The 72,089-nt window shown below is 37.9% G+C and overlaps 2 protein-coding genes and 2 pseudogenes across 14 annotated transcripts; 1 reads left to right on the top strand and 3 right to left on the bottom strand.

Annotated features, from left to right (window-relative positions):
* Window positions 1-6,201: 6,201 nt before the first annotated feature.
* Window positions 6,202-8,449, bottom strand: LOC148695110 (protein involved in starch initiation 1 pseudogene; annotated as a pseudogene).
* Window positions 8,450-17,904: 9,455 nt separating this feature from the next.
* LOC148695109 (uncharacterized) lies at window positions 17,905-18,579 on the bottom strand (annotated as a pseudogene).
* Window positions 18,580-61,415: 42,836 nt separating this feature from the next.
* LOC137717808 (adenine phosphoribosyltransferase 5) lies at window positions 61,416-65,191 on the top strand. Of its 5 annotated transcripts, none has more exons than XR_015965226.1 (7): window positions 61,416-61,710; window positions 61,869-61,979; window positions 63,344-63,436; window positions 63,888-64,037; window positions 64,151-64,209; window positions 64,583-64,687; window positions 64,924-65,006. XR_015965226.1 is itself a non-coding variant. In XM_068457293.2 (7 exons), the coding sequence occupies exons 1-7, from the start codon at window positions 61,620-61,622 to the stop codon at window positions 64,996-64,998; spliced, it is 645 nt and encodes a 214-aa protein (XP_068313394.2). In that variant the 5' UTR covers window positions 61,416-61,619; the 3' UTR covers window positions 64,999-65,191. The 5 variants fall into 5 exon arrangements, 4 of the variants coding, with proteins under 4 accessions (XP_068313394.2, XP_088554574.1, XP_088554573.1 ...); XM_068457293.2 differs by having other exon boundaries at window positions 64,622-64,687; window positions 64,924-65,191; XM_088698448.1 differs by lacking the exon at window positions 64,924-65,006 and adding an exon at window positions 64,347-64,385 and having other exon boundaries at window positions 64,622-64,687.
* A 485-nt stretch (window positions 65,192-65,676) lies between these two features.
* Window positions 65,677-71,859, bottom strand: LOC137717807 (PX domain-containing protein EREL1-like). Of its 9 annotated transcripts, none has more exons than XM_088698437.1 (10): window positions 71,273-71,859; window positions 70,589-70,699; window positions 69,850-69,948; window positions 69,575-69,661; window positions 69,258-69,366; window positions 68,362-69,146; window positions 67,411-67,575; window positions 67,050-67,292; window positions 66,517-66,714; window positions 65,677-66,149 (listed from the first exon to the last, which is right to left on the bottom strand). In XM_088698437.1, exons 1-10 carry the CDS (start codon window positions 71,360-71,362, stop codon window positions 65,934-65,936), a joined length of 2,103 nt encoding a protein of 700 aa, XP_088554563.1. In that variant the 5' UTR covers window positions 71,363-71,859; the 3' UTR covers window positions 65,677-65,933. The 9 variants fall into 9 exon arrangements, with proteins under 9 accessions (XP_088554563.1, XP_088554566.1, XP_088554565.1 ...); XM_088698440.1 differs by having other exon boundaries at window positions 70,589-70,950; window positions 71,273-71,843; XM_088698439.1 differs by having other exon boundaries at window positions 70,546-70,950; window positions 71,273-71,715.
* Window positions 71,860-72,089: the final 230 nt, after the last annotated feature.

Raw genomic sequence — 72,089 nt, 5'->3', positions numbered from 1 at the left:
CATAGCCTTTTGCAACTAGCCTAGCCTTATTCATTTGAACCGAGCCATCTAATTTCAACTTAGTTTTATAAACCCATTTTACCCCAATCACAGGCTTATCAAATGGTCTCCTTACCAATTCCCATGTCTGGTTCTTCTCAATCATGCTCATTTCATCTTCCATTGCCTTTTCCCATGCCTCATCCTATGTAGCATCATTAAAATCTTTCGGGTTCAACAATGCACAAATGACATCTCTCATAAATCTCACTCAAGTTTTTGTACCTCAGTGGAGTATGATCATACTGAGATGAAGAACTTGAACTGCGTGGTTCACCAGAGACTGTAGCTAGAGAGTCTTCAATTTGGACTTGAGAACATCCAGATACAACATCATCATTAACTTCATTCATCTCCAAAGATTCATTTGCAGATAGTGGAATGCATACTTCTTTAACTTTGTGCTTCTCCCAACCCCATTTACCATTCTCATTGAAGATTACATCCCTAGAGAGCAAAACCTTTTGAGTTGCAGAATTCAGCACCCTATACCCCTTCTCACAGGCACCATATCCAATGAAAACACCTACGACACTTGTTTATTCTAATTTGCAAATTTCCTGGAATGAGAGAGTAACACACTGAACTAAACACTTTTAAGTGTTTAATCCCCGGTTTTCTTCCACTGAATTTCTCAGAAGGTGTAATGTTCTCCAAAGCCTTTGTAGGACTTTTGTTTAACATATACATAGATGTGTTCACTGCTTCATACCTGAGATTGTAAGGAAGTTATTTCTCATGAATCATACATTTTGTCATCTCCACAACAATCCTGTTTTTCCTTTCTGCAACTCCATTATGTTGTGGAGAATATGCAACAGTGAGTTGTCTTTCTATCCCCAGGTCTTCACAGAACTTCCCAAAATCATTTGAAGTGAACTCTCCTCCCTTATCTTTTCTCAACCTCTTCACAGAGTATCCACATTGAAGCTCTACTATAGCTTTAAACTTCTTAAACACATGGAATGCAACTGATTTGTTTCTTAAAAAATAGACCCAGCACATCCTTGAATAATCATCTATGAAAGTAAAGAAGTACCTGTTTCCACTCAAACTTGGTGTTTGCATAAGACCACACACATCTGAGTGTATTAATTCTAGTGGCTCTTTTGCTCTCCACTTTGACTCCTTGGGTAATGACTCCTTGTGATTCTTCCCCAGTGCACACACTTGACACACTGCATCACTATCTTGAATTTCAGGTAGCCCCAATACCATTCTTTGACTCTGTAATAACTTGAGACTCCTGAAATTTAGGTGACCAAACCTCTTGTGCCATATCTTTGCACATTCTTACACATTTGTTCACAATGCAAGCTTTGTTTGTGCTGAGGATTAAGGGAAAACACCTATTCCCTTTCTGTTTCACATTGACCACCAAGTTTCTTAGAGATTTGTCATCAAACACATACACCTTATAATCTCCAAATAGAAGAAAGTAACCATGCTCAGTCATCTGTCCTACACTTAGCAAATTCTCTACAAGACTAGATACAAGCATAACTTCCTTTATATATTTCCTACCCTTCATTGTTTCAATGATCAGTGTCCTTTTTCCTGCCACTTCAACCAAGGCTCTAATGCCTACTTGGACTTTGGCTTTCACCCTTCTGTTAATGTCAACAAGCAAATCTTCCCTGGATGTCATATGATTACTACATCCACTATCTATGTACAATTCATCGCTTATTTTCCTTACTTATTTAGAATGATTAGCATATAATAGGTTTCCAGTTTCTTCAACCTGATTAGCAAAATTCACTTGTTGCATAACCTTGTTTGCATTACAGACGCCCAATTTTGCTGCACTTATGACACTTGACCTTGTTCTTAACCCAACACTCCTCATAGTGAAGTCTATCACAGAATTTACCGTTATCCCCGGTGTTATGTGCATCATTCTTCACAAGAAAACTAGCCTTATTACCCCAATCAGCCTTGTTACTCCACTGTTTCCCTTTTGGCCTAAAGTTTTTCTAGTATTTGCCATTGTTTGTTTGACCATTAAACCTATTTGATTTTGATGCAATGTTCAAACTAGCAAATGCTTTCTCCATACTACTTTCACCATATTTATCAAGCCCTTGTTCATAACCCTTCAAAATTGCAACAACATCCTGAGCATCTATGGTATCCAAATCCTTAGTATTTTCTATCACAGCTGCAATACTATCATAGGATTTAGGCAAGCTAATTAGCAATTTCTGAAAAATTCTTTGATTACTCAGATCTTCACCATAGCTTCTCATTTGATTAATCAGATTGAACAATTTAGCAATATACACAAAGAGCGATTCACTATCATTCATATGAGTATATTCAAAATCTCGTCTAAGACCTTGAAGTTTCATAGATCGTACTTGCTTATCACCAACGAATTCTTGTTTTAGAATGTCCCACGCAGCCTTTGCACTTTCCTGGGTTGCGATTCTTGGAAAAATTTGATCTGAAACAGCACCTTGGATGATTCCAAGTGCTCTAGTATCCTTGACCACATTCTCACGCATTAGCTTCTTCTCTGCCTCCGTGAGCTCCTCCTCCTTCTTCATCGGAGTTTCATACCCATTTTCAACCAGATCCCATAGTTCGTGTGAACAGAAAATGATCTTCATTTTGATTTGCCAGAAATCAAAATTTTTGCCATTAAAGACTGGCGCTCTGAATTCTCCTCCTCCAGATCCAGCTATGTTAAACTCGATCGCTGATATGAACTCGAATCACTGAAATGAGCTTTTGCTGTGAATCCAAGCTCACCCTTTCACAAACATGACGCCTAGAAATTCAGACCCAACCTAGCTCTGAGGCCATGTTAGAGGATTCAAATTAAACATAAATTCTAGCAGTGGTTATGGAAGAGAATCTAAGAGAATTTGAGGAAGAAGAAGAGAAGAATTTGAGTCAGAAAATCTCAAGGAATATCCTTCTGCAATCTTCCATATATTGCGGACACTCACTTTGAGCATGTGAGCTCATACATTAGCACATTTAACCGTTGGAGGTGAGAGAGAGATGGACACATTTCTAAATTCAACCTCAGATATCCATTACATCTTACTTTGAGATTAAGACACTTGTCCAATGTTAAACCCTATGAGACTTAACCAACACATAACATTTTTAACACACAAACTCAGCCTATGAGCTGAAGGCATAACACAAATGTAAACTTATAATCTTCACTAATCAGTTCATCAATTTACACACTAATAGACTGAACGGGTCGTGGGATTAGAACAATGAAGGAAAAATCAAGCAGCGTTAGTTACACTGAGTGGTTCCTTTCAAAGGATCAACTGCAAGTGGGTGACACGGTGCGTTCCAGAAAGCTGCCAAACTCCTGCAAACCTGAAAACATGCATATTCCCGAAGGCAAAATAGTGGGTGCCGAACGTGACACAGACCAACATGGGTTTGTTTTGGTGAGAGTCCATGGCATCCATGACCCACTGAGGGTTCATGTTTCAACACTGGAACGGATAACTTTTGGCTTGGCAACTGGTGATTGGGTGCGCTTGAAGAAAGAATATAAGAAACACTCACCAGTAGGTATTCTTCATTCCATCACTCGTGATGGTAATGTAGCTGTTGGATTTATAGGGTTAGAAACTCTCTGGAAAGGGAATTCTTCAGAGTTTCAGATGGCAGAATCCTACTGTGTGGGTCAGTTTGTCAGGCTGAAAGCTAATGTATTGAGCCCTTGATTTGATTGGCCTCGTAAGAGGAGAGGGACGTGGGCTACTGGGAAAATATCATGGATCCTACCAAATGGGTGCCTTGTTGTCTAGTTCCCGGGAATGCTGACCTTTAGGGAAGACAACTCGACCTTTGTAGCTAATCCTGCTGAAGTGGAATTGGTTACGTTTGATACTTGTCCAGGAATCGTGAAGAAGTATACCAGCATCTTTGAGGATTTTCATCTGGCAGTGAGACCACTTCTGGGTGCATTGGGCATATTTACAGCCATGAAGCTAGGCATTTTCGTTGGAACAAAGATGGGGAGGTCCAGGGTGAAGAAACGACAGAGCATCCTTTTCAGCATACCGATGGTCAGAATAGTGGAAACCCGGCATGGATTCCCCCTAATATGAAAAGTATCCTTTTCAAATAAGGTGTTACCACCGGTCCTGCTCGGTAGTTTGATGCACAGTTCACCTGCCCATAACTAGTTAAGTTTAACCATACATATGTGCTGTAACTAGTTTGTTGGGTAGCATTAGGGCATTTTACTGGTTTGACGCTGGAGAACAGCAGTACAAACCAGATCACTGTCGAAGTTAGGGCAAAAATATTCGCTTTTTATGTATGCAAAAATGTATAAATGTTAATTGGATCATCTGCGTTGATCAACTGTATTGTATTCTACTTTTATGCCTAATCGGATAAATGGTCCCAGTGGTCACAAGGTAATTGGAAGATAGCCCTCGTGGTACAAAAGTTAGGATTTAAACCCTCATGTGCTAGACCATTAGCAAATTTAGTCCAAAAGTAATTTTTCTGTTAAATGTCAATTAAATTCAAGGATAAAAATGTACATTGAAATCAAACGATGGAAGCTCAATAAAATCAAATCCAATTCAATTCAAATCCGACGCATTGATGCAATGCAATCAAAGATGAATGCCTTCTTCAAACCCTCTTCTTCTTCACCCAAACCAGCTACCCCACCTCCGCTTGTTAACGACGGAAACGACACTTCAAACTCTTTGTTTTTGTTTTACGCAGTAAAACTAAACTTGTATTCATCGCCAACACAAAGACAAAGAGGCTCGCCTTAAAATAATAATGGCTAGGTTGTTTATTGGCTCCATATATTTATAAATCAAATGATGAACATAATTTAGTCACCAATTGGACACCTGGGAAAAGACGCAGCACCAACACTGTCACTCATACAAGCCAGCTCCAAACCCGCAAAGGGTTTTTTTTTTTGGGGTGCTGAGAAACTAAGTATCAATTTAATTTTTTTTTTAATTGTTTTGTTTCTGGGTTCTTGAATCCACAAGGACAAAAATAAGAAAGAAAATACAATCAATTAATGCAACTAGGAATTGTAGCAAAGAGAGAAGCAGTGTTTCGAACGCTGTATGTTTGATCCTGCGGAGTGTTGTAACAGAGAGACTAGGGACTAGCATCACAAGGGTGTAAATCTTATTTTTTTTTACCACGAGGGCTATCTTCTGATTATCTTGTGATCACATAGGTCATTTATCTGATTAGACCTTCCTTTTAAATCAAAAAGCTTTGTACCCATAATTTTTTGGGGATTATTTTCTGCAAACTAGTGAAGGACAAGCTGACAATCGAGTCAAGAGATTCCCTCATTTGCAGTGATTAAATATCGGTATTGGTGAAAATATTGATGTGCAAATTTGTGAAAATATCGATGGATATATTGAATATCAATATCAATATCAATTGCTTTCGATGGAAATGATGAAAATTTAAAATGAACTTCAGGGATTGGCAAACATTGCCTTAGATGAAATATGAGTTTTTCCGATATTTAATGAATGTATTAGAAACATCGATGATATCGGTTGATTTTAACTTAAACTTAATAGTTTTTCTGATGTAAGGTGAAGTTTAAACTTTATCCCCACTTTCATATCTTTCGTTGATTTTTGGATATTTCTATAAAAATATCGACAGTATAAAAAAAAAAAAAATTAATTATTACTCTCTTGCAAGACATGGGCTCCAATGGCATCAACCGTCTAATAGGTGGGTGTTGTGTTTGAAAAGTGCATCACCTATCCAATAGGTGCTTGCCATGTGAATTTTTGTTACAGTGAGTCTCTCTTGCTTTAACACGGTAACATTTTGTTCTCTTTACTCATTAATTGAGAAACAAAACATAAATCACATGTAAACATGAGACTTTCAAGAATTTTAGGTCTCAATCCCTTAATGTTCTCCACGAAATTTCCATGTGAAGTAACTTCAAGTACAGGAAACTCAAGTCGAAGCACAATAGAATCAAATATAAACAAAGAAAATAGGAATACCTATTGCTTTTTATCTTTATCTTTATCCAAAAGTCGTTTCATTAGCACGAGACACCATGTGACGGTGTACTCATATCATGTAAATGATTACTACTACCAAATATAATAAAATCGGCATGTCTGTACACGAAATCAGTCACTACCTTATAAATTACCGCTACTGACCTGCAATAGGTCCTGCACTTATAACAACACCAGCCTCTTTCACAAGCTTATCAGTCAACGCCGAAATCTGGGCAACTTCCACTGTCACCGCAGTTAAACATTCATTGTTCTACACCGTACTTATGCTAGGGTCGTAACCGTTTGGGACGAAGATACTTCCGTCGGCCTCAATGCGCATGCTGCCCTTATGCAAAAGTTCCCCATTTGTTTCTGCAAGTTTGTGGAGTACATTAGTTGCGGCTTCAGCTTCTATTTGGGCTGCCTCAAGTTGAAGCTTCTCGATTGCCAAGTCTCCGATGCTTTTCTCCCCTAATATCTCTTGCACCAATGCATATAGCTTTCTCAGATCGTTAGCATCTTCAGCTTCTTCTTTCCATTGCTTTACTTCTTGTTCTTTTGTTTCTAGTCTCCTGAGAACCATCTTAAGCTCCTCGTCTTTGAGCGTAAGAGCCCTCTGAAAAGCTAAAACTTCCATTTCTTTTACCCTTAAGCTGTCCCTTGCTGAATCAAGCTCAGTTTGAAGCTGTTTGATCTGCAACCTGAAATCATCAGTTGGTTTCTCCCATAGTTTGAAGCTGTCCCTTGTCATCAAGCGACCCGGATTCATTGTAATCTTCATCCTTGATGGGTATAACCAATTTATTAGTGAGTTCTACGATCCGTTCCACCACAGTTTCAACTTCTGAATATTTCAGCTTGTATTATTCAACTCATTTTGCATCATTTTTACACATTCATCTTTCTCCTTGAGTAGAGCAGTTGCTTGAATAAGCTGGTCCTCTTTACTGTCCAATAACATCTTTAGCTCTGCAATTTCTTTGTTTACTTCCTCTAGCTTATTCCTTGCATTCAAAAGTCCCGAATCTTTTTCATCCAAAATAACATTTATAGAATCCCACTCAGATTTCAAATGCTGAATCTCAAGCTTAGCCTCCACATTTCCGATTCTTTATCCTGAAGAAGATCACGCATTCTCCAAATTCAGCGTTTTCCTTGTTAGCTTGTTTTGGAGAGAAGAAATCCCATTGATAGCCTGATCCAGAGAGTATCTCTCTTTCTTCAACACCTCCTGTAACTCTTCCATAAGCTCCTTTTCCATGGATAATTCCTGTTCAAGCTCCTCCTTTCAAGCCTTCACAACCTTAAGCTTTGCTCTTTCACTTTGTACTTGTATTTGGGCATCTCTCAAAGTTTTTAAGCAAGACATAACACTTCCCTTGTGCTCTTCAAGTTCTTCTCATTGGTTTTTCAAAAGCTTCTCCTGCTCTTCCATTTTCTTTCTAGAAGAAGCCAGAGATTTCTGAGGGGAAACCAACTCTAACCTCACGTCAGCAAGAAGCTTCTTCGTTCTTCTGAAATCTTCTAAAGTTTCATTAGTTTCTCGTAGGTGTCTAGATGCTTCCTCTTAAGTTCTTCCCGTGCCAATAACCATTCCATTGTCCACTTTTCCAATTTGTGCTCTGCAACTTTTAGTTTATCCGCTTCATATTTCCTTTGCATTTGAGAAACTTCCAATTCTGCTTCTTTCTTCTGCATAGATTTCCGGAGTCATTGAATCTCAGCATCTTGTTTCTTGATAACTTCGTTGGCTTCATTTAGAAGGTGAGCCTTGGATTCAAGTTCAGCCTTGGACTTAGCAGCTTCTTCACTCTTATTCAGCAATTCATTTCGCATTTGCTCTAATTCCTCTTCTTTCAAAGAAAGTGATGACCGTGCTGCCACATTTTCCTGGTCTCTAACTCCAACCTGAAGCTTTTAGTCCTCTATATGCTTGGCCTGAGAAGCTAAACATAAATTAGCCTGCTTCAATTCCTCCCCTGCTTTTCCATACCTACAAGAAGCTGCAGCAATTTCTTTCTCCTGTTGCTCTAGCTCCAGTGTAATGCACAGTGCTCAAAGAAAATCTTTCTTTCAGCATCCTGCAAATCTTCTTCGTTCTTCTTCAGTGCTGCCAATGCAGCGTGAAGATCAGACTCAAGGATTTCAAGGTTTAATCCTAGCTGGACATCCTGAGGATGACGAGAATTTCTGCTCATCGGTTCTTCCAGTTTCTGTGTCTGTGCAAACAACCTTTCGAGAAGAATCCTCGCAGGTTCAGAAGCTCCATTGTCACTAATGCTCAGCTTCCTATTATTTAAGACCAAGCTGACGACCCTCAAGGAAGAGCCTTTCCGTTTTGCGGTTGCTCTAAAAGCTATTTTGTTATGGTTTGTGTTGGATATAAGGGAGCACAACTGCATAAATGTCGCACTGGTACTGTTTGAGTGGATATTTAAACGCCGGGCCTAGTGAGAGTGGAGGCCCAATAACACAAGAAGAAGAAGGAGGGTTGGGCTCGGACAAGTCGACAGCCCAGTAGGAATTAAAAATCATTTTTTGCCAAGGAATAGGTAACAAGCCTATATGACAATTGACTCTCAGAGGGCAGCTCATTCCTAGCAAAAAGTACTTTTCAAGGGCATGGATAGGTAAATAAATGGTGACGCACCATGTTCCAGAGACCATCACCAAAAGGCAAGGCTTCAAGAGTCAGGCTAAAATGTCTATAAATCAACAAGGGACACAAGGGATAAGGACATTCAACCAATCAATCAAAAGACATCCAACTTTGCTCTCAAACAAGCAAGAAACCATAAAGCTTCATTTTGTCCAGACTCTACCCTTTTAGTAATAGATTCAACATAGAAAGCCATCTTTTTGTCAAGTTTTAGAAGCTCTGCTACCTTTCCCAGTATTGTAGTATCGAATCATCTTAGTAAACTCGATTTACATTTCATTCTCTAAAAGATTACAACCCTTGTAAAAACACAAATAAAAGTAGTTGCAAGAAGATGAACCTTGCCTGACAAAGTTATAATCTTGCCCGAGTCTCTTTTGTTTGTACTTACATAAAGTAGATCTATTGTTTAATATATCTTCCATTGTGTTTTAAATCATTTTCAACTGCTTTTCGTTCAAAGTTTTCATCTATGATTAATCTGGCTAAACAAATTAACCTTGCTTCTTTAGTGTTAACTATAATTAAAGAAATAGTTGGAATGACCCTGAACTCTTTTTATATGGACATAATATTATGAGTAAAAGTCCTTGTTTACAAGGCAAGAAAAAGAACTTTATACAAACTTAACTCATCTGTAACAATCCAATAGAATCAAGAAGTCTAGGTAACTTGTGGTGTAAGTAATCAACCCAATTAAAAAAGAACGGTTTGTTATACAAAGATAACAGTGGCACGCTCAGATCCATATTGGTTTTGATTGTGAACCTTAAGGCCTAACAAAGGCACCATTCAAACTAATAGCAAACTCATATTGCAGCAAACCTTGCCTAACAGGCAAAACCTCGGGGAGTTGTGCCAGGGACAGATCTAGCCTAAACATAATTTTGGCACGCTTGATGGGACCTATTTTGGAATATTGAATGCCAAGACGAAGGAAGGATTGAACATTGAAGTGGAAGGTGGAATTTGGGAAACCTTTTTGTCCAACAGAAGCAAGCATGACATATCACCCAGAGGACTTTCCTTCACTACACTACCCCAAGATCTTAGAGAGCCCAACCTCTTTTAAGAAGTCGAATGGAAAGGTTATTAATGAAGATTTACAAACCACCATGGTGCAAGTATTAAGGAGTATGGAAAAGATATCTCTGGAAACCAGAGGAGAAGTTAGCAGGCTATGTTCCTTAACAGGAACACTACAAAGAAAGTTGGAGTTAGAGTACTCCACACCAAAATATGGTTATGCTAGTGGAAGAATGATAGAGGCAAGCCTAGAAAAAGAACTAGCAATTCATTTATTTCCTTTACTTGAAGAGAAGAAGAACAAAGGTGTAAGATCCCACATCGCCCAAGGGAGAAGAGGTGATGTGCCTTATATGTACATGCCCACCTCCCTATAGTAAGACGCGTTTTGGGTGGAAACCCATGAACAAATCTGTGAGGGCGTCACCCAAAGCAGACAATATCTTACTATGTGGATTGGGATGTGACAATTTGGTATCAGAGCCACTCCTCAACCAGAAGTGTGTCGACGAGGGCGTTGGGCCCCTAAGGGGGGTGGATTGTAAGATCCCACATCGTCCGGGGGAGATGAGGTGATGTGCCTTATATATACATGCCCAACTCCCTATAGTAAGACGCGTTTTGGATGGAAACCCAAGAACAACTTCTTGAGGGCGTGGCCCAAAGCAAACAATATCTTAAGTGGACTGGGATGTGACAATTTGGTATCAGAGCCACTCCCCGGGTGAAAGTGTGCCGACGAAGGCGTCGGGCCCCTAAGGGGGGTGGATTGTAAGATCCCACATCGCTCGAGGGAGAGGAGGTGATGTGCCTTATATGTACATGCCCACCTCCCTATAATAAGACGCATTTTGGTTGGAAACCCAAGAACAAATATGTGAGGGCATGGCCCAAAGAGGACAATATCTTACTATGCGGACTGTGATGTGACAAAAGGGAAAATGAAGGAAAAGGCTTAAACCAGTCAGCAAGAAGAGGAAGAGATTCAAGAGACAGGCTTGCTCGATCCTCTTCCACCACCACTAGATGTTAGTAGGCAAGTCGGGCAGGAAGGGATAAAGATTGGTACGTCTAACTTGGTGGGAGAAACAAATGAAAAATGCTTATCCACAGCTGGGGGCAAGCCTCTTCCTTATAGGTTACCACCATTAGTTAATAAGGGGGAATAAGAAGCTAGATAGAGGCAACCAAACACATAGAGGGAAGCTTTCTTGGGCATCGATCATAGCTTGAAGTGGGGGACTTCTTATCCCCCACACATATAATATGGCTAACCAATAACTCAGGAATGAATTGGAAAAATTAAGGAGGATGGTGGTGCATAATGCTCATCCGCAAGCCTGCCTGATGTTTAGGATAACATATCAGAAGCCTTATCCTGAGTACATTGATGAGCATAATCCTTTCCTTTTCAATTTCAAGATATCCGCGTTCCCAACTTTCAATGGGGATGATTGTAATGTATCTTCTAGAGATCAAATTTTCAAGTTTTCAAATCACTGTTTGGCGTTCGAGGACAACCCCAACTACAAACTGAGACTGTTTGGAAACTCACTGGTAGGCTTGACTTCCCAATGATACTCTCTGTTGCCCCTTAATTCCATTGCTAACTGGGGGTAGATGGATATGGCATTTCATGAGCAGTTCTATAGGGTGGAACCAATGACCATTAATGATCTCGTGGAAGTGAAGCAATACGAACATGAGTCCATGGAGGATTTTATGGTGAGGTTCAAGAAGACTAAGATGAGATGCCAGTTCCCAATCAACCATGCCCAACTTATAGCCATTGCCTAGGAGGCTCTGAGACTACCCTTGAGGAAGAAGTTCTATAATGTATAGTTTAACAAGCTTCAGGAGCTGGTCATTGTAGCCACTAAGTATGAGAAGTTGTTGGCAGAAGAATAACAAATGAAACATTCATCTAAAGTACCCATTTTTTTATAAAAGCAAATCATCAATACATTAGCTGGAGTTTGAAGGCCTAGAGGTTGCAGAAAATGATAACAACCTGGGAGAAGGGATAAAGTTATGTGTTGCGGAGATGACCACTCATTTCAAACCTTTGAAGGTGAAAGGATTGGTTTAACCCATCAAAGACCAGAAGATCGTGATGAACGATTGAGGCTTTGTACCCATGAAGCCTCCAAAATATTAGCCATATTCCTTTGACTTAACTAAGGTTGCAGACTTCCATGAGGAATTGATAAGGGCTCAGGTAATCTTTCCCGACAGCACCAAGAAGATGCCCAAACCTGAAGAACTTAGAGGGAAGAAATATTGCGAGGTCCACTATACTTTCAATCACTCCATTGCTAACTGTGTGTAATTCAGAGATTGGAACCAAGACCTTATAGTGAAAGGGAAATTATTGCTGGAAAAACCCCAGGCTAACATAAGGATTGACACGAATCCATTCCCTAAAGCCCTAATCAATATGATAAATCTTAATTGGGTTGAGAGAGGGAAATGAAAAGTTACTTTAGATGAAAAAGGAGAAAGAAGGCAAGCATGTAGGCCAATAGAAGGCGTAAGAATGTTGCCCGACATGCCCCAAGCAGCTGTGGTCAAATATGTAGTGTTGTGTATTAGATGTCAATGTGGGTGCGAGCTCGAGGTACTAGCATCAGGTGCCATCATTGATGGAGAATTGGTCAGAAGGACAGAGATAGAAGAACATAATGCCCGCATGAGTATTTTCCGGGCTACTGAAACAAACAAGGAGATTACCAATAATGTGTTCCAGAGGTTGGGAGGAGATTTAGAGCCTCAGGGTCTATCTGAAGTGTTCAGAAACTTTGAAGCTTCTGAAGAAGTAGAGGATAAAGATGAGAGGTTACCATGTTGAGTGTATGTTAAGACTCCCCAACCAATCAACCACAGCAGCATAAGACAAGAAAGGCGAGAAATAACCATGAGCCCGATACCACTAATTACAAAGGTGAATTCAGCAGGACTGGGTCGAAAATGGTACATAATGTGCAAAGATGGAAGGCCTGTCAGAGAAATGGGACCATCCATTATAAGAAGGGTTCAGAAGCAACACAAGGCTTATATGAACTCGCTGAAAATTCCTGTTATTTCATAAGCTTCTGTGAATGTTAAGGTTGAGGGATTTGCCCAAGGAAGAGAGATACTACCTAGTTAGATAAGTAATAGAGAAGTAGAGATGGCTAATAGTAAGGCTAAAGGCGGAGGGGATCATGTTCCTCAGAACCCTCATCTGGGGAAGTACAGAGTATTAAGAAGAGCCCAAGAAAGCATGGTGATGGTACTTACACCAGGTTGGAATCCAGAGCCTATTTGTTTTGGAACTATTTCTCCTAAAAAAGGAATGCCTCCACTACCACAGGAGGATATTCCCTTTGGAACTCTAAGGCAGCTGCATGATTTCAGCGCAATAGGAGAAGAGGAAGTGCCCGAGTTGATGTTAACCAAAAATGCCTAAACATGGATGGACCAGTTTCTGTGCCAGATTGGGGGGAAGAAGGGAACACCTGGACCTAGCAATTTTCATGTGAATATGACCTATATACTGTCCTCCATGTTCTGTGCAGAACCAAATCAACCAGTAGTAATAGAGGATGATTATTTGGCATAAGAGCCAATGATGGCTCTTGTAAACATTGAAGAGGTTAGTACGGAGGAGTCAAGCTTGGAAGAGTTGCCCGATCCCACACAAAAGAGCCCGAGAGGGTTTATTTTGATAAGACGGTTTTCTAAAAACCAAGTCTGGCCTTAGCAAACCATCTGAAGCCTATATATGTGATAGCTCATTTGGAAGGAGTTCCCTTTAAAAGGGTGTTGATAGATGGGGGCAGTTGGTAATGTACTACTACTTAAATAGATAAACAGGCTTTACAGATGTGAAGAAGACCTTATTCCTATTGATCTCACAGTGTCTAGTTTTTATAGGGCCATCACCAAAACCCATGGAATACTACCCTTAGAGGTAGACTTGGGATTTAAGAAGATTATTTTGGCATTTTTTGTGGTAGACAACAGCTTAACTTAGGGGGCATTGTCGGGAAAAGATTGGATACACCAGAGTTTGTTTGTACCATTTACCTTGCACCAACAAGTTGCTATCATGAACCCACTACTGCAGAACAAGGATTTTGGGAGATGGTAGAGGCCGAATCACAGCCACTTCTCCCCACAGCTAATGTTGCTAAAGCTAATTTCTACAATCCTAATGTGGGGATCCTATAATGTTTAGGTGTTGATCAAAATGGCCGCTCTACCAAGGTAACGGCCCAAAAACTCTTAGAACAAGGACTTTCTCTCACTTAGGAGGAATATGACAGACCTCATATTGTCCTTGCCCGCCAACACCAATAATGACAGACCAAAAGAGAAATAACCAAGTAATAGCAATCAGATCCTTAATCAAGTGATTGCTAGACTATGGGAAAGAACGAAGAGAGATCAAGGAAAACTCAGCCAAAGAAATGCAGAGTGAGGAAAAAAAACTTCAAGCACCAAAGATAACCAATGAAAGGAAATTTTGGAAGAAGAAATGAAGGTAATCATCCATATGGCAGAATGTATATATGACTTGGATTGACCGAAGGATGAGCCTGAGACTCCAAAGTCAATACAATTTTTGTCTACAGAGCCCAATAAACCAGCACCCGAAGTTTAAGACCCTTTAGAAACCATTAATTTAGGAATTGAGGAGGACCCAAAGCCAATATAACTCAGTGGCCTACTAGAAGATGTAGATCGAGTAAAGGTAGTTGATCTTTTGCACGAATTCAAATACTGTTTTGCATGGCATTACATAGAAATGGCTGGATTAGACTCCGGTTTAGTGGAGCCTAGAATGCCTATTAAAGAGGGATACAAATCTGTAAAGCAAGCATCGAGAATGATGTTAAAATAAATAGAAGGAAAAGTCAAAGAGGAAATTGAAAGGCTAATAAAGGCGGGCTTTACGAGGCCTGCAAAATATGTAGAATAGTTGGCCAACATTGTACCTGTACTGAAAATTGTAACTAATGCCATTCAAAGTTGTGTCGATTATAAAAATATTAACAAAGCAACTTCCAATGATGAATACCCAAGACCTATGGATGACCTATTCATTAATGAAGTTAAAAAACACAAAGTATTATCTTTTATGGATGGAAATGCTGGATATAATCAGATAAAAATGGCTAAAGAAGACATACATAAGACAACATTCAGATGCCTAGGATATATAGAAGCTTATGAATACGTTATCATGCCCTTCGGGCTGAAAAATGGTTGTGCTACTTATCAAAGGGCAATGAATGCTATTTTTCATGATTTAATCGAGCATAGCATGGAGGTATACATTGATGACAGCGTGGTGAAGTCTAGAATCGAAGATCAGCACTTGGAAGACCTCAGATAAGCTTTGTTGAGAATGAGAATGAGAACCCACAAGTTGAAGATGAATCCTAGAAAGTGTGCGTTTGGGGTTAAATCAAGCAACTTTTTAGGGTTCTTGATCCATCAAAGAGGTGTGGAAGTGGACAAGAATAAGGCTAAGGTTATAATGGAACCACCTATCCCCACTAACAAAGTGCAATTACAGAGGCTGCTAGGGAAAATTAACTTTTTTCAGGAGATTCATTGCTAATCTTGCGGGCAAGATCCAACCATTAACTCTTTTATTGAGATTGTAGAATCAAGACAAATTTGAGTGGGGCCTTCAACACCAAGAGGCCTTTGACAAAGTGAAGACTTGTCTAGCCTCTCCTCTAGTGCTCATGCCTTCCCAGAGGGGGAAATCTTTAAAGCTCTACATCTCAGCATCCGAGAAATCAATAGGGAGTTTATTGGCTCAAAATAATGAAGAGGGAAAGGAGCAGGCAATATACTACCTCAGTAGGATCCTTACCAAGGTAGAAACAAGATATACCCCAATTGAAAAGTTGTGCTTAGCCTTATACTTCACTGTCAGCAAATTAAGGCACTACATGTTGCCTTGCCATATCCATATAATTGCCAAAACTGATGTAATCAAGTACATGTTGTCCAAGCTAATGCTAACTGGAAGAATTAGGAAATGGATTCTAGCACTATCAAAGTTCAGTTTCCAGTATGTACCTCAGAGGGTAGTAAAAGGACGAGCAATTGCAGACTTCCTAGCTGAACACCAAGAATTCAAGGAGAAACTCATCAACATCCCTAGAACTTTGGAAGTGGCAAGCCTTTGGATCCCACCTAGTAAGGCTCATTCAGGCAAGGAGGAATGGATCCAGCAAGAAGTAAAAAGAATAACTAGCCTATGGATCACCCCCTAGAGATTATATTTCGATGGATCATGCATACAACATGCTGCAAGAGTTGGAATTGTCATCATTGATCGAAAGGGAATCCAGCATTGCTACTCATTTCTTCTGGATTACAAGGATACCACCAACAACAGGGCAGAGTATGAGGCACTAATTATTGGGTTAGAAATTCTAACAGAGTTTGGGTAGCAGAAATAGAAGTATATGGTGATTCTGAGTTGGTGATTAATCAATTAAATGGAGAGTACAAGTGCAGACATATCATGATGGCATGCCACTCAATTATTGGATTATTAGGGCAATGAAGCAACAATTAGCCATATTCCCATAGAACTAAATTTGATTGCCAATGAAATGGCACATAAGGATTCTAGAGCACAGGTTCAAGAGAGAGGGCCTGAGATGAAAGTAAAAATACAAAGGAGAAGTCTTCCTTTTATCTTTGAAAAAAGATTTAGCCTGGATATAATGACTAAAGAACTTGAGATGGAGGATTGGAGAACATCTATTATCCAATACTTGAAAGACCTTTCTTCTCCCACCAGAAAGAAGATCAGACGACAGGCAACTAAGTTTGTTATGTGGGATAAGACTTTGCTGAGAAAGACTCCAAATGGGCTTTTGTTGAAATGCTTGGGTCTGGAAGAGTCGTTCAGGGTGATGTCTGAGGTACATGAAGACATTTGTGGAGCACACCAAGCAGGAACAAAGATGAAATGGTTGCTGAGAAGATATGGTTACTTTTGGGCCGACATGAAGAAAGATTGTAAAGCTTATGCTAGAAGATGCGAAGAATGTCAAAGGCATGGACCTTTCCAGCGCACACCATCAATGCCCTTGAATCTGGTAATAAAGCTATGGTCTTTCAGAGAGTGGGCCATGGACTTTATCGGGCAAATATACCCAGTATCCAGCAAAAGACACACCTTCATAATTGTGGCGACTGATTACTTTACTAAATGGGTTGAGGCTTCAGCTGTGAGGACCATTAATTCAACTACTGTGAAGAAGTTCATTGAGACCAAAATCCTACACAGATATGGGGTGCCTGAAACAATTGTTACAGACAGAGGGCCATCATTTTTCTCAAAAGAAGTAGAAGAGTTTGCAGCTAAGTTTAAGATAAAGATGATCCAATCAAGACCTTATTATCCCCAATCTAATGGTTAAGCAGAAGCTAGCAACAAGATATTGGTAAACATCATTAAAAGAATGGTGGCAGATAGCCTAGAAAGGTGGCATGAGAAGTTGGGAGATACTCTTTGGGCTTATAGAACCTCAAAAAGAGCAGGAATTGGGACTACTCGTTATACATTGACATTCAGGCAAGATGCAGTGCTCCTTATGAAGATTAATGTGAGTTCTGTGAGGTTTAGAACTAATTTGACCTACATAGTGATGAATTCATTCAGGGTATATGTCAAGGAATTGAAGATTTAGATGTTGCCTAAATTGAAGCTCTGAACAAGATCCAAGAAGGGAAAAAGGCTATTACCCGAGTCTACAACAAGAGAGTAAGACTGAAGACTTTTAAAGAAGGAGAATTGGTATGGATAGCAGTTATGCCCCTGGGAGCTCAAGTTAGAGGTTTTGGGAAATGGAATCCCACTTGGGAAGACCTTTCTACAATTACCAAAGTATTAGACAGAGAGGGGTATTACTTAGCAGATTTAGATAGAGACTTACAGAAACATCCAATTAATGCTAAATTTCTAAAAAAATACCACCCAACTCTTTGGGATGTTAGAGACTATTATATTAGTGAAATACAATACTTAGAGAATAGGTGTGGGCCCTTTTTGGATGTTGAAGCAGTTGTTTTTATTAGAGAATTATAAATAAGCAAGTGAAATAGTGAAGCAGTGAGAGATCTTTTCATTTAATAATTGGAAGAAGTACAGAGGCCCTAGGCTAACAAGTTTACATCTTTAGCTAAGGCAGCTATCTTAGAATGATAAGTCTGCATGATGGTGAAAATGTGACCTGGCTCTTCTAAAGCTATATTGTTGTTGGCTAGTTCAGCTTCATACTCTTCCACTTCATGGTTAACTTTCTTCATTTCCTTGATCTTCTTGTATAGCTTGCTTGAGAGAGTCATTTGTTAAGCACTCAGAGCCGAGAGTTGTTCTTCCAGCTTCTGGATATCAGCAGATACAACCATAATTCAATCATCCATGGCCAAGCCTTCTTCCACCAGCTACTGCAAAGTAGTGAAGGTCTTGTTGTGCTTCTCCTTGTATCACCTCACTCTATTAGCTTGCCTCTTGACCTTAAGATGTTGATCCTTCAAAGCCCTTAAGTTTTCAAAGAAAGAGATGAATGACTCATACTGCACCTTAGTCATCTGTTGGGCTTAATATAAGTCAGTGAGAGATCTCTTAGCCTCTTGAAAAGCCTTCAGGCTGAAGGAGGCGGAAAAGTCCATCTATATCCATTCTTTGAAGACTCTATGCTGATCTTGAAGATTTTGAGGCTCAAAATGGTGCCTTGGGGATCTCAACTTTGTCCTAATTTGCCCGAACTCTCTAACTAGTTGGGGCAAAAAAACCATGGCTGGAAGAGAAGCCAGAGGAAGAGGCATCACACCAGCACCACTAAAGGCAGTAGCAGCAGTGGCAATATCAACTAGATGGAACTAGAGAACTCAGCAGCAACACCTTTTCTAGGTCAAGGGATTGGGATCCTTGAGACTCCAGTAGCTCAAAGAGGCTGAGGAAGAGCTACCTTACTCGCAGCAGGTTGAGAAAACCTTCTCGAGCCCTTACTAGAAGCCTGCTAAAACACAAAGAAGACAAGTTAATGGAGCAATCTAGACCCGAATCAAGAAAAGACAAGATTGCAAGTATGCTTGTATTTGAGAGGGGCCTTGTGCTTTGGGAGGCAGATGTGTTGTTGTAGCTGCCTTGGGAGGAGTTGGTTGGCTTGTTTGAATGGGGGCATGAGAAGCCTTAGGACTAGTCGTTTTTGAGACAACAAGTATCTCAGGGACTATGGGTTCCTCAGTAGCTGATGTTGGTTGATTAGCAGTCTCCAACAAGGGGGAAGACTGGCGAAGACAAAGTACAGAGCATAAATTCAAAATGAAAAGACAGTAAGACAACCTTAGAAGAACTTAAGAAATAAAACTTATAGAGGCACTATCATCCTCTACGAAGTGAAGCATCTCTTCAGTTGTTAGATTGAATTGGGAGGTGGGAATCATTACCATTGCTGGAATAAGGGAAGAAGAAGAATAAGCTGGTGCTTGCCTGACCTGATGTGCTGGGGTGCCTCCCTTTACTTTGAAAATAGGAGAAGTAAAGTCAAGACCTAAGACTTAGAAATACAGGTTAATAAGTTTTGAGAAAATGAATTTTACCTTTGAAGGCTCAGCCCAAGGAGGATAAAGATGCACAGGTCGGGCTGAAGGTGAAGAAGGCTCACTTTGAGAAGTCATTTCTGCTTTGGAAGCCTGTTTTGGAAAGCAACAAAAACTAGCTGAGTACAAAGGGTGAATTTCAGAAGTAACTAAGTACTCAAAGTTCAAAAGAGTTACCTTTAACTCCTCCAAAATCTTGGCAATGACCTCCTTGTCATTTTTCATAATCACAAGAAAAGATAGGATTAACTCAAAACTTAAGGAGATAAAATTAAATAAACAAAAATCAAATTTGAATTACTTACTGGCAGACTTCTGTATTTTCCTACTCGCTTCAATTGGAAGGGTAAAAAGAAATCTAGAGGCTTGAGAGGCCTGAAACTTAGTTCTTTTCTTGGTTAAAGTGGCTCTTGGAGTAGGGGAACAAATCTAGCTTGGGGCCTCCCCTTGAGCTTAAAATCAGAAGATTCTACAACTGCAGATTTTGCCTGACGAGGAACCCTAGTCTCTGCTTCGGGGCTAGCTTTTATTTTTGATTCACTAAACATCCCCAGAGATGTTCCAAGTATCCTCAGGGACATGGCTAGAGCCCGCTTATTGCCTAGCTACCTCTACAGCAGCCTTTTGAAGAGCCAAGGCATCAGCAGCCTCTTCTTCTAGTCCGACATCCACTTCATCAGGGTTGCCTTGGGTTGCAAGATCAAGAAAAGAGTTAGCAATCATAAACTATGAAAATATGAAGTAAATGGAAAGGCTGCAATGTAGGTTACCTATCAGCAGAAGTTGGTTTTTCTGATTGACGGCTTCCTTCCTTCTTTCTTAGAAAATGACTTGAAGAAAACTTGCCCAAAGATCCTTTCATGGGCTTCTCTGAGATATTTATCATATTTCCTATACCACTTGGCCTTCCACTAAATGGTGAACAAAGATGTGCACTCAAAATTGAGGGTTGCAGGATTGTGAGCTATCTTGTTCATTAACTCTAAGTTTTGCCTGCTTGCCCGAAATGTAGCCTTTAAAGGAGAATAGAGGTAATAGAAAGTTCCACACTAGACAGAGTCAAACAAGTGGACTAGGATTGCCCGTCTAAACCCTAGTTGCCTACCATAGAAGTTGAGATGGTAAACCTTTAGCCCGCATTCATAGCCCGCTCGGTCACTCTTGACTCCCCATGCTAAGTCCCTCTGCTAGATACAGCTAATGAATTTCTCTTTGCAGAAGCTGCTAGCATCATCCCCAAATGATTCTCGGAAGAGATTGTCCGAGAACCAAAGATACCTCTTGAGCACTGAGGCATCCCATTCTAAATCAGTCTGAGTCCTACAGATTATAAAGAAATAGAGGTAGGCTAAAGTATAGTAATTGGTGGTAGGAGCTTCTTCCAGAATTCGGGCAAGAGCTACTCCCTCTGGAAACTCCAAGTTGGCAGCCCGAAACTCTAAAAAGTACCATTGAAGCCAGAACTGCACCATCCAGGTAGCTCCATTGACGTTGGTCTCGAAGGGCTAGTCCCCTATCTTCTTATACAAAAGATGATAAAGATATGCTAGAATGAAGGGGCCAGTTGCAACATCATCGAAAGAATGCAACGCCTCCACCAAAGGGATCCATTCCAAGTTCACTCATTTAGATTTGTTGGGCAACACATGCTTATTCAACCAATAGAAGAGAAAATACATGTTATCCTAGCTGTATCAGTAATAGGAGAAGTTAGGTTGAACATCTTTTTGGCAAACAGAATAAAGCCCGTGAAAGAGGTTCCATAGCTCTTAAAGGTAGTGGAGTTGTACTCCAAACTAGTGATAGACTGAGAAGTCTCTGAGCCTTCAGTAGTATGGCGTGAGGGTGATGACTAATCGTGTGTAATGTCTACACACCTGCCCGATGACCTCAAACCAAATATGTGAGCCATATCCTAGATGGTGGGAGTCATAAGGCCTACTCTAAAATCGAAAGTATTAGTCTATATGTTCCAGAAGAGAAGAGTTGTTGAGAGAAACTCGTGCTTAATGGGGGACAATGGTCTTAAACATCATGATAAGTTCATATATGTCATTTTCCATCCATTTTTGCTTCCAGATAGGCTCTAATTTATCCACCCACTAGAACCAGGCTTCATCCTTTATTAAAAGGAAGCCCCTCTTGAAGTTGGACCACTTTGAAGCAGAAATTCCATCCTCGGCAGTGTAAGGATTAGGAGTGAACTAGTTGGCAGCAGGCATGTTATTTTTCACTGTACCAGGAAATCAGGCAGTCCAAGCAGGCCCTAGTAAGTGTACTCCTTTTTCCTTGAAGAAAATGGACAGATTGAGGCCTGATAGGAGCATATTTATGCAACTTTGTTACTTATTTCTTTGCATTTACTTAGTTAATTTCCATTTACTTTGGTAGTTTATGTTGTTTTCGTATTATTGTAGGTCCAATTGGTAAATATGGCAATAAATGGCAAAATGGAGCAATTTGGAGCAGTTTTGGACTTGGATTGGATAGCATGCGTGGATAACATATGGGTTGAACGTTTTTGGTGTTTCAATGGTGCTAGACATGTGCTAAAATCTGGAGAAATTAAAGTTGAGGCTTGGAAGGTAAGGAATTACACAAGAAACAGGAATCCTAATTGGAGAGGAACATTATCTTATCTTATCCTATCTTATCCAACATTATCTTATCTTATGTCTAGCAACAAGGAGGAATCCTAATCACATTCCAACACTTTCTACCTGATTTTTAGAGTCCTAAAATAACTCAAAAACGCCAAAACCTTTTCCTCTTTGTGACACACCCCCGATCAAAATCAAGGCATGCTGGCTGTCACATGAGAGTGACGTAACCATGTGCACAATGCAGAAGCAAAATGATAAAAAGAAATACGAATAAATAAAATAAAAAAATACTAACGGTACTAGTTAAGATAATATGCTAGTGCGAGAGTAAGTGTGAAATACACAAACAGAGCATAAATAGCCTAAGTGCAGTCCGACTAAACAAGTACTAATTAAACAACACCCAAAAGTGATCCTACATTTGTGAAATCTGTCAAAACCACCACTGGAATCCTTGTATGCCACCAACGATAACTCCTACTTAGAACCTGGAATGGCGCAAAATAGAAAGTGTGAATGGGCAAAAATAAAGCTTTTCAAAATCATTTCATTTCTTAAAAGTTCTATCCCCTCGCCGTAAAACCTGTATAATTCCCCAGAAAATATAATATATATCTATATATTCCACAACCATGCTCAGAATAGCAAAATTCACCAATATGCCATGTCAAATATCTCAGCATAAAATATGTAAGCCAGGTGATATAAATCAATGCAAATAATATGCCAGCTGGAGTCACCTAACGTGACCATTACGGCTGAATCTAGAGCTCATCCATCTAGCCGGAGTCACCTAACGTGACCTATATGGCTCAAATCCTTATCTCAACAAATATACCAGCACACGAGTTGGAACCACCTAAAGTGGTCTGTAAGACAGGATTGGGTGTAAATAAATACGCTCAAGCGCTACGATCACGTGAAGACTGTGTGAATAATCGCAGGTCACCTACAAGTCGGAACCATCTATAGTGGTCTATACGACAGGACTGTGCACCTAACTTGGATCCAAGATCAGCGTATGGTGCGGGAGGTGAACATCATGTGAAGGACTATGCCCTAACTCTGGGCAGAGAGCACTAACACCGGGGTGCAGGTTTACAAGCTCTCAATGCCTCTCAACATAATCATCATAATGCAACTCATCATTATCAACACATAAACTCACCTGGAACTTACCTAATCAATAATGCACATTTAAAGCATAAGCATATTTGGCATGGCATTTCATTTCGTAAAATCATTTAAATCAGTTTTTTGGGAAAAAAAAACTCAAGTATATAGGTATATATGGAAAACCAAATGCTCACTCACTGGTATGTGGAAGGGTCGTAGCCCCTAAGCCTCGATTGACTGCGCTCGTCTTGAGGATAGGTCTCACCTATATGCGAAACAACTATATAAACGTCAATTTAATGCACATAAACAAAACTAGGTAATAACTTCTCATACATTGCTCAAATGGGGTGTTTGAATATACCAAAGTGATCTACTCAACACAATGAACATCCCCATATTTTTAAAATTATTTTTGGACGCCCCACGTGCCGCCACGCGCTGGCCACGTGCGGCCAAACCCTAATTGAGCCTAACGGCCATTAGGAATATTCCGTTAAAACCTTAACAGAAGTTAACGGCCATTACCTGACGCTGTTAGAATATTCCATCAACTCTAACGAAATATTCGTCTCCTTTTCTGGTGAGCCTCACCGGTTGCCGCCGTCTGCAACTCGAATTTTCGCCGGTTTCGGGAAAAACTTTAAAACTTCATATTTTCTTCATTTCTCAACCAAATTTCATGAAATTTGTACCCAAAATGAAGCTCATAATGAGTAGAACATAACCTTACCAATTTCAAGCCCTGAAATCCATGGAATCTCACCGGAGAACCCTCGATAATCTAGCCAAAACTCGAAACTCGCTAAACTCAACTTCCCGACGTCCAAAACACCTCGTTTTTCTTCTCCGAGCTTCATGAGAGTGTTCTAAAGCTTCCTAGAAGCTTAAAAAACTTCTAAAAACTTCACAACCACGATTGGATGAACAATACCAAAATCGGAGCTCGCAAGAAACTAGGGTTTTCGAAGGTTTTACGTTCAACCAAAGGTATGGATCGACTTCTGAGCTTGCAAGGAGTCCGAAAACACCAACCACGATCACAATCTACTACTAGAAGGGTTGGTTGAAGGTTTGCCAGTAGGGTTTGTAAGGAAATGGAAGAAATTCGAGAGAAATAAGAAAGAAAAAGTCAACGGAAGAGCAAGAGAGGGTGTGAGTGTGCGGTCCAAATGGTAGCCAACCAAAACAAAAGAAAATAAAACCTAAGTCTAAGTTCCTAATTGGTTCCAAATTTTTAGGGACTTAACAAAAATGGTCCATATCCAAAGTAAAACCACATGACACTACACAACGTCCAAGGGTAATTTAGTCTTTTCACGCCATCGATAAAGAAATTCGAGACGGGCTGTCACAACCTACCCCCTTAAGAAAATTTCGTCCTGAAATTCACATAACAAATACAAACCACTAGTAATCATAAAACAAACTTGGATACATATCCCTCATCCGGTCATCTGTCTCCCAAGTGGCCTCCTCAACTGAGTGATTCCTCCACAAAACTTTCACTAATCTCACAATCTTGTTCCTTAGAACCTTTTCTTTCCAATCTAGAATAATCACTGGCTCCTCGTCATAAGTCAAGTCCGGATTAATTTCCAATGGTTAAGGAGGTATCACATGCGACGGATCAGAAACATAGTGACAAAGCATGGACACGTGAAAAACATTATGCATTTTAGATAGGTCGGAAGGCATCTCAAGCCTGTACACAACTTCACCGACTCGCTCGGTGATCATATACAGTCTGATGTACCTAGGACTTAGCTTGCCTTTCTTCCCAAACCGTACCACACCTCTCCATGGTGACAACTTCAGAAACACCCAATCACCTACATTATGCACCCGGTCAGTGGCATTCTTATCTGCTAAGCTCTTTTGTCGATCCTGGGCCACTTTCAGGTTAAACTTAATCAACTGAATATTCTGAGTAGTCTCCTCCACTATCTTAGGGCCCTCCAAAACTCATTCACCAACCTCTGACCAACATAAAGGTGTACGATAAGATTTGCCATAAAGTGCTTCAAATAGTGCCATACCAATACTCGAATGGAAGCTGTTATAGGAAAATTCCATTAAATCCAACCGCTTGTGCCAAGCATCACTAAATTGCAATACCGAGGATCTCAACATATCCTTCAACGTCTGAATGGTCCTCTCTGACTGTTTGAGGATGATATGATGTACTATAAAGTAATCTCGAACCAAAAGCTTCCTGAAAAGCTACCCAAAACTTAGAAGTAAATCTAGGGTCACGATCCGAGACAATACTAACAGGAACTCCATGATACTTCATGATTTTCGATATAAATAATTTAGCTAGTCAGCTTAGTGAATACTTCTCCCTCACTGGAATAAAATGTGCTGACTTAGTAAGCCGATCAACTATTACCCAAATGCCATCATAACCATTATGTGTACGAGGAAGCTTGTACACAAAATCCATAGTAATGTTTTCCCATTTCCACTGTGGAACGGGAAGCGGCTGCATCAACCCAAAAAGCTTCTTCCTTTTTGCTTTGACTTGCTGGCAAATGGCACACCTACTCACATACTCATCATTTCTCTTTTCATACCCAGCCAATAATAAAATGGTCGAATGGTATGATATATTTTAGTACCTCCTGGATGCATTTCAGAAGCCGAACAATGCACTTCATCCAAAATTTCTTTCTTTAATTCCAAATTATTCGGCACATACATTCTACTTTCCTGCATAAGCATGCCATCAGTCTCCCGAACTCTAAGATCTTTCTTTTTCCCCTGACTTCTTGCTTCAATTAACTCCTAGACTTCTACATCATCCATCTAAGCCTCAAGCACTCGATCGATTAAAATTGGTCTAACTTAGAAATTAGCAAGTAAGGCTTCTTCTCGTTCTTCTACCCCTAACTTCACTTCAGTTGTTCTCAAGTCTGCCAGAAAAGGAACATGACAAGCATACAAAGCGTTAATATGGCCTTGAGATTTTCTGCTAAGTGCATCAGCTACCACATTTGCACGACTAGGGTGATAATCAATCGTGCAATCATAATCACTAAGCAGTTCCAACCATCTTCGCTGTCGAAGATTAAAATCCCTCTGAGTGAAAAGATATTAAAGACTCTTATGATTCGTAAAAATCTTACATTTTTCTCCATAAAGGTAATGTCTCCAAATCTTCAGGGCAAAGATAATGGCTGCTAACTCCAAATCATGTGTAGGGTAATTCCTCTCATGAGGCTTTAATTGTCGTGAAGCACAAACAATCACCCTACCATGTTGCATCAACACACATCCCAAACCATTCAAGGAAGCAACACTGTAGACCTCAAAATTACCACTGTCATCTGGGAGTGCTTAAACAGATGCATGAGTGAGATAATACTTCAACTGCTGAAAACCCTGCTCATAATTATTATCTCACTCAAATTTAACCTCTTTTCTAGTCAATCTCATCAGTGGCAAAGCAACGACCGAAAAATCTTTAACAAACCATCTGTAATATCGTGCTAAGCCAAGGAAACTTCGTACCTCATTGACGGTTTGAGGTTGCTCTCAATTCTCCACTGCAGCTACCCTTTGAGGATCCACCTAAATACCTTGAGCAGATATGACGTGTCCCAAAAATGCCACTTGATCTAACCAAAATTGGCATTTGCTAAACTTAGCATACAATTGGTGCTCCTTCAATCTCTTCAACACCAAAGTGACATGTCGAACATGCTCTGATTTAGACTTAGAGTATACCAAAATATCGTCAATAAAGACAATGACAAACCTGTCAAAATATGGCTGGAATACTCGATTCATCAAATCTATAAAAGCTGTTGGTGCATTCATTAATCCAAATGGCATCACCAAAAACTCACAATGACCATAATGAGTCCTGAAAGCTGTCTTAGGGACATCCTTAATGCTGATCTTCAACTGGTAATAATTAGACCTCAAATCAATCTTAGAAAATACACAGGCACCTCGAAGCTGGTCAAACAAATCATCTATATGCAGCAATGGATAACGGTTTTTAATTGTTACCCGATTTAATTGCCTATAATCAATGCATAGCCTCAAAGTCCCGTCTTTCTTCCTCACAAATAACACTGGAGCTCCCCAGGGTAAAGTATTAGGCCGAATAAAACCTTTATCAACTAATTCCTACAACTGGATTTTCAATTCCCTCACAGCAGGAGCCATTCGATAAGAAGTCAAAGATATAAGATCCGTACCTGAAAGCAAATCAATAGTGAACTCCACATCTTGGTCTGGCGGCAATCCAGGTAAATCATCAGGGAATACGTCAGGAAAATGGCTGACTACTCGTACGTCCTCCATACTACTAGGAGCAACATCATTCAACACCACATGAGCTAAATATCCCTGGCAACCTTTTGATAATAATCTTTCTACTCTCATAGCAGAAATAATGCCATGCCTCACCCCACTCTGCTCACCCACAAAAGTAACCTCAGGTAATCCAGGACGATGGAAAGTAACTGTTTTCCCGTAGCAATATATATAGGCACGATTATAATGCAACCAATATGTGCCCAAAATCACATCAAAATCAACAATATCTAATGGGATAAGGTTAGTTGGCATAACTATATCCTCCACCATCACTGGACATCTTGGATATACACAATCAACATAACATTTATCCCATCTAGGCATAGCAAACTCAAAATCATACCCTAGAGGTGTAGGATAAGGTTGCGTCACTTGAGCAAATGTATGAGAAATGATAGAATGTGTAGCACCATAATCAATTAACACTGTAGCAAAGTGACCAAGAATATTTAACGTACCCATGATCAAGTCTAGATTATTTTGAGCATCCTGCAGCGTGATGTTGTGGATACGCCCCTGGGTTTGCTGTCGTCCACCACGACCTCTATTAGTCTGACCACCTCGACCCTACACACCTCACCCCTGACTAGGCTGACCAGACTGCCTTGAAGATCCTACACTGCTGGAAACAATCTCTCCTTGTTGGGGCTGTCCTCCCTGATACCACTGAGATCCACCAACTGGAATGGGAGGATACGACGTATAACCTCCAGAGTACTGAGGATACCCACTCTGGTAATAAGGATCCTAGGAATACTAATATGGTGCTGGAACATAAGAAGCGGCATCACCCTGATAATGGTAAGCACCACCATGACCTATCTGACCATAACTACCAGACCTTGGAACTTGCTGGATCGGCGCTGGTGGTGGCAAGGAAGGCTGTTGGGGCCTCTGCTGATTCTGAGTACAACTTACAGCTCTATGTCCCAACTGTCCACATGTAAAACATCCACCCCTGCCCCGTCTACACTCTCTAAAATGCATGTTGTTACATCTGCGACACAACGAATCCCTTCCTCTACTAGCATCCCCCTGTCTCTGGAATCTAGGACCCCCCAAAAATCTACCACTTCTTCCCTGACTAGTGGCATTAAAACCCCCGCTGGAAGAATTGGAACTAGCTCCACTTCGCTTAAAGCTTTGAGTCTTGCGAGGTCCTTGAGATGCTTGACCTTTACCTTTGTCATCTTTTTTCTGATTGCCATCTTTTTCTTCTTCCTCACTCTCACTAGGCATATTCTCTGAATCCTCAATCCTCAACAAAATCTCATAGAACTCCTGGTAAGAAGAACAAGGAGTAATGGTCGCCATAAAACGCCACTTCTTCTTAGTACCCATCTGAAACGACGAAGCATCTCAACCAGATTAGCAGCAACTTCCAGATCATAGCGAGACAAATCAGTGAATCTCCTATAATACTCATTCGCCGTCATCTACCCCTGTCTCAATTGAGTAAATTATTGCTTCTTGTGATCAATATACTCAGGGGAAATAAACCTTTTCTGAAACAACTGCTTAAACATTTCCCAATCAGCTGCTACCTCTGGTGCCATCGGATAAGCCTTCTGCTTCCACCAGGATGCTGGTTCTTTACCTAAGAACCATGTAGTCGTCTCGACCCACCTTTCATAGGGAACATTCTCTTGACTGTCCAACACTTGGAAAGTCTTTTCAAGATGGTCAAGCCATCGCTCAGCCCATTCATGACCTTCATTACCATCAAACTTATCCAACTTTAAATTATACATAGTATCCAAAGATGTCCTTTGAGGAGGACGGAGCGTCGACTGAATAGCAGTAGCAATAGCTTCCCCTAACTAAGCTATATCGGGGAAACTAGGCTCAGCTGAATGACATGGCTCTCTATGAGGTGGCATAGTTCTGACAGAAAACACCAAAATAATTAGAATACTCACAAAATATGCAGGACTACCAAACCTAGGCTCTGATACCAACTGATACACCCTGACCAAAATCAAGGTGTACTGGCCGTTACTTGAGAGTGACGTAACCATGTGCACAGTGTGGAAGCAAAATGATAAAAAGAAATACAAATAAATAAAACAAAGCAAACTACTAACGGTACTAGTTAAGATAACTGAACAAGTACTAATTAAACAACACCCAAAAGTGATCCTACATTTGTGAAATCTGTCAGAACCACCATTGGAATCCTCGTATACCACCAACGATAACTTCTACTTAGAACTTGGAGGGGCGCAAAACAGAAAGTGTGAATGGGCAAAAACAAAGCTTTTCAAAATCATTTCATTTATCAAAAGTTCTAACCCCTCGTCGTAAAACCTGTATAATTTCCCAGAAAATATAATATATATCTATATATTCCACAACCATGCTCAGAATAGCAAAATACATCAATATGCGATGTCAAATATCTCAGCATAAAATATGTAAGCCAGGTGATATAAATCAATGCAAATAATATGTCAACAGGAGTCACCTAACATGACCTGTACGACTCAATTCCCCATCTCAACAAATATACTTGCACACGAGTCGGAACCACCTAAAGTGGTCTGTACGACAGGACTGGGTGTAAACAAATACGCTCAAGTGCTACGATCATGTGAAGACTGTGCGAATAATCACGAGTTACCTACGACTCGGAACCACCTATAGTGGTCTGTACAACAGGACTGTGCACCTAACTTGGATCCAAGATAAGCGTATGGTGCGAGAGGTGAACACCATGTCAAGGACTGTGCCCTAACTCTGGACATGAGCACTAACATCGAGGTGCAGGTTTATAAGCTCTCAATGCCTCTCAACATAATCATCATAATGCAACTCATCATTATCAACATATAAAGTTACCTGGAACTTTCCTGAGCACCTGCAGCATCAACAACCATATACATAATCAATAATTCACATTTAAAGCATAAGCATATTTGGCATGGCATTTCATTTCATAAAATCATTTAAATCAGTTTTCTGGGAAAAAAAACTCAAGTATATAGGTATATACGGAAAACCAAAAGCCAACTCACTGGTATGTGGAAGGGTCGTAGCCCCCAAGTCTCAATTGACTGCGCTTGTCTTAAGGATAGGTCTCACCTATATGCGAAACAACTATATAAACGTCAATTTAATGCACATAAACAAAACTAGGTAGTAACTTCTCATACATTACTCAAATGGGGTGTTTGAATATACCAACGTGATCTACTAAACACCACGAACATCCCTATATTTTTAAAATAATTTTTGGACGTCCCACGCGCCGGCCAAGGCACGGCTAGACGCACCATCCACGCGCTGCCAAACCCTAACTGAGCCTAACGGCCGTTAGCAATATTCTGTGGAATATTCCATTAAAACCTTAACAGAAGTTAACGGCTGTTACCTGACGCCATTAGAATATTCTGTCAACTCTGATGGAATATTCGTCTCCTTCTCTGGTGAGACTTGCCGGTCGCCGCCGTCCGTTGCCGTCTACAACTCAAATTTTCGTCTGTTTCTGGAAAAACTTTAAAACTTCATATCTTCTTCATTTCTTAACCAAATTCCATGAAATTTGTACCAAAATGAAGCTTATAATGAGTAAACAAAACCTTACCAATTTCAAGCCCTAAAATCCACAGAATCTTGCCGGAGAACCCTCGATAATCCGGCCAAAACTTGAAACTCGCTAAACTCAACTTCCCGACGTCCAAAACACCTTGTTTTTCTTCTCCGAGCTTTATGATAGCGTTCTAAAGCTTCCTAGAAGCTTAAAAAACTTCAAAAAACTTCATGATCACGATTGCATGAACAGTACCAAAATCGGAGCTCACGAGAAACTAGTGTTTTCGAAGGTTTTACGTCCAACCAAAGGTATGGATTGACTCCTGAGCTTGCAAGGAGTCCAAAAACACCAACCATGATCACGATCTGCTATTGGAAGGGTTGGTTGAAGGTTTGCCCATATGGTTTGTAAGGAAATGGAAGAAATCTGAGAGAAATGAAAGAAAGAGAGTGAACGGGAGAGAAATAGAGGGTGGGTGTGAGTGTGTGGTCCATATGGCAGCCAACCAAAACAAAAGAAAATAAAACCTATGTCTAAGTTCCTAATTGGTTCCAAATTTTTAGGGACTTAACAAAAATGGTCCACATCCAAAGTAAAACCACAAGACACTACGCAACGTCCAAGGGCAATTTAGTCTTTTCATGCCATCGATAAAGAAATTTGGGATGGGCTATCACACCTTGGATTCAGCCATTTTCCCCTATATATATGAAATTCCTGCAGAGATTTAGGATGTGCCATGCCTACCATTCATCCATTGAAGTTGTTGGAATTTTCAAAGTTTTTTCTATCTTTGTTTTAAGTTTCAATGTTTATTTTAGATTGTTTTTCAGTTATGTTGAACATGTGTAACTAAGTTTCTTTTTAGCTAGAGGTGAATTCAAAGCCATGATCATATGTTTTATATAAATTGATTACATCCAGTTATTGTTCCATAAAACATGAATGCGATTTACTTATCTACTTTATTGAGAACTTATTCTTATATGTTTATTAACGTGCACACTTAGTTTGCATGCAGGGATTTGATGCTAGAATATAAGGGAATTTCACCTAATCGTTATGAACTTATATTTGTAAGTAGTAAAAGTCACTAGTCATGATTGAGTTAGTTACGAATGCTTTGTCAATGCTTATGATTTTCACATAACTTAATGATCTTTGAGACGTATCTCTATCATGCTTTTCATAGTTAGGGAACTTGAGAAGAATAATTTGGTTGCGTCGTTGAGTCCAATTCAATGAACGTAGGAAAATCTGTGAGTTAATTAGTGTTGTTCACAATTAATTTGGGGCATTGTCATTCATGGTTTATAGCAAGAATAATTGGAAATCGATTTGTATGCATATGTATCATGTGTGGAGAAGAATCCTCTAGCTATCCTCTCACCCATATTTCATTCACAACTTAATTTACTTGTTGCCCTTTACTTTTGTTCTAATTAAATTCGTCCAAAATCTCCCCCCTCATTGTTTTAATGTTAGTTTAACTTAATTTTCAGTTTTATAAGTTTAGTTTGTGTTGATTAGCATCCCTTCTAATCCCTAAAATAGAACGATCCCTACTTACTCGTACTACAATTGCATATTATATAGGGTTTAATTTGTGTGTTAATTTCTAGCACATCAAATTTTGGCGACGTTGCCGGGGATTAGTAAAATTGCTAATCACTATGTTTTTTGTTTATTTTTCTTTTGATATTCTAGAGAAGCAAGACATGGCAATTGTTAATCTTCAAGCTCAAATGGCGAATCTGATAAGAGCATATTTAGGCGACTTAGTTAGCTTGTTTTCTTACATTTATGTTGTTAGTTCTTAGTTATTTTAGTATGTTAAAGCTATTTTCGTGTGTTTGTAGGTCCATAGGCCTTATGAAGCAATAAGGTACATTTTAGAGCCTTTTGGAGCAAAATTGGGCTTGGAATGTATAGCATATGCTTGAAGCAAAAGGAATGGACGAAATTGAAGACTTAAAGATGTTAGGATTCCTAATCAAAGAAGGTTTCCTACTTGAAGTAGGAAAGTTAAGCCAAGGTTTCCTATTTTGGTTTGACCTTTCCTAATCCTAAATGTCCCTAAGTTCCAGCAACATTGAAGGTTTCCAATGCATTCTAGGACACAAATCAAAGGTTCCTTGCACCATTCTAGCCCTTGCCGTACCCTACCCTTTCCTTTCCCTTCCTTGCCGTGCAAGGATCCACATTTCCCTTTCCTATTTCCTATTTCCTGTCCATGCCGCAACTTCCCTTCCTTTTCTCTCTTAGGATTCTGATTTGTTACCCTTTTCTTGGAGGATTTAGAGTCTTAAAACCTTCCCAAATTAATTAATTAATGCCTTAACCTTTCTCCCCCTATATATACACAATCTGCCGCACAAAATAAAGCTATTCATCACTCTCCATTCATTCAGCCATCATCCACCCCCTACCACTATCCAACTTATCCATCCATCACCATAACTCATACCCAAACACCCTTGTGCCGCAGCAAAGAAGGATGAGAGGAGAAGCCTTGGACATTTTGGCCATTCAAGCTTGGATTGTTGGAGCGTTTCTAGGTGTAATCTATCTTAGTTTTTAACGTTTAATTTAAGTTTTCTTTGTTTTGCTGTAAACATGAGGAACTAATTTTGTTTTGGCTAGAGGAGACTTTCAAACCATGATTATATTTGCAATATGAATTGATTACTTTCAGTTGTGATTTCATAAATCGTGAATGCAATTTGCTTAACTGTTGGGATTATGAACTTATTCTTGTATGTTGATTAAGGGTGCACACTTAGTTTGCATGCATGAATTTGATGCTAGATTATAAGGGAGTTTCACATAATCATTATGAATTTATATTCACAAGTAGTGGAGGTTGCTTATAAACGATCGCTTTAAGTAAATTCCTGGCAGGAGTATCATGTTGTTCATAGTTACGAATGCCTTGTCAATGCTTATGATTTTCACAAAGCTTAATGATCTTTGATTGTATCTGTATTATGTTGTTCATGTAGGGAACTTTTGAAGAATACTTTGGGTTGCCGATGCGTATCCCATCCAATTCAATGACTTTAGGAAAATCTGAGGGTTAATTAGTAATGTCACGGTTAATTTGGGGTGTTGTGGTTCATGGTTTATTGGAAAAGCAACTGGAAATCAATTTGTATGCAAGTGTCTCATGTGTGTAAAAAGACCCTCTAGCTAGCTTATCACCCATAGTTTTCCCTAAATTCGTCCAAACTTTGTTTAAGTCTTTAAATTACTCGTTTTTACTTTAATTTCGTCAAAAAACCCAATCCCCTTTACTTTGTTGTGTCAAATTAGCTAGAATATGTCCTATTGTGTGTTTTGAAGTGTTTTGAGTCAAAACTAATTCAATTTTCGTCTAAAGTAAGTTCTAGAGTCTAGTTTGAGTCTATTTGATTGTTTTGTGTTGTTTTGAGTCTTTTTAGTTTGTTTTGAGTCATATAAGTTTAGTTAGGAGTCTTTGAGTTTATTTAAGTGTTTTTAAGCCTAGTTTTGTATTCTTGAGTCAGTTTTTATTGGATTAGCAATCCCTCCTAATCCTCGGCCTAGAACGATCCCTACTTACATCTTTACTACAATTGTCAATAAGAGGGTTTAATTTGAGTGCTATTATATATCACATTAAATTTTTGGCGCCGTTGCTGGGGATTAGCAACTTTGCTAATCCCCCGTTGTTTCCCTTTGTTTCTATTCATGTATTTTAGTTTTAGTTTCTAATTTGTGTTTTGTGTTTTGTTTTGTTTTGTTGATTTTAGGTACTAGAGAAGCAAGACATGGCACTTGCTAATATTCAAGCTCAAATAGCAAATCTTACTTCTTTTTTGTCACAGCTCAGTGAAAGGTCCCAAATGCAAAGAGTTGGTACATTTGGTGTGTTCTCTCGGCAAGAATATCAAACTAATCAACATCCTCAATTAATTGAGAATGGAGGTTAGGATAATGTCAATACCTAGGGTTATCAAGATCATAATCAATCAAGGAACGACGTGTTTTCCAACACTTACAATTCATATTGGAGTGATCATTCAAACTCTATGTGATGGGAATCTCAACAAGAAGGATATTAGCAGCCATATGAGGAGTTCTATTCAAGCCCTATGCAGCCACCACAACCTACCCAAACAAATTTAGGTACGTCTTTGGATAATGATACGCTTATTAAGCTACTCACCAATTTGTCTCAGGGGCAAGAAAATCAAAACAAAGCAATGCAAAATCAAGACAAAAGGGTGGACCACTTGGAAAAGCAAATTGGGCAGATAGCGGAGTTCGTATGACAGTTTCGAGACCAAGGCCAACTCCCTAGTTCAACCATTGCAAATCCGAAGGGAGGATTTGAAACTGCCAAGGCAATCATCTTGAAAAGTGGCAAGGAAGTTGGAACGGACCCTCAACCATCAAAATCAAATCACAAGGAAGATGAAAGATTGCAATTTGAGGAAGAGGAGTTGGACAAAGCCATAGCAAGGGAAGAACACCTCTTGTCGCAGCCACCTCAAGACCCCAATTCGTCCACCACAGGTAAGGTTGTTCCAAATTTAATTCTTTCTAACCCATTCCACCAAATGTCCCTATTTCTTGCAGGTTCATGATTTCCAAGGAAGAAGAAAGTGAAAAAGACATCTTGGAAGGCCTTCCAAAGGTGCAAAGTAGGGAATATCAAGAATTCATCAAAGAGGATGTTCTTGAGACAAACAACCCCAAAGAAGTTGGATTTTATGACACAGGACAAGGAACAATCCTCACACCAAATTTGGCCGAGTGCAAAGTTCTTGAAACATTTAAAGAAGTGGTGTTTATCCTTGAGTTCTTGTTGCAGCACATAGGTAAGCCACATCCTCCAATTTCAATTTCGTTTTATACTAACAGGTTGTCGATGATTTAGGCACCCAATCTTGAATTTAAACCATTACCGGATCATTTCAAGTATCACCTTCCATTCAAAGATCCACCCCATGCCGTGGGATCCAATGAAGTTTAAAGAGAGGTATCGTCCGCCTGGAAGACGTTAAAGCAAGCGCTTCTTGGGAGGCAACCCTTGCATTTGAATAAAGAAGATCTAGGCATCTCCAACAATCCACAACCAGATTTGCGTTCCTAAACCCTACTCTTTATTGCTTTTACTTTGCCATGATAGTTATGTTTGTTAGTTTATGTTGTTTGTTTGAGTGTGAGACTTTGCTTGAAACATTGAGGACAATGTTTAGTTTAAGTGTGTGTGGGGGGGGGGGGGGGGGGGGGGGGGTAAACAAGTTGTTTTTGCATAATTTTCGTGGGATTTTATCACCTATCACTTCTAATGCTGTTTCTCGCTCTTTTTAAGTGTTTTGTGTTTTGAACAGAAAATACGAAAATTTGAACAAAAATTTGAAAAACAGTTTTGAAAACCCAAAAATAGTTGTTTTAGAGTTGTTTTTGTGTGTTTGTTTGTGTCTTAGAATACCTTCCAACAGAATGATGAGAATTTGGTTTTTAATTGCATGACTATTAAAGAAAGTTACAAACATAGATAGAAGTTTGATTTATTCTTTGGTTTATGCTTGGTTATAGTTATAGTTTACAAATTCACATGTAATCACAAAGAAAAATCAGTTTTTGTAACATGTTTGAAGGAAGGAACTCAAACTAACGCTACATCCCTGAGAAACTTGAGCCTAAAACGTTCTTTGGAGAGTTATAAATCTGTGGATTATTGTTTTCTAAAGTCGTTGCATGATCTCATTATTCTTTGCTTGGTTGCTACTTAGAATGCATTTCATCATTATAGTTCCAAATACTAGAACTCATGCCCATTTCATTCAAAGCATGATATTGATTGCATAACATACAATAAGATGAAGTTGTTTAGTTAAACCAAAGCCAAAAAGCCTTATTCCTTTGCATATGTATCGTAGGTTTAACCCTTTTGAGCCTATTTAGCCTATTTTCTTTGTTAGCCACATTATCCTTACCTAGCCTAGAATAGGACTATCCATACCCTTGTTCTTATAGAATAGTGAAGCATAACTTAGAGGGAATTCCTTTTGATTATGCAGAAAAACAAGTGTGGGGGAATGATTTTCAAAGTTTGTGTGTTTGTTAAAAAAATAATAAAGAAAAAAAATTTTTGGAAAAAGAAAAAGAAAAGAGAAAAGTTTTGAAAAGAAAGAAAAAGAGTTGAGAAATAAGTGAGAATGAACTCACAAGTATTGGTTGTTGAAGAAAGGGTCCAAAAGTTTGAATTTGACCCTAAGTGTTTCATGAACTTTCCCTTTGTGTTTAAAAGTTGATTTCTGCCATCAAAAGTGAATTCTAAGTTTTGATTCCATTATTTTGCTTGCTATTGCTTTAAGAACCTTTGTTTATCCTTTACGTTTCTTTGTTAGCCAATACCTTAGCCTCATTGCAACCCTTAGACTTCTATCTTGATGTTATGTGCTCAATATGTGGAGTTTGAAGTTAGTATGAGCATATGGAATCACTGGTTCTCATTCTAAGTAGTAGCATTCCATTCATGAGATCATATACATGTCATATTAATAATTCCAGAAAATGCTTTCTTTGTTATAACATATGTGAGTGTTAGTCTACATGTTTGCATCAATCTTCTCACATATACCTAGTGTAGAGAGTGTAGTCAGAAAATCTGTGTGAAGATAGAGAGTATATCTAGTGAGGAATTGAGGGAATTCTCGAAGGCATGTTACTACATTCAAAATGTTGTTTTAATCGATTAAATGTGAGCTAGTAAGTGGTAACTATGGTTAAGTGTTTGCTTAAGTGTAAAGAGAGCTAAAATCTATGGGAGTAGTGATTTTTAATATGTCATGTGCATTGGAAATCCCTGAGACAAATGTTGGAAGGTCTAGATTGTGTTTTATTTGTTTTGTTTATTTTGTTTTGCTCGAGGACTAGCACAAGCTAAGTGTAGGGGAATTTGATAAGAGCATATTTAGGCGACTTAGTTAGCTTGTTTCTTACATTTATGTTGTTAGTTCTTAGTTATTTTAGTATTTTAAAGCTATTTTCGTGTGTTTGTAGGTCCATAGGCCTTATGAAGCAATAAGGTGCATTTTGGAGCCTTTGGAAGCAAAATTGGGCTTGGAATGTATAGCATATGCTTGGAGCAAAAGGAATGGATGAAATTGAAGACTTAAAGATGTTAGGACTCCTAATCAAAGAAGGTTTCCTACTTGAAGTAGGAAAGTTAAGCCAAGGTTTCCTATTTTGGTTTGACCTTTCCTAATCCTAAATGTCCCTAAGTTCCAACAACATTGAAGGTTTCCTATGCATTCTAGGACACAAATCAAAGGTTCCTTGCACCATTCTAGCCCTCGTCGTACCCTACCCTTTCCTTTCCCTTCCTTGCCATGCAAGGAACCACATTTCCCTTTCCTATTTCCTATTTTCTGTCCATGCCACAACTTCCCTTCCTTTTCTCTCTTAGGATTCTGATTTGTTACCCTTTTCTTGGAAAATTTGGAGTCTTAAAACCTTCCCAAATTAATTAATTAATGCCTTAACCTTTCTCCCCCTATATATGCACAATCTGCCACACAAAATAAAGCTATTCATCACTCTCCATTCATTCAGGCATCATCCACCCCCTACCACTATCCAACTTATCCATCCATCACCATAACTCATGCCTAAACACCCTTGTGTCGCAGCAAAGAAGGAGAAAGAAGAGAGGAGAAGCCTTGGACGTTTTGGCCATTCAAGCTTGGATTGTTGGAGCGTTTCTAGGTGTAATCTATCTTAGTTTTTAACGTTTAATTTAAGTTTTCTTTGTTTTGCTATAAACATGAGGAACTAATTTTGTTTTGGCTAGAGGAGACTTTGAAACCATGATTATATTTGCAATATGAATTGATTACTTTCAGTTGTGATTTCATAAATCGTGAATGAAATTTGCTTAACTGTTGGGATTAAGAACTTATTCTTGTATGTTGATTAAGGGTGCACACTTAGTTTGCATGCATGAATTTGATGCTAGATTATAAGGGAGTTACACATAATCGTTATGAACTTATATTTACAAGTAGTGGAGGTCGCTTATAAATGATCACATTAAGTAAATTCCTGACAGGAGTATCATGCTGTTCATAGTTACGAATGCCTTGTCAATGCTTATGATTTTCACAAAGCTTAATGATCTTTGATTGTATCTCTATTATGATGTTCATGTAGGGAACTTTTGAAGAATACTTTGGGTTGCCGATGCGTATCCCATCCAATTCAATGACTTAAGCAAAATCTGAGGGTTAATTAGTGATGTCACAGTTAATTTGGGGTGTTGAGGTTCATGGTTTATTGGAAAAGCAACTGGAAATCAATTTGTATGCAAGTGTGTCATGTGTGGAGAATGACCCTCTAGCTAGCTTTTCACCCATAGTTTTCCCCAAATTCGTCCAAACTTTGTTTAAGTCTTTAAATTACTTGTTTTTACTTTAATTTCGTCAAAAAACCCAATCCCCTTTACTTTGTTGTGTCAAATTAGCTAGAATATGTCCTATTGTGTGTTTTTAAGTGTTTTGAGTCGAAACTAATTCAATTTTCGTCAAAAGTCCTAGTGTCTAGTTTGAGTATATTTGATTGTTTTGTGTTGTTTTGAGTCTTTTTAGTTTGTTTTGAGTCATATAAGTTTAGTTAAGAGTCTTTGAGTTTATTGAAGTGTTTTTAAGCCTAGTTTTGTATTCTTGAGTCAGTTTTTATTAGATTAGCAATCCCTCCTAATCCCCGGCCTAGAAAAATCCCTACTTACATCTTTACTACAATTGTCAATAAGAGGGTTTAATTTGAGTGCTATTATATATCACATCAGAATCTTACTTCTCTTATGTCACAGTATATCAAAAGGTCCACAATGCAAAGTGTCCCTACATTTGGTGTGTCCTATAGGCAAGGGTATCAAATTAATCAACGTCCTTAATTAATTAAGAATGGAGGTTGGGATAGTGTCAATGCTTTGGGTTATGAAGGCCATAATCAATCAGGAAACGACTTCTTTTCCAACACTTACAATCCAGGTGGGAGAGATCATGCAAATTTTATGTGGATGGAACCTCAACAAGTTCAACAAGATGAATATTGGCAGCCATCTAAGGAGTTCTATTCAAGACCTATGCAACCACCATAATCTCCCCCATAACAATTCCAACCAAATTCAAGTATGTCAATGGATCATATTAAAATTCTTCAAACACTAACTTCTTTGACTCAGGGTTTACAAAACCAAGATAAAGAGATGGGCAACGTGAAGAATCAACTTGGACAGATCACAAAATTCATACGACAAATTCGAGAACAAAGTGAACTCTCTAGCTCAACTATTGTCAATTCGATGGGAGATTTTGAAATCGCTGAAGCTCACTTTGGGAAGTGGTACGAAGGTTGGAGCCGAACCAAAGATGTCCAAACATAGCCTAAAAGTGGACAAAAAACTGTTCTCCGATAAGGAGGAGGAAGACTCAGCCACGGCAAGCTTAGAAGAAGCCTTGCCGTAGCACCCAATCATCTTTAATCCTATTGCTGCAGCTACCCTAGTTCGACCACCATCCAATTCTAGTAAGGTTGTTCCGAATTCAATTCTTTCTAACCTTATTCCACCAAATGTACCTTGTCCTTGCAGGTTTATGCAATCCAAGAAAGAAGAAGGAAAGAAAGACATCTTCGAAACCTTTCCAAAGATTCAAGAGAAAGAAGTGGCTAGGGAATATCTAGAATTCATCAAAGAGGATGTTTTTGCGACAACCAACCCCAAAGAAGTTGGATTTTATGACATGGGACAAGTCACTGCCCTAACACCAAATCTGGCCGAGAGCAACATTTCTTAAAGTTTTGAAGAAGTGTTTGTCCTTGAATTCTTGTCACAGCATAGGTAAGCCACCTCCTCAAATTTCAATTTCGTTTTCTACTAACATGTTGTTGATTTCAATGATTCAAGCACCCACTTAAGAATTTAAACCATTACCGGATCATTTCAAGTATTACCTTCCATTCAAAGATCAACTCCATGCTGCTGGTCCTAGTGAGGATTAAATGGAGGTATTGTCCGGCTGAAAGACGTTAAAGCAAGCACTTCCTGGGAGGCAACCCATGTATTCAAATAAAGAGACAATGGAAATTCCAACCTCTACAATCATATTTGCTCTCTTTTACTCTTCTCTTTATTGTTTTTACTTTGCCAAGATTGTCTTGTTTGCTAGTTATCTTTTGTTGCTTTCTTGATTAAGTTTAGTTTTGAAACATTGAGGACAATGTTAAGTGTTGGGGGGGGGGGGGGCGTAGACAAATTGCTTTTCATGACTTATTTTCGAATTTCACCACCTATCACTACTAATATTGTTATTCACTATTTTAAAGTGTTTTATTGTGTGTCATATAACAAAAATTTGAAAAGAAATCGAAAAAGTTTGAGAAATACCAAAAAATAGTCGTTTTTATTGCTTGTTTGTGTCTTAGGGTACCCTTCAACACAATGATGAGGATTTGGTTTTTAATTGCATGACTGTTAAAGAAAGTTACAAACATGGGTGGAAGTTTGATATGCTCTTTGGTTAATACTTAGTTGTAGTTGTCATTTACGAATTCACATGTAATCACAAAGAAAACAAATCAGTTTTTGCAACATGCTTGAAGGAAGAAACTCAAACCAATGCAACAACACTGTGAGACTTGAGCCTATTCTTTGTTTAGAGAGTTATTAATCTATGATATTGTTGTTTTCTAAAGTCATTGCCTGTTTCATTCAAAGCATAAAATTGATTTCATAACAAATAACAAGATAAAGTTGTTTTAGTTACCACCAGAGCCAAAAAGCCTTATCCCTTGCATATGTATTGTAGGTTTAACCCCTTTGAGCCTTATTTGGCCTATTTTCTTTGTTAGCTTGCATTATCCCTACCTAGCCTAGTATAGGAATATCCATACCCTTGTTCTTAAAGAATAGTGAAACATACCTTATTGGGAATTCCTTTTGATCTACGATTTGCAGAAAAATAAGTGTGGGGGAAGGATTTGTTCTTTTGAATCCTGTGAAGTATTTCTTATGTTTTATGTTTCAAAGAAAACAGAAAAGAAAAAAAAAAAAAGGAAGAAGAAAAACATTGAAAAAAAAAGGAGAAGAAAGAGAGGTTGAAAAGAAATGAGAATAAGTTCATAAGTGTTGGTTGCTGAAGAGGTCCAAAGATGCGAATCTAACCCTAAAGTTGTATGAATCTCCCCTTTGTGTTTATAGTTGGGTGCTACAATCAAAAGTTGAAATCTAAAGTGTTGATTTCATTACTTTGCTTACTATCACTTTAAGAACCTTTGCTTATCCTTAACCTCTCTTTGTTAGCCAATACCGTAGCCCCATTACAACCCTTAGACTTTTATCTTGATTGTTATGTGATTCAATATGTGGAGTTTGAAATTGGTACGAGCATATGGAATCCTTGGTTCTTGCTTTTATGTAGTGGCATTCCGTTCATGAGATCATATACATGTGTGTATTAATAATTCCATAAAGTGCCTTGTTTGTTATAACATATGTGAGTGCTAGCCCACATGTTTACATCAATCTTCTCACATATACTTATTTTAGGGAGTGTAGTCAAAAAATCTGTGTGAAAATAGAGAGTATATCCGGTGAGGAATTAAGTGAATTCTCCAAGGCATGTTACTACTTTCAAATGTTGTTAATTGATTAAATGCGAGCTAGTGAGTGGTTATTGCGGTTAAGTATAAGCTCAAGAGTAAGGATTGGTAAAATCTATGTAAGTAATGATTTTTAACATGTCATGTTTCATTGGAAATCCCTGAGGCAATTGTTGGAAGGTTTAGGTTTTGTTTTGTTTTCTTTGTTTTGCTCAGGGACTAGCAAAAGCTAAGTGTGGGGGAATTTGATAGGAGCATATTTATGCAACTTTGTTATCTTATTTCTTTGCATTTACTTTGTTAATTTCCATTTATTTTGGTAGTTTATGTTATTTTCGTACTATTGTAGGTCCAATTGGTAAAGATGACAATAAATGGCAAAATTGAGCAATTTGGAGCATTTTTGGACTTGGATTGGATAGCATCCGTGGATAACATTTGGGCTGAACATTTTTGGTGTTTAAATGGTGCTAGACATGTGCTAAAATCTGGAGAAATTAAAGTTGACGCTTGGAAGAAAAGGAATTACACAAGAAAGAGGAATCCTAATTGGAGAGGAACATTATCTTATCCTATCCTAACTTATTTTATCCTATCTTATCTAACATTATCTTATCTTATGCCCAGCAACAAGGAGGAATCCTAATCATATTCCAACACTTTCTACTTGATTTTTAGAGTCCTAAAATAACTCAAAAATGCCAAAACCTTTTCCTCCTTGGATTCAGCCATTTTCCCCTATATATATGAAATTCCTGCAGAGATTTAGGTTGTGCCATGCTTACCATTCATCCATTGAAGTTGTTGGAATTTTCAGAGTTCTTTCTATCTTCGTTTTAAGCTTCAATGTTTATTTTAGATTGTTTTTCAGTTATGTTGAACATGTGTAACTAAGTTTCTTTTTAGGTAGAGGTGAATTCGAAGCCATGATCATATGTTTTATATAAATTGATTACATCTAGTTATTGTTTCATAAAACATGAATGCGATTTACTTATCTGCTTTATAGAGAACTTATTCTTGTATGTTTGTTAAGGGTGCACAGTTAGTTTGCATGCAAGGATTTAATGCTAGAATATAAGGGAATTTCACCTAGTCGTTATGAACTTATATTTGTAAGTAGTAAAAGTCACAAGTCATGATCGAGTTAAGTAAATTCTTGGTAGGAGTATCATGTTTTTCATAGTTACGAATGCTTTGTCAATGCTTATGATTTTCACAGAACTTAATGATCTTTGAGAAGTATCTCTATCATGCTTTTCATAGTCAAGGAACTTGAGAAGAATTATTTGGTTGCGTCACTAAGTCCAATTCAATGACCGTAGGAAAATCTGAGTTATTTATTGTTGTTCACAATTAATTTGGGGCATTGTCATTCATGGTTTATAGGAAGAATAACTGGAAATCGATTTGTATGCATATGTTTCATGTGTGGAGAAGAATCCTCTAGCTATCCTCTCACCCATATTTCATTCATAACTTAATTTACTTGATGCCCTTTGCTTTTGTTTTAATTAAATTCATCCAAAATTTTCCCTCTCATTGTTTTAATGTTAGTTTAACTTAGTTTTCAGTGTTATAAGTTTAGTTTGTGTTGATTAGTATCCCTTCTAATCCTCGGAATAGAATGATATCTACTTACTCGTACTACGATTGCATAATATATAGGGTTTAATTTGTGTGTTAGTTTCTAGCACATCAAGGCCAACCCAAGGACGATAAGGGCCATTGAGCCGAAGACGAAGAGTGACAATCCTTTCTCTAGACTCGCATGCAAGGCGCGATATGGGAGTCATTGTTGAATTTGAAAGAAAAGAGTGAAATAGTGGCTAGAAATTAAGGTAAGAAAGGGCTAAAAATTCAAGAAATTTGAGAGCTCAAAAAGTCAAGTTTGTTGAAGGAGATGGCCAAAAAGGCTAAAATGGAAGTTATTTAACGGGCAAGTAGTTAACTATGGAATTCGTGGGTTAGTGCAAAGGTTTGTTTCAAAAGGCTAATTAAGTGGCGCTGATACCCAGTTTCGAAATGCAATTAATTTTAATCAATATTAATGTCTTGATTAGCAGACTTAACAATGATTAAAGAGGGCACTAATTGAGTGGATATTTAAGTGTTGGGCTTAGTGAGAGTGGAGGCCCAAGAACACAAGAAGAAGAATAAGGGTTGGGCTCGGACAAGTTGACAACCCAGGAGGAATTGAAAATCTTTTTTTTTTTTTTTCCCCCAAGGAATAGGCAACAGACCTTTGTGAGAAGTGACCCTCAGAGGGCAGCTCACCCCTAGCAAAAAGTACTTTTCAAGGGCATGGATAGGTAAATAAATGGTGACTCACCATGTTCCGGAGACCATCACCAAAAGGCAAGGCTTAGACAGTCAGGTTAAAATGTCCATAAAAGCAGCAAGGGACACAAGGGACAAGGACAATCAACCAATCAATCAAAATACATCCAACTTTGCTCTCAGACAAGCAAGAAACCAGAAAGCTTCATTTTGTCCAAACTCTACCCTCTTAGTCATAGATCCACCATAGAAAGACATCATTTGTCAAGTTTTAGAAGTTCTGCCACCTTTCCCAGTATTGTAATATCGAATCCCTTTAGGAAACCCAATTTACATTTCATTCTCTAACAAATTACAACCCCTGTAAAACACAAAGAGAAATGGTTGCAAGAAGACAAACCTTGCCTGACAAGGTTATAATCTTGCCCGGGTCTCTTTTGTTTGTACTTATATAAAATAGATATGTTGTTTAATGTATCTTCCATTGTGTTTTAAATCATTTTCAACTACTTTTCGTTCAAAGTTTTCATCTATGATTAATCTGGCTAAACTAATTAACCTTGCTTCTTTAGTATTAACTGTAATCAAAGAAATAGTTGGAAGGGCCCTAAACTCTTTTTATCTGGACATATAATATTATGAGTAAAAGTCCTTGTTTACAAGGCAAGAAAAAGAACTTTATACATATTTAACCCATCTGTAACAATCCAATAAAATCAAGAAGTCTAAGTAACTTGTGGTGCAAGTAATCAACCCAGTTAAAAAAGAACGATCTATTATACAAAGATAATAGTGGCATGCTCAGATCCATGTTAGTTTTGATTGTGAGCCTCAAGGCCTAACAAAAGTCCCACAAATGCACCATTCAAACTAATAGCAAACTCATATTGCAACACACCAAGCAGCAAACCTTACCCGACAGGCAAGATCCCGGGGAATTGTGCGAGAGACAAATCTAGCCCGAACTGGTACAAGTAAATGCTTGTTCAATTAGAAACTAATCCGGCCACAAGTAGGCACTATTCACAGTCAAAATTCCCAAATGATTGTGTTATTATTGGTTAGACGAAAAATTATACACAACAATGGAATGGACAAAACCAAAATCACACAGCACGGCAAATTGGCAATAAGCAACAACTCCCTAAACGACATTAGTCTCAAGCTGCAACAACACTTCAATTTCTAAACAGTTCAAACTTTATCCACATGAACTTCAATCCCTGCAATTTTATAATTTCCCCCAAGTGTCCTAACCACAATCTCTGAAACAAAATAAGTGCTAGATTATCAAATTAATTGAAATTATTCCCAAGTTACATGGTAGATTTCCAAATTTCATTCTTTCTTCCACTTTCTCGGAAACCAAACACAAGATGCAGCAATTATTCAAACCTAGAGAGAGAGAGAGAGAGAGAGAGAGAGAGAGAGAGGTGTTCGAGCATCCCCAATAGATACTTTATCCTCTATGAGGCTACTACATTTCAAGCCTCAATAAGAAATTTCATATTTAATGAGCCGGAAAATAGGGCTAGATCCATCGCTGGGCTAACAACTTCGTTTCTTGGGTAGCATCAAATTGGGCTACATCTAATCCCAAAAAATAGTGGGTCCCACAAAAAAGTGACAGCCCATGTGAGCAAAATTTTATCACTCTCCCTTCACTTGCGAATACACTTCTACTCTTCTTTTATTCTTTTTCAATTTTATTTTCTTACATATTTTTCTTGCAATATTGGCTTATTAATGATTGTTTTAAATTCCATAAGAATTAAATTTTCAAATTGATTTAAAGTTCATGGGCATTGGTGGGTGCAATTTTCAAATAAATTTTTTCAAGGTTGTATGATGCTAATTTACCAATTGGTGCTAGGTAAATTGTTGTGTTGTATGTAAAAATCACATTATTTCAGAGGGGGTTTGTATCTTTCAACGGATGAGATTGAGATAAGAGAATTTAATCCAAGGAATGGTTCATAAATGATGAAATCTAACTTTGTCACAATTTGAACTTTTTTAAATTAGAAGGTTTAAGAAAGCACGTCCAAAAATCAACTTAAGAAAAGTTAACACACAAAAAAAAAAAAAAAAACAAGAAGAGTTATCGCATAATCAAATTACTACATAATTAAATGGTTCATTAAAAAAATAAAAAAAATAAAAAGTTTAAGATAGCACGTCCAAAAATTAACTTAAGAAAAGTTAACAAAAAAAATTAAAAAATAAAAAATCATTGCATAATCAAATTACCGCATAATTAAATATATATAGCCTCAAATATAGCGCGAAAGAAATAACCATAGAGATTCTTTTATAAAGCCTCAAAGATTCCTCAAAATTCTAAATAGGCTGTATCCACCACTTTTCCAAACCCATATAGAGCCCCTCACTAGGGATGGGGATGCTCTTAGGGACCTTGCAGCAGGGTTGAGAAGAAGAGGTCGAAAGATTGGAGCAAGCGGCGGCTGAGAAGGCCATGAGGTTCAACTGCGGGGCACAACACGACTCTGCCATCGCTGTTGGATATATTTCTGATCTCAATCAGAACTCGATAATTCAAACTTTCAGACAAAAAAAATCAATCGGAGAATCTACAAGAGGAAGAAGATGGAGCCGAAGCTTCCATAGAGAGCGAAATAGGGCCGCGGGCGCACGTTAGCTTATGCTAGTAAGACTCTGATCCTTTCTACTTTAGCATCGCTGACTCTTCAGAAGCTTTCGTGGTTCAAGCTATGTTACGCCGCTCATAAGTAAAAATAGAAATAAAATTAAAAATAAATAAAATAAAAACTCAATCCGGAAAATGACGTATTGGATTTTGGATAGTGTAAATCCTACATGTAAACGACGTTGTGTTGGACCCTGTGGTTACCCGCCATTTGGCAGTATGTGCAGGGTGCTCTTGTTTTCAGTGTGTGGTCCCCACAAAGGACAGGTCATTGGAGAACACATAAGTCAAAAGACTTCAAATTAGACGCACTTAGTACTAAGGTCTAGTAATTTTCCTCTTTACCTGTAAGTGAAAGGTCTTAGATTCGATTCTCACCAAAGGCAAATTTGAACCACATTATTGCTAGCCCATTGTGAGGTTTAGAATTACCTTGGATGATTTTGGTAGAGAAATCACTTTCAAGTGGACAACATTTGCAAGTATCAAACCTAAGATCTCTTACTTACAAGTGAACAAGAATACCACTAGACCATAATATATTTTTAACTAAACATGAAAACCATCATCCAATAACAAGTCTAGAATTACATAGGATGATTTTGGTAGAGAAATCACTCTCTTAGTGTCTCATTGTCCTTATCAACATGGCTAATAATTAATAAAGTTAAATGAAATGCACTCCTTTTCCTTAATTGTACTCAATGATGCAATGAAAATGAAAGGAAAAAAATCTGTTAACAAATGGGATTTGTTTGATGTGAGATCTGAACAAGAAATGATCATTTTTTTAGTTAGATAGGAGTCTAGACTAGGTGTGTGATGTGACTTACTCAACTTGTTGATTATAAATTTTAGAATATGCTTGGTGGATGATCACATATTATATGGGCCTTGTTCGCATCGAGGACTAAATTGGATTAAATAACCTACTATATTAATTGATGTAATGAAGTTAGAAGTGAATGTTTTTTGCATATTGAGGGAATTGAGAGGAGCATATTTATGCGACTTCGTTAGTTTAATTCCTTGTATTTGTGTTGTTAGTTCCTAGTTATTTTAGTATTTTAAGCTATTTTCGTGTGTTTGTAGGTCCAAAGAGCTAAAGTGGCAAGAAAAGGCAATTTGGAGCATTTTACAGCAGTTTTGGGCTTAAAATGGATAGCACATGCATGGGGCAAGGTGGAAGGACGAAATTGAAGTTCAAGAAGGACTAGGAATATGCTAAAGAGATGGAAGAAATTAATTCAAGACTTAGAAGAAAAGGAATCAGCTACAAAGAAGGAAACAAGAGCCAAACTACCTTATTTTGACTTAGTCAATCCTAATCTTTTACTACTTATGTTCCAGCTGCAAAGAGGGTTCCTAATTAATTTAGGACACTTAAATATAAGTTCTAGAAGCCTTAATCCCATTCAAAGAGGGATGCCACATCAAATCTGCAAGGAATCCTTCCTTGTCGTGCAAGGAAGTCACATTCCCCTTTCTTTCTAGGCTTACTGCATATCACTTACCCTTTTTCTCTTGGGATTCTGATTTGTTACCCTTTTCTTGGAGGATTTGGAGTCTTAAACTTTTTCCCAATTTAATTCCCAGCCATGCCTTTTCCTTCCCATATAAAAAAAGAGGTTTGCCGCACCAAAAAGACCCTAAGCCCTGACCATTCAATCATCCACCCTTCAAACAAAATCCACACCACTCTTCCATAACACACCACAACCCAAATCCACACACAATCACCCTTGTGCCGTAGCCTAGCAAGGAGAAAGAAAGGAGGAGTAGCCTTGGACGTTTTGGCCATTCAAGTTGGATTGTTGGACGTTTTTAGGTGTAATTCATCTTTTGTTTTCAATGTTTAATTTAAGTTTTCTTTGTTTTGCTGTGAACATGAGGAACTAATTTTGTTTTGGCTAGAGGAGACTTTGAAACCATGATTATATTTGCAATATGAATTGATTACCTCCAGTTGTGATTTCATAAATCGTGAATGCAATTTACTTAACTATTTGATTAATAACTTATTCTTGTATGTTGATTAAGGATGCATACTTAGTTTGCATGCACAAATTTCATGCTAGAATATAAGGGAGTTTCACCTAATCGTTATGAACTTATATTCATAAGTAGTGGAGGTTGCTAGTCACAATCGTGTTAAGTAAATTCCTAGCAGGAGTATCATGTTGTTCATAGTTACGAATGCCTTGTCAATGCTTATGATTTTCACAAAGCTTAATGATCCTTGATTGTATCTCTATTATGCTATTCATGTAGGGAACTATTGAAGAATAATTTGGTTGCCGATGCGTATTCCATCCAATTCAATGACTTAAGGAAAATCTGAGGGTTAATTAGTGTTGTTCACGGTTAATCTGGGGTGTTGAGGTTCATGGTTTATTGGAAAAGTAATTGGAAATCGATTTGTATGCAAGTGTGTAATGTGTGGAGAAGGACCCTCTAACTAGCTTATCACCATTAATTCACCCAATTTCGTATTAAACTCAGTTTGTTTCTGCAATTACTTGTTTTTACTTTATATTCGTCAAAACCAATCCCCCCTTTAATATTTCGTGTTTTACTTAGTTAGAACCTGTTTTTTGTTTCCTTTAGTGTTTTGAGTCAAGTTAAAGTTAGAATTCGTCTAAATCATTCTTTAGTTTCTGTTTTGAGTCAATTTGCTTGTTTTGTGTTGTTTTGAGTCTTTTTAGTTTCTTTTGAGTTCTTTGAGTCTAGTTAAGTGTTTTCAAGCCTAGTTTTATGTTTTTAAGTTTAGTTTTGTGTTTTTAAGTCAGTTTAGAGTAGATTAGCAATCCCTCATAATCCCCGGCCTAGAATGATCCCTACTTACATCTTTACTACAACTGTCAATAAGAGGGTTTAATTTGAGTGCTAGTTTATATCACATCAAATTTTTGGCGCAGTTGCCGAGGGATTAGCAACTTTGCTAATCCTTTGTTGTTTCTTTTTGTTTCTTTTTCGTGTGTTTTTATTTTAGTTTCTGACTTTGTTTTGTTTTCTTGTTTTTAGGTACTAGTTTATGACTCGAAGTTCTCAACCTGTTTGTAAGCACATCTTTGACTTTAATGACGATTTTGAACGAACTTTGAGAAGGAAGGGGAAGAAGCCAGAACTTAATCCACGTAGTTCTAGCTCAAAATCTGAGTTTGAGGAGGAAGAAAAGGCCACAGCTCAGGTGGAAGAAGAAGCACAAGTCATGGCAGCGGAAAATCGAACAATTAAGGAACTTTCAGCCTCAGGATTGGACAATGCCGCACCCCTATGCATTCAATATCCTAGCGCAGCTCAAGACAAGACCAATGACTTCGAATTGAAGTCTAGCTTGCTGCATCATATTCCCAAATGCCATGGGCTGTCCATGGAAGATCCAAACAAGCACTTGAAAGAATTTAAAGTGGTATGTTCAAGCATGACCCCAATCAACGTGGATGCCAAACATTTTGAAGATGAAAGCTTTTCCAATCACCTGGAACAGTCACTTCTTGGGAAAGCATGAAAAGAGCATTCTTAAAGAAATTTTTCCCAACTTCAAGAGTCATTCTTTTGAGGAAGAAAATTAGTGGCATTCACCAAAACCAAGGAGAGTCATTTCCAGCATATTATGAGCGTTTCAAGACTCTAATTGCATCATGCCCTCAACATTAAATGAAAGAAGAACTTCTAATTCAATATTTCTACGAAAGACTTTTTCCAATTGCAAGACAAATGCTAGATGCCTCAGCGGGATGAGCTTTGGTTGACAAAACACCAGTTGATGCCAAGGCCCTAATTGTCAACCGAGCTTTGAATGCACAACAATACGAAGGAGTTGGACAAAAAAACCCCCATGGCATCAACATGTGAATGAGGTAAGTGCAATATCTGAAATTCAATCTCAATTGGCTAATCTCACTCTTCTTGTGTCACAGGTTGTTGAAAAACCCAAAGTGCAAGAAACCACAATATGTGGCATGTGCTCTATACAAGGACACCAATCTAAAAAATGCCCTCAATTGATTGAGAATTGAGGATGGGAATCTGCCAATGCCATTGGGTTTCAATGCCAAAATATGATCCATACGCCAACACTTACAATCTGGGTTAGAGAGATCATCTAAATATAAAGTGGATGGAGCCTCAACAAACTCAACAACAAGGAGGATTTCGTCCACCACCCCCTGGGATATTTCAAAGGCCATTCACACCAATGCAACCTCAACCACCTCCAGTTCAATCAAATTCAGGTACATCATTGGATAATGATAAAGTTATTCAATTATTAACCATTTTGGCGCAGGGAGTCCAAAATCAAACCCAAGCAATGCAAAATCAAGCCAAAAAGGTGGATGAATTGGAGAAGCAAATGGGTCAAATGGTAGAATTCATGGGCCAATTTAGAGAGCAGGGCAGATTGCCTAGTTCAACCGTTGTCAACCCGAATGGAGGATTTGAATCTGCAAAGGCCATCACATTAAGAAGTGGCAAGGAAGTTGGAACCAACCCACAACTATCCAAATCAAGCCAACAAGAGGATGAAAAGCTACTGCAAAAAGAGAATAACCAAGGCCAAGCCTCGACAAGGGTGGAGCAACCCTTGCTGCAGCCTTCTAGGGACTCTAAAACATCGAATTCAGGTAAGTTAAGTCCAAGTTTGGTTAATTCTAACCCTATTCCACCAAATGTGCCTTTCCCTCGCAGATTTATGCAATCTAAGAAAGAAGAGAGTGACAAGGATGTTCTTGAGACATTTAGAAAGGTGCAAGTCAATATCCCTCTCCTTAATGCAATCAAACAAGTTCCAAAGTATGCCAAATTCTTGAAAGAACTTTTCACCACAAGGAAGAGGATTTCGAACAAGGAAGTGGTAAGGGTAAGTGAGAATGTTTCAGTGGTTTTACAAAGGAAATTGCCTCCTAAATGCAAAGATCCAGGTAGTTTCATAATCCCTTATGTTATTGGCAATACTAAGTTTGAGCATGCCATGTTAGACTTAGGTGCATCCATTAATGTCATGCCATATTCTATTTATGCATCTATGAACTTAGGAGAGCTGAAAATGATAGAGTTATTATTCAATTAGCTGATCGTTCTAATGCATATCCAAAATGAGTTTTGGAAGATGTTTTGGTACAGGTTAATCATTTAATCTTTTCGACGAATTTTTATGTGCTTGACATGGAAGATTCAGTCCATTCTCCATCTTTGCTGATCCTCTTTGGGAGACCATTCATGAAAACAGCTCGCACCAAGATAGATGTGTTCAAAGGGACGTTAACAATGGACTTTGATGGCGAGATTATTGATTTTAACATTTCTAAAGTATCCTATTGATGATCATTCTTGTTTTTCTATTGATATAATTGATTCATTGGCGCATCAATGTTTTGAAGATTTGAATGAGGATGCCCTTGAAACAACCATTACGAAAGGAATAGGTCTCAAAAACAAAGAAGCAGGACATATGCTCACCCAGGACATCCATGAAGACATCCTTGATGTGCACCCTAGTGATGAAGACGTTGAGATAGTGGCTACCCTTGAATCATTGCCACAACATGTTGGTAAGTCTCTAAGCCCAGTTCCAATTCCTGTTTCTACTAATAAGTTGTTACCCTCAGTGATTCAAGCACCCTCCCTCGGGCTTAAACCATTACTAAATCATTTGAAGTACGTTTACTTGGGAGACCAAGAGACTTTGCCAGTCATAATCTCTTCCTCATTCACGGCATTGGAGGAGGAGAAACTAGTTCAGGTGTTGAAGGAGTACAAAACAGCCATTGGATGGACCTTAGCCGACATTAAGGGGATAAGTCCTACAACATGCATGCATCGCATACTTCTAGAGAAGGGGGCTAAACCAACTAAAGAGGCTCAACGTCGACTCAACCCTCCAATGATGGAAGTTGTGAAGAAGGAAATTATCAAGCTTCTTGATTGTGGAGTGATTTATCCAATTTCGGATAGTCGTTGGTTTTCACCAATCCAAGTTGTTCCAAAGAAATCCGGAGTCACTGTGGTAAAGAATGAAGAGAACGAGCTTATGCCCACCTGTATCCAAACAGGTTTGAGAGTTTGCATTGATTATAGAAAGCTCAACGCCACCACAAGAAAGGATCACTTCCCTTTGCCGTTCATTGATCAAATGCTTGAAAGGTTAGCCGATCATTCTTTTTATTGTTTTCTTGATGGTTATTCGGGATATAATCAGATTGCTATAGCTCCAGATGACCAAGAAAAGACCACATTCACGTGCCTTTGGCACCTTTGCCTATCGTTGAATGCCATTTGGTTTGTGCAATGCACCAGCCACATTTCAAAGGTGCATGGTAAGTATATTCTTATATTTTGTGGAAAAGATCATTGAGGTATTTATGGATGATTTTAGTGTTTTTGGTGATTCATTTGATGATTGCTTATCTAATCTCACTTTAATCTTAAAATGGTGCATTGAAACTAACCTTGTTTTAAATTGGGAAAAGTGTCACTTTATGGTAAAACAAGGCATAGTTTTGGGTCACATAATCTCAGAAAGGGGAATAGAGGTTGATAAATCCAAAATAGATCTTGTACGTTACTTACCCTCTCCCACTTCGGTGAGAGAGGTTCGTTCTTTTCTTGGACATGCAGGATTCTATAGGCGATTCACCAAGGACTTTTCAAAGATATCCCAACCTCTTTGCCATCTCCTTCAAAAGGATGTGCCATTTGTGTTCGATGAAGCATGTGAGAAGGCTTTCAAACACCTTAAGGAGATGCTAACTTCGGCCCTCATCATAGTTCCACCATATTGGAGTCTTCCTTTTGAGCTCATGTGTGATGCCTCAGATTATGCAATTGGAGCTGTTGTAGGCCAAAGGAAGAACAAGCAGCCACATGTCATCTATTATGCATCCTGGACCTTGAATGATGCTCAATTGAACTACTCCACCACTGAAAAAGAACTTCTTGCAGTTGTGTTTGCTTTAGATAAGTTTCATTCTTATTTACTTGGCACTAAAGTTATTGTTTATTCTGACCATGCAGCGTTGAAGTATTTCGTTTTGGCTAAAGGAGACTTTGAAACCATGATTATATTTGCAATATGAATTGATTACCTTCAGTTGTGATTTCATAAATCGTGAATGCAATTTACTTAACTGTTTGATTGATAACTTATTCTTGTATGTTGATTAAGGATGCATACTTAGTTTGCATGCATGAATTTGATGCTAGAATATAAGGGAGTTTCACCTAATCGTTATGAACTTATATTCATAAGTAATGGAGGTTGCTAATCACAATCGTGTTAAGTAAATTCCTTGCAGGAGTATCATGCTATTCATAATTACGAATGCCTTGTCAATGCTTATGATTTTCACAAAGCTTAATGATCTTTGATTGTATCTCTATTATGCTGTTCATGTAGGGAACTATTGAAGGATAATTTGGTTGCCGATGCGTATTCCATCCTATTCAATGACTTGAGGAAAATCTGAGGGTTAATTAGTGCTGTTCACAGTTAATCTGGGATGGTGAGGTTCATGGTTTATTGGAAAAGCAATTGGAAATCAATTTGTATGCAAGTGTGTCATGTGTGGATAAGGACCCTCTAGCTAGCCTATCACCCATTAATTCACCCAATTTCGTATTAAACTCAGTTTGTTTCTGCAATTACTTGTTTTTACTTTAAATTCGTCAAAACCAATCCCCCCCCCCTTTAATATTTCGTGTTTTACCTAGTTAGAACCTATTTTCGTTTGTTTCCCTTAATGGTTTGAGTCAAGTTAAAGTTAGAATTCGTCTAAATCATTCTTTAGTTTCTGTTTTGAGTCAATTTGCTTGTTTTGTACTATTTTGAGTCTTTTTAGTTTGTTTTGAGTTCTTTGAGTCTAGTTAAGTGTTTTCAAGCCTAGTTTTATGTTTTTAAGTTTAGTTTTGTGTTTTTAAGTCAGTTTAGAGTAGATTAGCAATCCCTCCTAATCCCCGGCCTAGAACGATCCCTACTTACATCTTTACTATAACTGTCAATAAGAGGGTTTAATTTGAGTGCTAGTTTATATCACATTAGGAATTAGGAGGGAACAAAACACACGAAGGAGATTTATCTATTTATTTTTGTTTTACTTTTACCTTAAATAGTTGGACAGTATTTTTTCAATAATTAATTTATGTTTTATCTTATATAGTTGGACATAGTTTTTTCATTTCTCCTTTAAAAAAAGAGAAGTGTTTTTTTAACATCACCCTCTTGATTTTTTATTATCAAGTAGAATAAATCAAATAAAAACAATGATTAGAAATAAACAAGAGCGTCTGAAATACTAAAAAAAAAATGTAATTATCATTTCTCTTAAATATTCATTACAGTTCAATCATAAACCACCCCCCCCCCCCCCCCCCCCCCCCCTTAATTTCATACAAACAAACAAAGGACGTGTCTTTTTTATAGGTAAGAGTGAAAGAAACAGTTCTTGAGTATCTTAATCTAGTTGATATTCTACTATAACTAAGGTTGAAGATTTGTTTGAGGTTAGGTATTAACAAGATGTGACACCATAAAGATCAGCTTCATCATCATAACCTCATGGTAACCATGTCCACGAGTAGTTAATTAATTATAAACAAAATCATGCGGTACCACTTGCAAGTCCCCAATCCCAAAAGTCATCACCGGAGCAATTCCCTACCGATCTTAGGGTTCAACTAATACCGTTAGGGTAAGATGTTGTGGTCAAGAATCAAGTGATAAATTTTCTTTACTTTTTCCCTGCTCCTTTTCCCTGACGGATCGCCTCTCGACAGAATCACAGCCCCTAGCCAAAAAAACCTGGTTGCTTAAGGCTTCAAACACCTAGTCATTAAGACCTTCCCCTACACGCCTCTTGACATCTTGCGAAATCTTTTTGCTTTACACTTTGTGGACGCAAATATTTTTTTGATAAATGATATCCACATGGGTTTTGTTGTCTGCTAGGTAGTGCGCTTCCAAGTACACGGTTTCATTGATTGCATATGTGAGTTGAGGAGCTCTTTCTCACAGCACATCGTTGGACACTGAGAATTGACCAAGGACATTGAGGCACTTTGAGCTCCTAGAACATTGGAAAAAAAAAAAAGCATGCTAAGTCTATGTATCATATATGCCATAGTCCAAAATAATATTTTTGGTTTCTTTTCTGTCTCCATAATCTCCTTGCCACGAACTTCAGACTATTTTTCCACTATCAGTGCATACAGTCGATGCTTCCAATCATGTCCCTTCTTCATAAGCCTTTGCAAGTCTGTGGTCGTGGGTTGCCGGAGGTACTCATTGGTGTAGATAGCTTTGATTGCAAAACCAAATCAGGAACTCTAGAGCTGCTGATTTTCTCATCCTCACTATCTCATCCACTTGGTTTGTAGATGTCCTATATGCAAGCATCTGAAGGGCAACAGTAAGTTTTTGCTCAGGTAGGAGACCCTTGACAAGAAAAACATTATTCTTTTACACAAAGTATGAATCATGGTTGCAAATAGCAATCATGATTTTGTTGAAAAAATGCAGTTGCATTCTAAAATGACATCTAACAGACGTATCAAGGTAGACACTATTTGGGACATAGTAATCTTCCAAGACATTCTTACCTCGTTGTTCCCTTTTTCTATTGAGGTTCATGGAATGATTGGGTCTGGAGATTACAGCCCCAGCTTACACGACACGACGAGTATATGCGGCTCTCTTCCTTCTTGCTTCATCATGTCATCTTCTTCATTCTTCATCGTGTTGCTCTTCCATTTCAAACAACTCATTTTTTCGCTCATATAGATCGAACAATTCTTTTTTTTTTCTCTTTGACTTCTATTAATCTTGTCACATCCCAGCCTGGGCCCCTACCACATCCCGAGCCCGACTCCACCGTAGCACGATATTATCCGCTATGAACCCCTACCACACCCTCACGGTTTTGTTTCTGGGAACTTACACGAGAACTTCCCAGTGGGTCACCCATCCTGGGATGGCTCTCGCGCGAACTCGCTTAACTTCGAAGTTCCTACGGAACCCGAAGCCAGTGAGCTCCCAAAAGGCCTTGTGCTAGGTAGAGATGAGAATATACATATAAGGCTTACAGGATCCACTCCCCTAGGTGATGTGGGATGTTACAAATGTCCATGAAGAAGACATTGTAAGAACTTAATATAAGAAGGATTCAAACATATTTTGATTTTGGTGTGTGAGTTTAGGTTGCATGTAGAGTTTATAAGGAGAAAACAAAAGGATGAGGTTGTAAATAATGCCACGTGGCACGTCGTAATTGGTTGAAAATCTTATCGAACATCTATGCACAAGGATTCTGAACAGATAGTGATACTTGGCGCAATAGGATTGGTTAAAAAACTTATCGGAAATCTATCCACACAATTCTTACAGGATCAGGACATATGACACTATTGAATTGGTTAAAAATTTATACCCAAAAACTATAGTTTCGAATAATAAACATAAAATATTATTTCATAAAAAATAATTTTTTAATACCAATTATCTGGATAATTCATTTAGGGGTGGTCCGAGTGGGGTTATTACTATTTACTACTAAGACTATCTTCAACCCTTGAGTTAAAACCTAAAATTCTTAACCCTGAAATAGTTTTTCTTCTTCAATGGTTTCGGGTTAAAATTTTAGTTCGAGATTACTAAAGAATGAATTTAGGCTACATTTTTTTTTCGGTGACTTTTTTTTTATAATAAAATTTACGTAGATTATCATAATTTATTTTTTTATGAACATTTCAACCTAAAACTATTTAGATTCCAATAAAAATTGAAAATTCACTAAACCGATACCATGAAACATGTATTTATAGAGTTTTTGGGTGACTTTTGATTTAAAGTTTTTTTTTCAATTGTTTTAGCCTTTAGATTTAATTTTGGGCTGTTAATTTTTTTTACCGTTAGATAGATCATAATTGATCTCTGCCATTTGATTTAATGTATTTTAAATTTAAAATTTAAAATTAAATAGGTTTGAATCTAAATCGTTGGATCAACCAATTGTCCAATTATTAAAATTGTCAGATCAAAGAACAGTCGTTCGGCTCGTTTTGGGTGGCCGACATTCTCGTCAAGGGCTGGCCCCACTTCATGTTAGCATTCGCAAGCATAAGATGAGTCAGCCTTAACCTTGGCTTGAATTCTGGATTAAATTTGCCCTATCTCATGGCGTGGCTCGCTTACAGGGCTAATTAGTGCATAATTTGGAAGATAATGTCACGTGTAGACCATAATTAGATTGGATAAAGCTAAGTAAGCATGCATTAAAAAGGATGGGGGTGCAGGACCACTTTAAGATCAAGAAATTTTTCATTGTGATCAAAATACAGATGCATCACGTGTTATTATATAAGTTGTGAGAATTTTAATTTTTTATGTTGTTAATTTTTTAACAGAAGTATTTTATCATTCGTATAATGACATGTGATATATTATATCGTGTTTATGGCACATTGAAACATCTCTCCATGGGACCACCTCCAAAATTAGCAAAATCTCCTGCACTGGATTCTCTGCGTATAGATAGCCGTCAATTTATTTGGAATGACGATAATGCCCTCTACCTCGTTGTTTACAAAAGTGCATGCAGGAAAAAATTGGGCAAAGTAACAGGCGAGGAGGGTGGGATTTGAGGAAGATCGTGGCCGTCAAATTAAGTGTGCCTCATTAATGACTTTTTTTTTTAGGAAATTTTAACGAAAAGTTCTCGGGACGGTTTATTTTAACGAAAAATTATATTTTTACATTAAAAAGTTAATCTTGGTATTATTTATTTTACTTTTTATTTTATCCTTATCGTTAAAACTCAAAACTTTCTAACATTTTTCGTTAATTTTTCTTTTTCTTTATCCGAAACATTGTCTAGTATTAATATATGAAGAGAGAGAAATTCTTTATAATATTTACTTATATTATAACATATATGAATGATGAACACGTTTATCAATATCAACGTAATAGTTTAATTATTAATTATTATGTTATTTAATTTATGAGAATTGTTATTAGCATTCTAAAAATTTTATTTTATACTCTAAACTTATTATATTATAAAATAAAAATACACTTATAAGGAGTGTAGAATGAAATTTTTGAAGTACCAATAACACTTCCCTAATTTATAAAATTTTATATTTAAATTTAATCTCTCTAAAATTATTCTAACTCATATATAAATCAGCTCGAGTTCCAAATACTGTATAAAATGGAGGCATAAAATCATTCTTTTCTTGAATTTGGAAAACGTAGGTGAAGTAGCTAGATACACCCTACAGATTCCTACTTCAAATTATGGAGCGTGATTCCCTTTTTTCCCTCGTTCTCTCTTTTTGTTTTCGGATTTGGATCCTCTCCTGAACTAATGGAAATGATCCTCCTGATCAATTATTGTGGGCCGTTAGATTTTTATCCAACGACTACAAATAGGGGGTCCCTTTAAAGTTATAATGATTGTAGTCATTGGATAAAAATCTAACGGTTCATGATGATTAGTCAGAAGGATCTTCTTCATTAGCTCAGGAGACGATCCAAATCCTTTGTTTCCATCCTTACGAATTAATACACAACTTTATAAATTTATATATACTTGTTTGCCTATCAATTTTTCCTTTTTAATGTTATAGCCAACATAAATTAATTTAGAATGAAACTCTTTGTCATTTTATCTTTTTAGCACATTATTTTATAATATTAATACGAAAATTGTGCCAAATAGATGAGATGGTAGAGAGTTCCACTTTTAAGAAAAATCTTAATAACATTGATATCATATAGTAGCATACCAAAATTATTAGTTGTATCTGTTACAAAATTTGTTAATTGAATTCAAAAATCTTTTCAAGAATCCATGTCATCAATAATAAACTTCAACCAGAAACAAATAAAACCTCGACTCACAGTACAATCAACTACAAACTTAAAATCACTTTCAAACACAACCCTTCATTTATTGTGGCAAACCAAACACATGCATGATGTTTAAATTAAATTTCTTGTGGTAAAAACTAGGGGTGGAAAAAATTCCCGAAAATGCTGAATCGAACCGAAATAATCCCGATCCCAAACCAAAAATTTCCTAAACCGAAATTCCCGAAATTTTCGGGATGCTATTCCGAACCAATCCCAAAATTTCGGTATGGGATTCGGAATTGGCTTCTCGATATTTCGGGAATCTCATACCAAACCGAAAATATATAATATTAATTATTATATATATATATATATATATATATATTTATACATATATTTATTATTCTTTTATAATTGATGCTAGTAGTTTCTAATTCATGCTCGGCAACCTGGAATGCCCTACACCTTGCATATTTTTCATGTTCTGTTTGATATTCATGTGGATTTTATTATTGCTGCTGCCATGGCTGATGATTTCAGAAGGCTTGATTCTTTTATCTCTCAACAGATTGCAAAAAGGGTTTAATTAATTTTAATTTTGACTATGATAAAAAGAGTCAAGCATGCCAGTGTTCAATTAAATGGTAGTGTGAATGAAATGAGATTTCTAGTTCATGAATGTGTTCTTGAATTATATATTTGAAGAACAATTCATAATTTCATATTTCAATTTGGGATTCCCGATTTGTCCCAAAATTCTGAAAATATTTCGGGATTCCCGAAAATTTAGTTTGGGATTGGTTTTCAAATTCTCGTCCCGAAAAATTTCGATTTAAGATTCGGAATAATGATTTCGGTATGATATCCCATATCGAACCACCCTTTAGTAAAAACATATTGAAGTTTCGACCTTGATTTTTCTTTTTTCTTTTTTTTTTCCGAAGAAAAATTATGGGAAAAGGCTGCGTCATCATCAAACTTCCTCCACGTATCTTCCAAAGTGCTGCGGTTTGGCCAACGTTATAAATGAAGTAACAAAAAACCAGTAGCCACCAATTACTCCAAACACAAACCAACACCAACCCACAGAGAGACGAAACAAAGCAAATAGATTCAAGGTTTTCAGTCAGTTTTTAGGAGGGAAACTCCCAAAACCCATTGATTCTTCAACCCAAAGACCAAAATTCATTCCCTTCAAGCATTTGTGGAGGGAGAAAGAGAAAGAAAAACGAGAGAGAGAGAGAGAGAATGTTTGCAGCAGAAAATGGACTGAAAGGAGACCCAAGGCTCCAAGCCATATCAGAGGCCATCAGGGTTGTGCCTCACTTTCCAAAACCAGGTTCCATTTTTTGCTTTTCTTGTTTTGTTGGGTAATTTTAATTTTAATTTTTTTGAAGTAGAATTGTCAGTGTTTTTGTGAAGTTTGATGATTTGTGTGGGTATTTGTTTAGTATTTTAATGTTTGTTTGTGTGTTGGGTATGTATGAATGTGTTCAGGAATAATGTTTCAAGACATAACAACATTGTTGCTTGATCACAAGACCTTCAAGCATGTTGTCGACATTTTTGTTGATCGCTACAGAGACATGGACATCTCTGTTGTTGCCGGTACTCTCTCTCTCTCTCTCTCTCTCTCTCTCTCTCTCTCTCTCTCTCTCTAGATATATATATATATATGTGTGTGTGTGTGTGTGTGTTTATATACAATCTTTTGAAGTAATTTTTAAGGTTTGTTAATGTTGTGGATATTAAAATGTGGGCTTAATTAGTTAATATATGAGTTGCTGTTTGGCACTTGGGTTTTACTGTTTTGTTCCCCCTTTGATTGTTTTGAGAAATATTTTTCTGGAGCTGCAATCCTTGCTGATTTCGTTGAAGATTTTTCATATCTGGCAAGTCTTTTCTTTTTTCTTTTGGTATCATCATACATCATTCATCTTAGTCAAATTACGATTTTCTAATTCGGCCCCATTTTTTAATGTGTAATAGTTTTCCCCAATGCATTTCCCTCAGTAGTTATATCTATGGCTAATGCAATGGGATCACAAGTTCAAAACAGAGCAGATTACTTCATTTTCCTTTACAATTCGGTGCATAACAGAAGTTCACGAAAAAAAAAAACTCAATTTTGTGCCGTGTTACGTTTCAATAATAAGCGATTTGCGTTCTTCTGCACTGCTGCATTTTTCTGGTTGCTTGGACGCATAGAAGATTCGTTGACCACTTCGCAAACATTTTTGTAGTTGCATTCTTTCTGATGTTCAGGATTTTTTTTTTCATTTGTTTGAGATTCTGTTTTTTTTTTTTCGTCTATTTCGATCCATAAACTATTAACCTCAAATGTATCCTAAAACAATTGAGAAATTTCTGTTGCTGGTGATTGTGTGACCATCCTGTTGATTACCAAAAGGGGGTCAAATTAGAAAATCATCGTTTCAGATATCATCATTTCGGTTTGATTAATGCTGCATTTCCGACATTTGTACCACCTCTCAAATAGAGATAGGTCCCGCTTGTATTGGAGAGGCGGTACTAATGTTGTATGAAAAATATGGTAAGAGCAGCATTTTTGTATCGGTTATTACTGCCAGAGTAAGTTTCCTGAGTTAAAGGTAGGGTACTAATTTCCCACATAGATATCTTTTTGCTCCTTGAAACCTTGCATTCTTGTCAGCGCTTTACGTAAGTGAAGAAAGCTAGCTATTGATGTAGATGGTTAACTCCGAGTGGAAGTTTTTCAACATTTTGCTACCCTCATGACAGATGAACAGGCATTGCTAAAAAAAGGTGTTTTGAATGTGGGACTGTCTCAATTGTTGGCCTTAATCATTCACTGTTCTTTTCAAGCTGGTGATATAGTTTACCAAATAGTGGCATGATAACGACAACCCTGATTAGAAATTTTATTATATAATTAAACTCTTTTTCGTGGTTTGCTTTTCATAATTCTTCTGTTTATGATTAATCTGCAGGAGTGGAAGCCAGAGGGTTCATGTTTGGTCCTTCAATTGCTTTAGCAATTGGTGCCAAGTTTGTCCCTTTACGTAAACCTAGAAAGTTGCCGGGTATGCTTACTTTTAATTAGCTTAATGCTCAGTTTGTTGATGTGAAGGAGCTAATTACTTTTTTAATCATGCCTCAGTCCTCCTTAGTCAACTTTTGAAGTAGTTATATAAAGTGGGTGTCCTTTGAGCCTATGAAAGGTCTATTAGATTAGATTAGGCTGTTGTTTTCCCCCATGTGCTTTTATCTATTATTAGTGCTTAGTTTCATTTAGGATAAGGCCTTTTTTACTAGGGTGGCATTCCCATTGGCTATTTTTCTTCCCTATCACAGTATACAACCAGTGTCTATCTCTCTCATCCTGTGATATACAACCGATTTTAGGCAAAATTTACTCCAACATTGGGATGTTTTCGAGTGAGGTCTTGGTTGTCACTGAAGCGTCTATTTTGTATCTTGCATTTTTCATGTTCCCCGTACGCTAAACTTCACTTAACAATGCTGCTTATTTAGGAGAAGTAATTTCAGAAGCGTATGAGCTTGAGTACGGAACTGATTGCCTGGAAATGCACGTTGGCGCTGTTCAGCCCGGCGAACGTGCGTTGGTAATTGATGATCTAATAGCTACCGGTGGGACCTTGTCAGCAGCAATAAGACTTTTAGGTGAGTGGTTCCTCTTGAGGCCTTTGATATTTCTTGTTCATCTTCTCCCTTAAACTGCTTTTTTACCCTACTTGAAATTTACATCATCCCAAAACAAATTTCTGTGCTTCTAGAACGTGTCGGGGCTGAAGTGGTAGAATGTGGATGCGTTATTGGGTTGCCTGAGGTTAAGGTAATGTTTCAGATTTTATTAACTTAAAAATTGCGCTAAACTACGATCCTAGTCCTTGCAATTTGGCCGAAGTTCCACTTTAGTACCTCTAGTTTCAATTTTCACGGTTGTAGGCCTGTCAATGGTAATTACTGCAGCTTTTCGACAAGTGACCTACGCGAGTGGCGAATGTTAAGGTAGATTATTGTCCTTGAGTTGCAACCATTGATAAATAGGGGACTAAAATTGCGAAAGACAAAACTACAGGTACCAAACTCTCGGGACCAACATCATAACTTGACCTAAAAATTCAGGGTAGTTCAAATTAGAAAGTATCGTTGTGTATTGAGTGCATGCCACTCATAAGTCTTTTGATATCTCAAGTGCTGTGCAGTTGAGCTGCTCTTGATGAATGATGATTGTGACATTCCAGGGACAGTGCAGGCTTAATGGAAAGCCACTCTACATCCTTGTGGAGCCACGCGAGTTAGATAACGAGGTAGTACTAGTACTTCCACATTTCTCCTTAATTTCAATTCAAATTTCGTTGTCTGTTTTCCCTTATGTGGCATATGATGAATCTTGCCTTCGATTGTGATCAGTATGCCTTTTCACGTGGGAAATTTGACCGTACGAACATTGTCTTATCTGTTCAGACATTATTCGCTAGGTCATCAAGTGTGCTCGTCTCCTACAAGTTCTCCAAGTTAGTTTAATTTGTTTTCATTCATGCAGATCTGTTCGAGTTCTGCTTGGGCGGACTGCAGAAACAATGGCGCTTCGCTCGAGCAAATGGCCGTGAATGTTTAGAGCGACTGAGTTCCCGTGCTCAATGCTCATCATTCCCTCGTCTGCGTCTCGTGTAGATTGCTATGTAACATTAGCCATTTCGAACAAAATTCATGGACGAATGTTATTTTCGAGAGATCGATTTATGCTTAAAACAGGAAACCTTCATCGCCGCATTATGGCAAATTATTCAATTTAAAATCTCTGATGCTCATTTCTTTTGCTAAGCAAAGAGGCTCTAAAAGGACAGCGAAAGAAGCTAAACATGGACCTCAACTGATGCGTGCCATCACTATTCACGATTCCCCCTTGAAAAACCTTCCGCACTCACTCTCACGCATGAGAGTGAGTGCGGGAAGTGATCTTTGAAGCGACGAAATCATCCCCCTTGTTCGTTCAGCATGTCGTGAATACCTAAAGTTGGATACTTTAACAAATCGATGAAGAATTTACATCACAACCTAGAATGTCCATTTATAACCAAGGAAAATGAAAGAAAAGCTGCAACAACAATTGCAAAAGGCAGCAATACCAAAAGACAAGCAGCAAAATCGTAGAGTCAATGTTTTAAGGTGAAACTCCCCGCAGACTGGCATCCGAAAAGCTTGAGGTACAAGAACCATGGCAACATCATGATTCCCTTACACGCGCATACAACAGAAAAGAGCAGAGCCGATTTCAAATTTATAAGCCAAAACAAAAGAGAAACATGTTTTTCACTAATAATTTCCTTTCATCTCTACAACATTGTGGTAAAGCAGAGAGTGCACAAACTTTCTTGAGACTTGTATATGTGTAACCACAAGCTTGAAGCGTCATGCGTAACGAGAAATACATGAAACAACAGATGGTGCGAGTGGCCAAATTATTCTTCTTTTTTTCTTTTAAGGGGAAAAAAAAAAAAAAAAAAAAAAAAAATTCTACAATATTCATCCTTGCATCTTCCTACTTACCCATCATTGAAGGTTGTCTTCAGGGACCTCGTCTTTCGTAGATTGGATATCCATTTTGCGAGCACGACATATGAGACAATTCACCTGCTTCCGTAATCTAGCATTTTCAGAAAAAAATTCTGCCAGAAACTTCCTCAACTCAATGTCTATTGTCCTCGTATCATCATCGAGGTTGTCAACTTCACCAGTAGCTCCATTGTCTTCAGCTAAGAGTTGTGCCTAATCAATTATTGCAAAGTTACTTCAGACGGTTTACGAGAATGGGAACAATGCGTAAGCCAAAAATCAGTATGCTTTAAAGTTACTTCAAACTCAAATGGAATTGCACCACCTCAAATATAGTCATTTAGGAAAAGTAGAATTTAAAGGTTAATAAATGGCGCCATCCATACGTAAAAAAATGTTTCCAACTGATCGTGGAAGCAAGAAACATATGAAGGTGCAGCATATTATGTTTCTCGCACAAACAAGTTTAATTTTAATTTCTTGAAGATGGGCCAAAATGTGGAAGGGTTGAATAATGTGACCATATGCCAGAAAATAAAAGTCGGCAAACAAAAGAAACTGGGAAATAAATAGAAAGTACCTCTGAAAGTAAGAGGCTAATACGGTTGTCTGAAGTAGCCAACAAATCTGAAGACTCTGGTAGAATTGAAGAATCATCAACAGGAAAATTGATATTGCATTCTTGAAGCTGCTTATGAAGAACTTTGCATTCATGCAACCATTTTTTTCTAGCACTTTCTGCAAGCTTACTCATTTGTTTTTCCTGTTGGTGGAGCTTCTGAAAAATAGAAAAATAAAAGAAAACAAGAAAAACATCAAACCTAACTAATACATTACTCTCTGCCTAGTCATCTACATAGCAATTAAATTTTTTATTTTTTTCTGAAAGCAAGATGATAATGTGCCAAATTGTTCTATCAACGCATCGGTATTTGGACCAAAACATAAAGCTTCCAGTGTATTGCGGAATATAAGTGAAGTTATAATCAAATACAAGGAAACCAATTATCTGGATCAATAACAGAAAGCAGAATCAATTTAACCCAACACCCTAAGAAGAACTAGTTTGAGAAAGTAGAATGCAACAATACTTTTGGACTAGTGACAAAATACCTCAGCTTCAGATTTCTCCGTCAGCGATTTATGAATTTCATGTTTCAGTCCTGCTTGAGAACTGCGCAAGGATTTAACTTCTTTAACAAGAACTTTTATATCTGCTTTAGATTTTGCTTCTAGCTCTTCATATCGCCTTGACAAATTCTCAAGCTGCTCCTTGTACGGATCCAACTCCTGCGGCAATATCTCTTTCTCTTGATCAGATGAATCTTTTGTTGACTCTGCACATGACTTCTTATCCTGGCAGCATTTAATATATAGCATATAACTATCCAGATAATAAAAAGGATGGACACAGACTGACCCCAACATATGAAAAGACATAAAAGTAGAAAAGACAAACTTCAAGAACAATAACCTGTTCCGACTTCAACTTCAACTCCATTTCCAATGACTTCCGCCGCAGTTCCTCCATATCCCACTGCATTTTAGTAAACCTTTCCCTCTCAATTAAAATAGCTTGCTGCAGGTTCTCTTTACTTTTTTGTCTCGTAGTTTCAAGTTCAACTTCCAAATCCTTGACCTGTAGTGATCCAATCAATTAGTCTATGAACTCCCTCTGTAAAACCAAATGGTGTGCCAATTCTTTCGGCCAACAAACTGTAACTGGTTTTTATCAACATCTATAACTTCATAAGTGTCACAGCTATTGCGCTCATCTTTCTTCCACCAAAATCAATTAGATTTACAATGCATAATTCATCCCAATCAATCTTTTCAAACTATTTGAGCAACAAATTTTTTTTTTAACAACTTATAACCGGGTTTATGTAAAGTAGTTTTTATCAACAATTTCTTTATGCAACAATCCATAATTAGGTCTATGTAAAACAAGCATAAAAACTAAGTATACAATTCAATTTCGTGAATTTTCTTCATCACTGAGTGGGAAAAACAAATATTTTTGTCAATTAAGCCTCGGAAATGCAACTGCAAGGGTTTGGGCCCTGGAGGTAAGGGTGAAGTAATCTATACATGAAATATGTTTCTGTTCTGGAATATTGACACTGTGTCACTGCCAAATTACTGGTTATTTATTTCGTAGTGAAAAGTTTGGAACAAGAATTTATTGCAAGCCTTCAAGTGGTCTTGGCACGGGACAAACAAAACATTTTCTTCCAGGTTATTTATAATGGCTTATTTCTCCTATTAGACATCCCTAATATTGAAAACGTACTTCTTTGTGTCTTTTAAAAATGTCATGTTAAAAATAATCAGATTAGATACAATCAAATAGCTCTCCAGCCCAAACAAAAATAATTCCAGCAATTGACATCACAAAGAGCATGATTAATTTAATTTGACATACCTTTGTTGCAAGGTAATCTTTCACTGCTATTTCTTGATTTAGTCTAGATATAAGATCTTCCATATCTGTTTTTGCTGTGACTAGTCTTCGCTGCATAGTCAAGAGAACCCTGTTTAATTTGTTTCGCTGATCTAATGGGAGAACTAGTTGAGTGCCACCTGAAGGTTGTAACTCTGTGTTGCCAAGCATTTCCATAATACTTGAAACCTCAATACCTCCGAGAAGGTCAAGAGAACCATCACCAGATGAGTTAGGAACACCAGAGTTGGACATTTCACTACCTCTTAGAGAACTGGCATCACTTCCCACACTTTCATTTGAGAGCTTGCGAGCATGGTTGAATACTTTACTACGCTCTGGCTCGGAGAAAAGTTCCATTCCATTACAAGCTAGAATTGAAGATTTAGAAGCATTTCCGTTATATGTATTTTTCCCTACAACATTATTGACATGTCCCGCATTTACTTTATGCTTAGGAAGGCCTTCCAACTGCTCTAGTATAGTTTGTCCCATAAACAGTCCCTCATCAATATTGGTCATGCCATACTTCACAAGCTTTTCTATTGGGCTTGTTAAATCTTCATCCAATACCAGATCTTCGATACCAATTTCAGAACCGTCATCCCTTCCTAGCCTTGGGGTTCCTAGCTCAGAAGTCTCATAAGCAGTATCACTTCCATAATCTGATGTGATTGATGAACTCCCTACAATGGCAGGTAAGGTAGAATAGGAAGGCGATTGAAGTGAACTTGAGTCTGAAGTGTTTTGGCTTGCATCTTGGAATGCTGAGATGTATTATGACAAGGAACTGATACATTAAAACTCTATAAAAGGAATCTGTGTAACACAAAAAAAAGGGATGTGTCACAGCACTCATGCACAAGACAGTCACTTACAAGATCTAGCTGCAGACTCTAGTTCAAGAAAGGATGCCACTGCAATGCTTCTTGATATATCAATATCTGATAGCAGCTTTGTCACCCAAGCTTCCAACGAACACCTTCTCTGCAACAAAACTGAAACTTCTTAAGAATATTAATCACCCTTTTAGATATGTACAAGTACACACATGTTTGAAGGTTGCAATTGAAAATTACACTTTCCGGTTAAGGGTAATCATCCCCTGTTAAGAATATGAACTACACTAGAGTGAGTTTCTTGCCCTCCATTGAACGACACTTTAAACTGATAAAGTAAAGAACACATTACCTACCTCTTCCAACAGTTCCCGGCTCTTCATTCGCAGAAGTCCCTTGGATGGAGTTGGTGGGAGATTTTTCTTGGGAAATGCCCTTTTAAGCTACAAGTAACAGACAATAAAAAAATATTAAGAATGTCCTTTGATTAGTTTAACAAAGGGAAAAAAAATTCAACAATGTGTTTCCTCAAGCAGTGCTTAGAGAATAACCAAGTTGTTGTTTCATATGAATTACCATGCTAACATAAAGTAAATACCTATTTTACAGACAATCCAAAGTCAGCACTTACATCACTAAATAACTTCAGAAAATCATTAAATCTTCTTAACACCCCACTTGTAGTTGTAATACCTTCCGGTGATTGTACACCAACCTGAACCCTGTAGAACTGTCCCTTAAAATGTTATAATAGAACCCATTCAAAAGACTGGTGATGAACAAATGCGAAATACAATCAGCTTGAAATAACCAGCGCATGTAGGTAGTATAAATGTTTATTTTACCAAAGGCTATGATCAATCTATTATCTATAGAGTAGTTACACAAATTCAACAGAAAAAAGTTGGATTTATCCAAATAGAAATCTCAATCTTGATTGCCATACAGAATATCTATACTATTATTGAATGACATCAAGTTTGTCACAATCATAAATTACCATGTGATTACATTGCATGGTCTGAAACATTTTAATGTAATATAAGGAAGACTTTCTATGTCCCACAAGAAACAAAAATGCACCTACAGGATCACCTTAAACATTCTATTCAACAAATTGACCACAATAGCAACCATGACATTGCAGAACCCTAAAGACCATGACGTTCCAATAACATATTTGATTTACTTGTGGACCGACCAACCGATCGACCGAGCAAGGCAACAACAGGAGATACTGAAAGATTCACACATGGAAAATTCAACCATGGATATAGATTTCCTAATTGTACTTAGTCCTAAAAGATGATATAAAACAACATCTAACCCTGGGAACAGATAAACACTGGAGAGTCATTCAATTTGAGTACCACTACGGGATCGGAATTTCTTGATTTTGGAAGTGCAACCCACGAAGGTATAGCGACACAATAACTCCATCCTGTGCGAGGATCATGTGGCCAGACTGTGTCCTGTCCATTCTGCAATAAGAACGTCAGCCCCTTGAATTAGACAGATAGCCAGTGAGTAACTATGATTGGCAACATATAAAAAGCCACTGTGGCAGGAAAGAACAATGCAACGAGCTTATCCGCATATGGGAACACAAATGTGAATTGTTGATAAGAAAAGGTCAATTTTGTTCTTTTCATTGAAGAGGTTGCGTATCCCAAAATGCATCTTCTTCTTTCGGTAACATGATGATTGAAGAGTAGATCCAGCTTAACTTCCTCTGCAGATTATATTGTTATCATTCCTAGTGGTTATGCGATAATCTTGAGCCAATTGCGAAAAAAAAATGATACTCGTAAAATCGTAATTTTAAGTAGAAGTTGCAACTAACAAGAGAATGTGAGTGCACGCTGAAACCGAGCTAAACCCTAGGAAGTGAATGTAACCTCCATAACTGATTAACTGATGGATTATACGAAAATCGTAATCGAACTAATAATAAATACAGGCTTGAATTAGAAAGTAATGAGTTTCACTTAGACAATTTCCAAAGTTGGGAACTTGAAATAACTGGAATTGGGAGAGAGCGGAAGCAGACGAACCCATTTTCGAGGAGGAGGACTCCAATCCATCCCAAGCGGCAGCGGCGAAGTCCCATCGTGCCTGTGCTTCGGCGGACTCCGTCTCTGCATTTTCCGATCTTCCTACAATTATCTCTCTCTCTCTCTAAAACTCCCTATCTCTTTCTCTCTCTAACAATCGAAATCGATCATCGCCCACCTCTCTCAACAAATGGGGAAAGGTGAGACGGAGAGAGCTAGGGTTTGACTATCGGATCGGGCGAACCAGCCGAGGAGAATTGATGCTCATTTCACCAAACACAACGGAGACGTGGCCTCCGCAAAGCCTCCATTGCTCTGCTTCGTCGTCACTCCAGAAGCGATAGCGCAGTTAGCAGGTGAATGGGCGTTGCCAAGTCTTCTCTCTCTACTTTCTCCGAGTCTGTCGGTATTCGTTTCCACCGATCCCACGCACTCTCCCCTTTTTTTATTTTAATTTTCTTTAATTTTCTTTAATTTTCTTTAATTTTTGGAAAATTAATAATTTTTTAATTGTTTATTGGGTAATATTAAACCAGTCCTACCTAAATTCTGTCTTCCTTTGCAATTGCATTGAGCTTCACGGCGGGGAGCCGGCGACACAGAAGGCAGCGGGATGCCTATTTTGGACCATTTGCTTCGGCATTAAGGATTGTCATGGGCCTCATGGCCCATAATAAATATTGGCTCGTTTGAATCGTTGCAATTCGAATTTGACGAAATTACGAAATTATGCACGACCTGATAACATAACAAACACACGCACAATAAGTTTTGAATTTATGAATGAGATTTAATGCTTGTGTCGATAATAGTTGGA

The sequence above is a fragment of the Pyrus communis genome, chromosome 8 (genome assembly GCF_041283825.1).
Source record: "Pyrus communis isolate YQ-2024b chromosome 8, ASM4128382v1, whole genome shotgun sequence".
NCBI classification, from domain to species: Eukaryota; Viridiplantae; Streptophyta; class Magnoliopsida; order Rosales; family Rosaceae; genus Pyrus; species Pyrus communis.
The sequence above is the reverse complement of the archived record's forward strand: the minus strand, read 5'-3'. Positions and strand labels throughout refer to the sequence as shown.

Excerpts from the sequence above, each read along its gene's own strand:
- LOC137717807 (XM_088698437.1), bottom strand. The coding sequence starts at position 71,362 with ATGCAGAGACGGAGTCCGCCGAAGCACAGGCACGATGGGACTTCGCCG. Across the intron at positions 69,147-69,257 it reads AGAGTCTGCAGCTAGATCTT|CATTCCAAGATGCAAGCCAA; the intron begins GTAAGTGACTGT and ends AATACATCTCAG. Across the intron at positions 67,293-67,410 it reads TGAAGTTGAAGTCGGAACAG|GATAAGAAGTCATGTGCAGA; the intron begins GTTATTGTTCTT and ends AAATGCTGCCAG.
- LOC137717808 (XM_068457293.2), top strand. The coding sequence starts at position 61,620 with ATGTTTGCAGCAGAAAATGGACTGAAAGGAGACCCAAGGCTCCAAGCC. Across the intron at positions 61,711-61,868 it reads GCCTCACTTTCCAAAACCAG|GAATAATGTTTCAAGACATA; the intron begins GTTCCATTTTTT and ends GAATGTGTTCAG. Across the intron at positions 64,688-64,923 it reads CACGCGAGTTAGATAACGAG|ATCTGTTCGAGTTCTGCTTG; the intron begins GTAGTACTAGTA and ends TCATTCATGCAG.